General features: G+C 43.2%; 3 protein-coding genes and 2 pseudogenes across 6 annotated transcripts; 4 read left to right on the top strand and 1 right to left on the bottom strand.

Moving 5' to 3' along the window:
• Positions 1-7,283: 7,283 nt before the first annotated feature.
• On the top strand, positions 7,284-15,979 carry LOC306754081 (sodium- and chloride-dependent GABA transporter 3-like; the record flags this gene model as incomplete). The annotated part of the gene is made up of 14 exons (XM_079237990.1): positions 7,284-7,440; positions 7,526-7,660; positions 7,809-7,946; positions 8,594-8,684; positions 9,227-9,359; positions 9,485-9,619; positions 10,715-10,818; positions 10,968-11,092; positions 11,664-11,776; positions 13,819-13,956; positions 14,050-14,152; positions 14,374-14,474; positions 15,020-15,190; positions 15,842-15,979. 14 exons carry the CDS (start codon positions 7,284-7,286, stop codon positions 15,944-15,946), a joined length of 1,749 nt encoding a protein of 582 aa, XP_079094116.1. The 3' UTR covers positions 15,947-15,979.
• Positions 15,980-16,908: 929 nt separating this feature from the next.
• LOC306754070 (sodium- and chloride-dependent betaine transporter-like) lies at positions 16,909-20,060 on the top strand (annotated as a pseudogene). The gene is made up of 6 exons: positions 16,909-17,044; positions 17,130-17,264; positions 17,370-17,507; positions 18,755-18,862; positions 18,945-19,045; positions 20,031-20,060. The product of its transcript is annotated as a sodium- and chloride-dependent betaine transporter-like (transcript).
• A 6,916-nt stretch (positions 20,061-26,976) lies between these two features.
• LOC306754058 (sodium- and chloride-dependent GABA transporter 3-like) lies at positions 26,977-33,378 on the top strand (the record flags this gene model as incomplete). Its single annotated transcript, XM_079237966.1, has 14 exons — positions 26,977-27,133; positions 27,219-27,353; positions 27,502-27,639; positions 28,317-28,407; positions 28,950-29,082; positions 29,200-29,334; positions 29,507-29,610; positions 29,760-29,884; positions 30,453-30,565; positions 30,653-30,790; positions 30,884-30,986; positions 31,210-31,310; positions 31,854-32,024; positions 32,696-33,378. The coding sequence occupies 14 exons, from the start codon at positions 26,977-26,979 to the stop codon at positions 32,798-32,800; spliced, it is 1,749 nt and encodes a 582-aa protein (XP_079094092.1). The 3' UTR covers positions 32,801-33,378.
• Positions 33,379-33,738: 360 nt separating this feature from the next.
• On the top strand, positions 33,739-43,376 carry LOC306754047 (sodium- and chloride-dependent GABA transporter 3-like; annotated as a pseudogene). The gene is made up of 14 exons: positions 33,739-33,874; positions 33,960-34,106; positions 34,220-34,357; positions 36,034-36,124; positions 36,641-36,773; positions 36,901-37,035; positions 38,146-38,249; positions 38,399-38,523; positions 39,093-39,205; positions 41,249-41,386; positions 41,480-41,582; positions 41,804-41,904; positions 42,450-42,620; positions 43,272-43,376. The product of its transcript is annotated as a sodium- and chloride-dependent GABA transporter 3-like (transcript).
• Positions 43,377-44,769: 1,393 nt separating this feature from the next.
• On the bottom strand, positions 44,770-50,287 carry pold3 (polymerase (DNA-directed), delta 3, accessory subunit). 2 transcript variants are annotated; one of them, XM_079224899.1, is made up of 12 exons: positions 50,194-50,287; positions 49,695-49,750; positions 48,621-48,720; positions 48,475-48,514; positions 48,127-48,259; positions 47,239-47,485; positions 47,053-47,125; positions 46,713-46,854; positions 46,384-46,487; positions 46,051-46,136; positions 45,841-45,922; positions 44,770-45,195 (listed from the first exon to the last, which is right to left on the bottom strand). In XM_079224899.1, exons 1-12 carry the CDS (start codon positions 50,248-50,250, stop codon positions 44,987-44,989), a joined length of 1,329 nt encoding a protein of 442 aa, XP_079081025.1. In that variant the 5' UTR covers positions 50,251-50,287; the 3' UTR covers positions 44,770-44,986. The 2 variants fall into 2 exon arrangements, with proteins under 2 accessions (XP_079081025.1, XP_079081026.1); XM_079224900.1 differs by having other exon boundaries at positions 45,841-45,919.
• Between the last annotated feature and the right edge of the window lie 21,281 nt (positions 50,288-71,568).

Raw genomic sequence — 71,568 nt, 5'->3', positions numbered from 1 at the left:
AGTGGTCATTGGTAGGTTCATGCTTAGAAGGTTTTCAAGGACTTGGGTATTTACGCTACATTTCGGTCGACCCACAGTACCATTCCATTCAACTACAGCTACACTGTCAAGTAATGAAGCAACAGTGATGTTTGAAATGTGAGACTTGATCACTTCACTTAGATTTTGTAAACCATCTACTACACACTGAGGAATATCCATATAGGCTGCCCCTGCTCGAAGAAACTGCAATTCCTGAGAGAAAACCATGTGCAGGTCATCAAAATCAATTGGCTCCCTTGTAATTACTGCAGAAAGCCGTTCCCTGGTCCTGCATGAAAGTGGCCTTCTAATGGATTCCTGTAAGAGGGAATTTAGTAAGATAGAAATGTATTAGAACAGTGGTACAGCCCCTAGATATGCTGCTATAGGCCTAAACTGCTGGGGGACATCTTAGGATACACTGAGCGCCTCTTCTTTATCTCCTTCTGGATAAATTATTGTCTCTTCAATGCACATTACTAACTCTACTTTTTTTTTTCCAGGAGCCTCTGTGCTTCCTCACCTTGCCTGCTGCCATGGCCCTGCTGATGCCCCTCCTCTCTACCTCCTTCTGCTTAATGGATTGTAATTATCTGCACCGTGGACCATGCCTACTACTCATTATATGAATAATTTCTGTCATATTCATTGAATGTGCTGTAACTCCGTTACGTTATTCATTCTGGTCACATGACATATATTTATAATAAGCACCAGATGGTAAAATAGTGACACAAAACACATTCAACTTACATTTAAACGTGTCTGTGTATTATGGAGAGTTCTGTGTGATTGTTAAATCATTAGATTGTTAAGTTTGTTGGCCATAACTGGCTTTTCTTGTTATACAATATAACTATATGGTCTTTGTATTTATAATAATATAATGTGGTCATAATTCCCTTTTCTACAGAATGGAACCTTTTCCACAAAGAGCTTCTGTTCAGGTATGTTGACCTCTCCTCAAAATGTAGTTTATCTGTATACATACACATCTAAAAAAAAACGTGATACCACTGTTCTAATACATTTCTATCTTACTAAATTCCCTCTTACAGGAATCCATTAGAAGGCCACTTTCATGCAGGACCAGGGAACGGCTTTCTGCAGTAATTACAAGGGAGCCAATTGATTTTGATGACCTGCACATGGTTTTCTCTCAGGAATTGCAGTTTCTTCGAGCAGGGGCAGCCTATATGGATATTCCTCAGTGTGTAGTAGATGGTTTACAAAATCTAAGTGAAGTGATCAAGTCTCACATTTCAAACATCACTGTTGCTTCATTACTTGACAGTGTAGCTGTAGTTGAATGGAATGGTACTGTGGGTCCAGAAGGAGAGAAAGAAGAGGTGCTCAGTGTATCCTAAGATGTCCCCCAGCAGTCTAGGCCTATAGCAGCATATCTAGGGGCTGGACCAGGGCAAACCTGAGCCAGCCCTAACTATAAGCCTGAAACAGCCCTAACTATAAGCGCTATCAAAGAGGAAAGTCTTAAGTCAACTCTTAAATGAGGTGACCATGCTTGCCCCCCAGACTGAAAGTGGGAGCTGATTCCACAGAAGAGGAGCCCGATAACTGAAAGCTCTAGCCCCCAACCTACTTTTTAAGACTAGGAACCACAAGTAACCCTGCATTCAGTGAGCGTAATGCTCTAGTGGGGTAATATGGCACTATAAGGTCCTTAAGATATGATGGTGCATCACCAGTTAAGGCTTTGTAGGTAAGGAGAAGGATTTTAAATATGATTCTCGATCTTACAGGAAGCCAGTGGAGAACAGCTAGTACAGGAGTAATGTGATCTCTCTTCCGCATCCTCGTTAGTACACGAGCTGCAGCATTCTGGATCAACTGGAGAGACCCAAGGGACTTACCAGAGAAGCCTGATAATAAGGAGTTACAATAGTCCAGTCTTGAAGTAACAAATGCGTGGATCAACAGTGAAAGTTCATGGAGTGTTTTCTGATAATATTGCCTAAAGGAAGCATATATAAGGTGAATAAAATTAGTCCAAGCACAGAACTTTGTGGAACTCCATGACGAACGGTGGTGGTCATCGAGGCCTCATCGTTGACAAATACAAACTGAGATCGATCTGATAAATACAATTTAAATCAGCTTAGTGCTGTACCTTTAACACCAATCGACTGGTCAAGTCTCTGTAATAAGATGTCATGGTCAATGGTGTCAAACGCTGCAAAAGTCTAACAAGACAAGTACAGAGACAAGTCCCCTATCTGATGCTACTAGAAGGTCATTAGTATTTGTCACTAGTGCTGTCTCTGTGCTATGATGCTTTCTAAATCCTGACTGAAACTCCTCAAATAAGCTATTGTTGTGTAAAAAGTCACAAAACTGATTTGCGACTACCTTCTCCACTATCTTAGAGAGGAAGGGAAGGTTAGAGATAAGTCTGTAGTTAGCCAACACCTCTAGATCGAGAGTGGGCTTCTTAAGAAGAGGTTTAATTACAGCTACTTTAAAAGACTGTGGTACATGACCCACTAGTAAAGACCCATTGATAATATCTAGTAGAGGCGCTAATTAAAAGGTAAAACTTCAGCTGTGTCCTGAAAATGAGAAAATTATTATCTCCTCATTTACTTACTACATTTACTTGTCACGTTATGCTTTCGATACTGTCCCATATTACTATGCAAATAAACATTGATGTCAAAATATAAGAAAAGTTGTTCTGACTCATTTGTGTAATTTTTTTATTTGAAGGGGAGCAACTTACACATCATGTAGTTCCAATGATCACGCCAAGGATGCACAATACTATACAAACAATTAAGTCCTCTTGTGTCTTCCTCATATCTGAAGAATTAGAAATACATCTGAGAGGGTGATGCATCAAACAACCACAGAGCATACTCAAGTCTTCAGCTCATCATGAAATGTTGGAGCAAGTCTGATTTTGGTACCTACGTCTGCTGTTTAGTTTAACAGCTGATCGCGGCGCTGATAGTCGCCTATGCGTTCTGTTGTTTTTGTGAAGAACAATTAAATTATGAAATAGATATAACTTAATTATTAAAAAAAATTAAATTAATATTTAAACTTTGTGATTCTGTTTGGGCCAGCAGAGAAGGCTTAGCAAGCCCTGACGGCCCGCCACTGCGTGCGCCTCGTCTGCCCTAAGGAGAAGGAGAAATGGGAATGCGCAGCCTTTGGCGAGATGAGAAGTCACCTTAACGTGGTGGAGGAGTTTGAGTGGCTCAGTGATCCTAGGAGCTATGTTGTCCGGGGCGTCAGCCCCTGGTAGGGTCTCCCAAGGCAAACAGGTCTCGGGGGAGAGCCCAGACTAAGAGCGATTCAAAAAACCCTGATGAATAGCAGCCCACGGTCTAAAGCTACCTCGCCCGGAAAAGGGAAACCGGGGCACCCTCCCGGAGCCAGACCCAGGAGGGTAGCTCGTCGGCGAGCGTCTGGTGGCCGGGCTTTCGCCCATGGGGCCCGGTCGGGCTCAGCCCGAAGAAACAACATGGAGCAGCAGTCACCCCGTGGACCCACCACCCACGGGGAGAATTATCGGGGTCGGGTGCTATGCAGACCGGGCGGCGGGCCAGGCAGGAGACCTGGGCGAGCCGATCGCCGGCAGCATAGACTAGCTCTAGGGACGTGGAACGTCACCTCGCTAGCGGGGAAAGAGCCGGAGCTGGTGCAGGAGGTGGAGCGGTACCAGCTAGATTTAGTTGGGCTCACCTCCACGCACAGCATGGGCTCTGGAACCAAGCTCCTGGAGAAGGGTTGGACTTTGTCCTTTTCTGGAGTTGCCCAGGGTGAGAGGCGCCGGGCGGGAGTGGGGATACTCACGAGCCCCCGGCTGAGCGCCGCTATGTTGGAGTTTTCCCCGGAGAACGAGAGGGTCGCCTCCCTGCGCCTACGGGTTGCAGGGAGTAAAGCTCTGACTGTTGCTTGTGCTTATGCACCGAACAGCAGTTCGGAGTATCCGGCCTTCTTGGAGTCGGTGGGAGGGGTCCTGGAAAGGGCGCCGCCTGCCGACTCCATAGTTCTCCTGGGAGACTTCAACGCTCACGTGGGCAATGACAGAGAAACCTGGCGGGGCGTGATTGGGAGGAACGGCTTGCCCGATCTGAACCCGAATGGTGTTTTGTTGTTGGACTTCTGTGCTAGCCACAGTTTGTCCATAACGAACACCATGTTCGAGCATAAGGTGGCTCATAAGTGTACCTGGTACCAGAACACCTTAGGCCGGAGATCAATGATCGACTTTGTAGTCGTATCATCTGATCTGCGGCCGTATGTCTTGGACACTCGGGTGAAGAGAGGAGCAGAGCTGTCAACTGATCACCACCTGGTGGTGTGTTGGATCAGATGGCGGGGGAGTCGGCTAGAAAGACCTGGCAAGCCCAAACGTGTAGTGAGGGGGAACTGGGAACGTCTGGCGGAGGATCCTGTCCGGGAGGTCTTCAACTCCCACCTCCGGAAGAACTTCTCACAAATCCCGAGGGAGGCTGGGGACATGGAACCCGAGTGGACCATGTTCAAAGCCTCTATTGTGGACGCGGCTGCTCGGAGCTGTGGCCAGAAGGTCATCGGTGCCTGTCGTGGCGGCAACCCGAGAACCCGGTGGTGGACACGGGGGGTGAGGGAAGCCGTCAAACTGAAGAAGGAGGCCTTTCGGGCCTGGCTGGCCCAGGGGTCTCCTGAAGCAGCTGACGGGTACCGGCAGGCCAGAAGGGCTGCAGCTGCGATGGTCGCGGATGCTAAAACTCGGGCATGGGAGGAGTTCGGGGAGGCCATGGAGAAGGACTTTCGGTTGGCCTCAAGGAAGTTCTGGCAAACCATCCGACGGCTCAGGAAGGGAAAGCAGGGCCTACCCCAGGCTGTTCTCAGCAGGGGAGGGGGAACTGCTGACCCGGACTGGGGACATCGTCGGGCGGTGGAAAGAGCACTTTGAGGAACTCCTAAACCCGGCTAACATGTCCCCCGGAGAGGGGGCAGCGCCGGAAGTCTTTGGGGTGGTTTCTCCCATATCCCTGGCAGAGGTCGCTAAGGTAGTCAAAAAGCTCCTTGGTGGCAAGGCGCCAGGGGTGGATGAGATCCGCCCTGAGATGCTGAAAGCGGTGGACATTGTTGGGCTGTCTTGGTTGACACGCCTTTTCAGTGTCGCATGGGGGTCGGGAACAGTGCCCATGGACTGGCAGACCGGGGTGGTGGTTCCCATCTTCAAGAAGGGGGACCGGAGAGTGTGCTCAAACTATCGTGGCATCACACTGCTCCGCCTCCCGGGAAAAGCTTATGCCAGGGTGCTGGAAAGGAGGCTCCGACCGCTTGTCGAACCTCAGATTCAAGACTAGCAGTGCGGATTCCGTCCCGGTCGTAGAACAGTGGACCAGCTCTTTACCCTTGCAAGACTACTGGAGGGGTCCTGGGAGTTTGCCCAACCAGTCTACATGTGCTTTGTGGACTTGGAGAAGGCTTTCGACCGGGTCCCTCGGGGGTTTTTGTGGGGGGTGCTGCGGGAGTATGGGGTGCCGGACCCGTTGGCACGGGCTATCCGGTCGTTGTACGCCTGCAGTAGGAGCTGTGTTCGTATCCTCGGTAATAAGTCAGACACGTTCCCGGTGGGGAACGTTCCCACGTTCCCGCCTCCGCCAGGGCTGCCCTTTATCACCGGTCCTGTTCGTGACCTTCATGGACAGGATATCTAGGCGCAGCCAGGGGGCGGAGAGGATCCGGTTCGGGAGTCTCGGGATCGCCTCTCTGCTGTTCGCGGATGATGTGGTCCTGTTTGCCTCCTCGGACTGTGACCTCCAGCATTCACTGGGGCGTTTTGCAGCCGAGTGTGAAGCGGCAGGGATGAGAGTTAGCGCCTCCAAATCTGAGGCCATGGTGCTCTGCCGGAAACCGGTGAATTGCTCCCTCCAGGTGGGGACAAACTGCCTACCCCAAGCGAAGGAGTTCAAGTATCTCGGGGTCTTGTTCACGAGTGAGGGTAAGGTGGAGCGGGAGATCGACAGGCGGATCGGTGCGGCTGCAGCAATAAAACAGGCGCTGTACCGGTCCGTCCTGGTGAAGAGGGAGCTGAGCCGGAAGGCGAAACTCTCCATTTACTGGTCGGTCTATGTTCCAACCCTCACCTATGGTCACGAACTCTGGGTCGTGACCGAAAGAACGAGATCTCGAATACAAGCGGCCGAAATGAGCTTCCTCCGCAGGGTGGCCGGGCTCACCCTTAGAGATAGGGTAAGGAGCTCGGACATCAGGAGGGAGCTTGGAGTCGAGTCGCTGCTCCTTCGTGTCGAAAGGAGTCAGCTGAGGTGGTTCGGCCATCTAGTCAGGATGCCTCCTGGACGCCTCCCATTAGAGGTTTTCCAGGCACGTCCAACTGGTAGGAGACCCCGGGGAAGACCGAGGACACGCTGGAGGGATTATATCTCCCGGCTGGCCTTGGAACGCCTCGGGATCCCCCAGAATGAGCTGGAAAGTGTTGCGGGTGAGAGAGAAGCCTGAGTCGGCCTGCTGAACCTGCTGCCACCGCGACCCGACCCCGGATAAGCGGCTGATAATGGATGGATGGAGGGAGAAGTCTTTTTTAGGACGCTGATTGGATAAATTGTATGTCACTCATTGTTATCTTTAATCAGTGATTGGCGAAACTGCATATTAGACCCGTCTTTCTTGGGCAAAATCGATCTAGCCCCACCACGTGCACGGCGCAGTAGAGACGTGCACTGGAGCAGCTGCGAGGTGCACTAGCGGAGAGGACAAGCAGGAAAAGCATATATTTTGCGCAGATATCCGATTATTTTACAAATATTACTTTTTTTTTTAGTGGCTCAAGTGGCGGGTGGCCAATAGAGGCCCCCCACCACTGAATGAGGGCATGGTTTAGTCAAATTAGGAGACATAATAAAAGGAGCAAAGATCAGTTTGGAGTACTTATAACTAAAACACACATTATTTTTACTTAATCATCGCCATCAATTCTGGTCATGACAAAGGTAGCATTTGTCCCATGGGACAATTCTCAAGTGATCTTTGTTGACACGACACACAGAATGACTGGTTTTGTGTTTGTTCATTCTTGTCACCAGGATGCAGGCAAATTAAGAAGAGACACCTGACTAAGGAAGCAAAGAGCCGCTTCCTTTCGCATGTTAAAATTCCATTTTCAAGGTTTGTGGGCATGGTTTAGTCAAATTAGGAAAAGACACAAAATGCAAGAAGCAAAGATCAGTTTGGAGTACTTATTTGAACTGAAACACACAACGGATGAAGATCCTGATCTTGAGATGAACAGACAAAGAAGAAAAACGGAGAACCAGAAGAGGGTTGCAGAGAGAGGACAGTGGGCCAGTAAAACAGAATATTTGCTGGTTGTTGCAGGAAGTATGGTCGGCCTGGGCAACGTGTGGAGGTTTCCTTACCTCTGCTACAAAAATGGTGGAGGTGAGTCCTACAGATTCTGAATTTAGAGCTGATTACTCTGAATTTCTATGGACGTACATGCATATAACTCCATTTATATACCTAGGGGCCTTTCTGGTGCCATATTGTCTGTTTGCTGTGTTGTGTGGGATACCTCTGTTCCTACTGGAGACCTCAGTCGGTCAGTACACCCAGGAAGGATTCGTCACCTGTTGGAGGATGTTGTGTCCTCTGGCACAAGGTGAGTTTGTTTGTAATGAGATAAAAGATGGAGCTGAATGATACTCGAACTGTAACTGCAGAAAATACATATTTTTGTCCCAGACTCAACTAACTCGGAGTAACCGTCAGAAAAGAGATATATATATTTTATTTTTTTTGTATTTTAGGAATTGGATATGGACAATTGGTGATAAAACTTTACGGCTTCAGCTTAATCATATTAGAAGCTTGGGCTCTCTTCTACCTGGTGTTCTCGTTTAGAGCCCAACTGCCCTGGGCCACCTGTGAGAACACCTGGAATACAGGTGAGACTTCATTTCTAAAGCTTGAAAGCTGTCAAGACAATACAATAGAGGGTTGTAACTTCTTGGAGCACATGTTTCCCTGTTCTTACTATCTTTGCAAGTTTAAGAGGGAGATATTATTTTGAGATGAATAACAATATAGAAAGTCACTTATTTGTATAAGACAGTGGCGGGCCGTGGATTTTCTACCTGCGCGTTCAGTGGATCAGCTGTCAAACTTGACTAGGTGCATACCGCCACCTACTGCACCGTAGTGTAATTTCAGGGTGCTGGTGCTGTCTCTGTGAATAATCACACGTACAGAACCCCCTAGCCGGCCGCACCATGTAGTTTAACCGGCTTTTCTACCATAGAGAGAAACAGAGGTGAAATCTGATTGGACAAGAGTGTTAAGCAGAGCGCTTAAGCAGCTGTCAAGCTGCGCCCGCGAGCAGACAGAAGCAGACAGACCAGGCAGGAGGAACAGACAAGACAGGAGAAAATAATTATAATGCATGTAGTGTATTTGTGAAAAACAATTAAATTATAAAATAGCTATAACTTTGTGATTCTCTTTAGGCCAGCAGAGAAGGCTTAGCAGGCCCTGACGACCCGCCACTGGTATAAGAGTACCTTACCATTATGATTTGTTTTTCTCTCTAAACCAGCGAACTGTGTGGGTCCTGACATTTTTGATTCTTCCTCATCAAATCTGACCAAGCTGAAAAACACCACCTCTGCTGCAGCTGAGTTCTGGGAGTGAGTCTAAATTCCCTTTATTTGTATTTTGTTCCATGACTTTAATGCATTTTGCATAATAATGATTCAGTCTAAACATTCAATATTATAACAAACTTGGATATACAGTATCATATAAAAAGGGGCTGACCATCAATTTTAAACTTGAAGTACTACTGACAAAAGGTTGCATATTGTCTCATAATATGTTGTCAGTTCGTCATGACACGTAAGAGTTTTGTGATCTGACGCCTCTATCTGCAGGTCTTTGTCTTCAAATCATTACAAATCACTGCTGATAAATAATTAATCATTTAAATTCATTATTATCAATTATTACATTATTATCAATTATTTATTCAACTGGATTTTAAAAATCTTCCCTTATTATGTCCGTCGAGTTCAATGATGCCTTTGCTAAAATCAGCACTTGCCCATCATGAGATGATAAAAACATATATTGCTGATACTGCCGGACATAACTTACTTTCTACCTGGTAGCTACTTGCTCATGTACTGTAATGTTATTTTAAATGTATCTCTTAAATGTCCCCTCTCCTCAGACGGCGGGTGCTCAGCTTGTCTGGAGGCATTGAGGAGCTGGGCAGTGTGAAATGGGAGCTGGCTTTGTGTCTTCTGGCCTGCTGGGTGTTCTGCTACTTCTGTATCTGGAAAGGTGTCAAATCTTCTGGAAAGGTCAGAGGAAATATTTTAATTAAAACGTTGTACCATCATCATGCATTTTATGCAAGTGTTCTACAATGTACTTTCATTACTTTTAGGCATTACAAATAATTTGTGTAATTTGTATTTTTTTTAAGGCAGTGTACTTCACAGCCACGTTCCCCTATGTGATGCTTCTGATACTGCTCATCAGGGGTTTAACTCTACCTGGTGCTTGGGATGGGATCTACTACTACCTGTATCCAAACTTGAACCGCCTGGCTAACCTTGAGGTATCTTGTCCTTGTTTGCATGTATGGTGTATGGACAGTCATCCTAGAGGCAGGAGAAAGAGTTCAGCAACTGGTTAGTAAGTGTCCCAATAACAGCCAATTTTTGTATTTTTCATTTATTTCTCCAAATGTTATTAGCATATGTGGCAACCCGGGGAGGCAAGATTCAACAATAAAATGGGAGACTCAGACAGTAGTACTTTAACAGAAAGTGTCTTTTAATAAATAGGGGCATGGGGTTAAACTCAACAAAAGATTCCTCCCGGTCGGGGTCTTTGGTCTTCGGCCTCACAAGACGCTTCCTTTGTCCTGTGTGGGCAGATCAGAGGAGAGAGGTGAGTACAGGGGTTTAACTCACGTCCGTTGCGGCTCCTCTCCAGAGTGCCAGGGGATCCTCCTGTCCAGTCTGTTTCTCTTCCTCCTGCTGCTTCCCAGCCCTGAGAATATATGCTCCCTCTTATTACCTGATGGGCTGCAGGTGTGTCCAATGCCATGTGCTGATTGGCTGCAGCATATGCACTGGGAAGTACACTCCCTCGATCACCTCCCCCAACCTGAGCTTGGGGATCCGCCCCCTGCACGCTGTCTGCTCCTCCTTTCCCCCTGGTCTGCCACACATAACAGAGAGTGACAAGCACAACTGTTGAGTAGAAGTCAAAGGTGAGGTCCAGATAGAACAAAGCAAAGATACATGCACTATATAACGGCTGTCGGATCATAGTTACTCAATCTAAAACAGCATTTCTTCAGCTTGCATAGGTGTAGCCCGCCCCCCAACATACTCATAGAATCCACAGTTACAATATGTAACTAACGTTATATCGTATAGGTTTTGCCCGAAGAGAGCTGTTGCTATCAATTTAAGGGTGAAGGTGATTTAGGGAAATATGAGTTACGGGTTATTTGAAGCACAGCATAAACCCTAGGAAAATACGGGACACTAGGAAACAAGTCTAGAACACTTGAAACAGAGTCAAAGACTTGCAAGGGGAACGCACCGAATAAATGTGAACACAAGGAAGGGAAGGAACATGAGGGACCATTGTAAGTAATAACGCCCACATGGATATAATATACTTCTTTCTGATATAACAGGTCTGGATCGAGGCAGGATCTCAAATATGCTTCTCCTACAGTCTGACTGCAGGAACTCTGAATGTGCTGGGCAGCTATAATAAGTACAACAACAACTGTTATAAGTAAGTATAAGTCACAATCACATATTTTAGAATACTTTCCTTTGAAAGTGTGTGGGATCTTTTTCTTTTTTCACATTACCATTTTAAATGTGCAACATTGCACTGCCACTCTCGTCTCTTTGACCAGACTGTCTTTCTGTGGCCTCTAGGGACTGCTTTTGGCTCTGTCTACTCAACAGTGGGACCAGTTTTGTTGCTGGATTTGTCGTCTTCTCTGTACTTGGCTTCATGGCTCAGAAACAGGGTGTTACTGTCGACACCGTGGTCGAGTCAGGTAAAGACTTGATATGACATGAAGATGAAGTTTCATAGGTAACACTTTATAATAACGACACGCTATTTAGCATTAGTAAAGCATGAGTAAACACTTAATTCATCATTTATAAAGCATTGTTCCAACATTAGTAACTCATTTGTATGCAATTCATAAACACATGTTATAAATGTTTTATTCTTGATTAATAAGCTTGACTATTATGTGTTTCATGATTGTGTTTTCATACTTTATAAATGTTGGATTTCCCTTTGGTAAATTAAGTAATATATTACAAACCAATTATTAAGGACTAATAGATGATGTACTAATGCTTAACATGTGCTTTATGAATGTGTTTTGATAATGCATTTCAGGAATTATTCAGGTAAAACATTTATAACTGTGTTTATGAATTGCATACTAATGACTTACTAATGAGTATTCATGTTGGAACAATGCTTTTTCAATGATGAATTAAGTGTTTCCTCATGCTTTATGAATGCTAAATAGCATGTAGTTATTATAAAGTGTTACCGTTTCGTATAAAGTCCAGATACAAATAGAAGTTGTTTTTTTGTTTAATTCACAGGTCCAGGTTTGGCCTTCATAGCTTACCCTCAGGCAACAGCTATGATGCCTTTTCCACAGTTCTGGACTGTCTGTTTCTTCCTGATGCTCATTCTGCTGTCTGTTGACACACAAGTGAGATGCTTTTGTTGTATTACCTATTGATTAATTAAGTTTCACCCTCCCGGAGCCAGACCCAGGAGGGGAGCTTGTCGGCGAGCGTCTGGTGGCCGGGCTTTCGCCCATGGGGCCCGGTCGGGCTCAGCTCGAAGAAACAACATGGAGCAGCAGTCACCCCGTGGACCCACCACCCGCGGGGAGAATTATCGGGGTCGAGTGCTCTGCAGACCGGGCGGCGGGCCAGGCAGGAGACCTGGGCGAGCCGATCGCCGGCAGCATAGACTAGCTCTAGGGACGTGGAACGTCACCTCGCTAGCGGGGAAAGAGCTGGAGCTGGTGCAGGAGGTGGAGCGGTACCAGCTAGATTTAGTTGGGCTCGCCTCCACGCACAGCATGGGCTCTGGAACCAAGCTCCTGGAGAGGGGTTGGACTTTGTCCTTTTCTGGAGTTGCCCAGGGTGAGAGGCGCCGGGCGGGAGTGGGGATACTCACGAGCCCCCGGCTGAGCGCCGCTATGTTGGAGTTTTCCCCGGAGAACGAGAGGGTCGCCTCCCTGCGCCTACGGGTTGCAGGGAGTAAGGCTCTGACTGTTGTTTGTGCTTATGCACCGAACAGCAGTTCGGAGTATCCGGCCTTCTTGGAGTCGGTGGGAGGGGTTCTGGAAAGGGCGCCGCCTGCCGACTCCATAGTTCTCCTGGGGGACTTGAACGCTCACGTGGGCAATGACAGAGAAACCTGGCGGGGCGTGATTGGGAGGAACGGCTTGCCCGATCTGAACCCGAATGGTGTTTTGTTGTTGGACTTCTGTGCTAACCACAGTTTGTCCATAACGAACACCATGTTCGAGCATAAGGTGGCTCATATGTGTACCTGGTACCAGAACACCTTAGGCCGGAGATCAATGATCGACTTTGTAGTCGTATCATCTGATCTGCGGCCGTATGTCTTGGACGCTCGGGTGAAGAGAGGAGCAGAGCTGTCAACGGGCCATCCGGTCTCTGTACGCCTGCAGTAGGAGCTGTGTTCGTATCCTCGGTAATAAGTCTGACACGTTCCCGGTGGGTGTTGGCCTCCGCCAGGGCTGCCCTTTATCACCGGTCCTGTTCGTGACCTTCATGGACAGGATATCTAGGCGCAGCCAGGGGGCGGAGAGGATCCGGTTCGGGAGTCTCGGGATCGCCTCTGCTGTTCGCGGATGATGTGGTCCTGTTTGCCTCCTCGGACCGTGACCTCCAGCATTCACTGGGGCGTTTTGCAGCTGAGTGTGAAGCGGCAGGGATGAGAGTTAGCGCCTCCAAATCTGAGGCCATGGTGCTCTGCCGGAAACCGGTGGATTGCTCCCTCCAGGTGGGGACAAACTGCCTACCCCAAGCGAAGGAGTTCAAGTATCTCGGGGTCTTGTTCACGAGTGAAGGTAAGGTGGAGCGGGAGATCGACAGGCGGATCGGTGCGGCTGCAGCAATAAAACAGGCGCTGTACCGGTCCGTCCTGGTGAAGAGGGAGCTGAGCCGGAAGGCGAAGCTCTCCATTTACTGGTCGGTCTACGTTCCAACCCTCACCTATGGTCACAAACTCTGGGTCGTGACCGAAAGAACGAGATCTCGAATACAAGCGGCCGAAATGAGCTTCCTCTGCCGGGTGGCCGGGCTCACCCTTAGAGATAGGGTAAGGAGCTCGGACATCAGGAGGGAGCTTGGAGTCGAGTCGCTGCTCCTTCGTGTCGAAAGGAGTCAGCTGAGGTGGTTCGGGCATCTAGTCAGGATGCCTCCTGGACGCCTCCCATTAGAGGTTTTCCAGGCACGTCCAACTGGTAGGAGACCCCGGGGAAGACCGAGGACACGCTGGAGGGATTATATCTCCCGGCTGGCCTTGGAACGCCTCGGGATCCCCCAGAATGAGCTGGAAAGTGTTGCGGATGAGAGGGAAGCCTGGGTTGGCCTGCTGAACCTGCTGCCACCGCGACCCGACCCCGGATTAGCGGCTGATAATGGATGGATGGATGGATGGAAGTTATTGCAGGAACAAAACATACTTATTTTCTCAATGTTTTATCCCCAGTTTGTTACAGTGGAGTGTTTCATCACCACAATAAGCGACTTGTTTCCAAAGCTGTTTCGTCAACCAGGAAGACATGAGATACTCGTCCTTTTCGTCTGCTCATCCTTCTTCCTCATACATCTGCTGTTGGTCACCGAGGTGGGAAAAATATTTTCATGAGGGTACTTTGAAACATCTATTGTCACAAAATATTTTTTAAACTATTGCTCATATTGTCTCCTCATGCTGCAGGGAGGAATTTACATATTCCAGCTGATTGATTATTATGGCATGACCAGGGCTTGTCACTATTTCATGGCTTCATCTGAGTGTCTGGCTCTTGCCTGGATTTTTGGTACACAAAAATATATATTGTATCCCTTTTTTTATAATAGATGAACTATATGAAAAAATGCTGCTTATGTATGTGTTTTCTATGATTTCATTAGATTGCTATGGTCGAACTGGTTGCATTACCTGAACGCAACCAAATGTTTTTTAGCGATTCTTAAAATGAAATGTTTTTCAAACGTTGTATGACTTTTGAACTGGTATAACGTACAGTTTGTGTACCAGGTGCTGATCATTTAATTAACATCATTGAAGACATGACAGGACAGAGACCATCTGTTTTCTTCAAACTGTGCTGGAAATACATCATTCCTCTGATTTCACTGGTGAGTCAGAAAGGTGTGAACGTAAAACTTTTGTATTGCTTTGAGTAACTGCTTGGTAATTGCTTGAAGACAAGGAGTCTACAGCCATGATAGCTGGTCTGTTAGAACTGTGCAGGAGACGAGCGAGTGTGATTCGTGTGTTTCGTGTGTCAGTTGGCACTAAAAGACAAATTTCAGATAAGGATAACGATAACAATGTCATTAGTTTTGCAGGTATTTGGACAAATCTAAAAAATTGACATGATGCGATTCATTTAATACTCATGAAGATATGCCATCGGCACAAGAGGAAAAGTCAGGAGATCACAAAGAAGGGGTTTCATCCTCTGGGGACCATAAATGTCTGTACAAAACGTCATGGTAATCCATCCAATACTCTTATATTTCAGTATGAACCGAAGTGGAAAGACCGGTTGACTTTGCAATGCTGTGTGGCTAAAGGTCTGAGCTCACACTGACATGCACACCATTCTGTAGGATCTAAAACCTCTCATGCATTGGCACTGCTTCTTTTCTCTTTTTTTTTATCCCAAAAAAAAACACAGATTTCCTTAATCCTGTACCTGGTTGATTACAAACACATCCAGGTTAATGACTGGTACGTTTACCCTGACTGGGCGTATGCACTGGGATTGGCCATGACGCTGTCCTCTGTGCTCATGGTGCCACTGTGGGCAGCTGGACAGATGTGTTTGACACCAGGAACCTTCAGACAGGTCAGAGTTCAAAGAAGATATTTCTCCAACTCTGGATGCCTCAAAAAGAGCTTCATGTTTTTTTATCCGATTAATGATTTAGTGTAACCTCCTGCCACCCATTAACGGGTGCTCTGCAAGATCACTCAACACAACCATTCTACTTTTAAGCCCATGCAGTCGTACTTAGCGCTGTGTGTAGTTATTACCGTAAAAGTCGGGTTACAAGCCACTCCTACCTCTTGTCAGTGTCCCGCTGTAGCAAGCTAGGAGCAGTGCTAGCTAGCGCTGCTCCTAGCTCCTGCTGCTAGCTCCCCGCTGCTGCTGCTACTGCCCGCGTCCCCTCTGCCCAAGTCGGGTGTCGAGCCGGGGCTGGTCCCGCTACCTTCGGTGGCCGTCGGGGAGCTAGCGGAGCGTTAGCGGAAGGTAGCGGGGGAACTAGCATGAGCGCCAGCTGGCTACAGCGGGGAGCAAACGGGGACACTGACCAAAGGTAGCAGCGGCATGTAACCCGACTTTTACGGTCGTCATGGCATCTCATCCAGGTCTTTTGGTGTGGTCTGCGAGGGATGGCTGCATACACTTTTAGCTCTGGGGGACAAAATGTCTGATTGTCATGATTATTAAAAGTAGTGAGTAAAAATACTGCTTTTGTTTGTTCCTGTGTTCCAGCGTTTGTCTGTCCTTAGTCGTCCTGCTGAAGATCCAGACTGGCAGAGAGACGTAGGAGACGAGGGAACGACCGTTGAACTCAAGACATCTGCAGCGACAACTTAGTTTCACCTGCATCTCAAATTAACTAAACACTGCAGTCTATTATTCGGTTAATATATCATTACAGTTAAAAAAAAAAAAGAAAAACGTGGGTTCAAGGCATTTTATTGGTGTTTGTCAGAAATAGTGTCATTATAACCTCTTAGCATCCCTAAACTGTCAGATACCTCAGTTAAAGTCGAGTATCATTGAGTACCTTCTCTTGTTTCGATTCTTATATTTCATGTTTCTTAAGTCGTTGATCACTTATTTCCTCTCCTGAAAATGTGAAAATTATCTCTTAATTTATTTGTAGTCACGTTATACTTTCAATACCTTCCCATATCACTCTGCAAATAGACATCCACATATAAATTTGGAAATAGTTGTTCCGACTCATTTGTGTGTACATTTATAATAATAGTTAGGCACAGTGTGAGATATGTAAAAAATCCAAAAGTGCATCTAACCCAAGAATGGTCAGGTAGACACTGTTCTACCAATGTCTTAGTGATGACTAATCCTACTACCTTTGTACTGTTTATAAGCAGCACACAATTTTTGTCTTCAGTCCATCAGATTGCCTTGTGTATGATGATCAAATCCTCTCTGCGGACAGAATAAACACTCCAAAGATGCATTTTATGGCCTCTGAGTTCCTTATTTCAGCATTGTAGGACTCACTCAGTACTTTGACGTTTTTTTGTGCGATTCAAATTAGCTAATTTAAACACATATCTTATGTTTAGCAATCAAAGTCTGACAGATTCATTTTTGGCTTGCCCAATTATATATTGATAGACTAAAGAGGAGGAGTAACACTCACACTTATAGGTCACCTGTTAACAGAAAACAGGGGAATTTGGTGAAGTTAGGTAAGGACACAGTAAAAGGAGAAAAGATCAGTTTGCAGTACTTGTGAATTACAACTGAAACACACAACGGATGAAGATCCTGATCTCGAGATGAATGGACAAAGAAGAAAAATGGAAAACCAGAAGAGGGTTGCAGACAGAGGACAGTGGGCCAATAAAACAGAATATATGCTGGTTGTTGCAGGAAGTGTGGTCGGCCTGGGCAACGTGTGGAGGTTTCCTTACCTCTGCTACAAAAATGGTGGAGGTGAGTCCTACAAATTCTGAATTTAGAGCTGATTACATTGAATTTCTATGGGCGTACATGCATATAACTCCATGTATATACCTAGGGGCCTTTCTGGTGCCATATTGTCTGTTTGCTGTGTTGTGTGGGATACCTCTGTTCCTACTGGAGACCTCAGTCGGTCAGTACACCCAGGAAGGATTCGTCACCTGTTGGAGGATGTTGTGTCCTCTGGCACAAGGTGAGTTTGTTTGTAATGAGATAAAAGATGGAGCTGAATGATACTCAAACTGTAAACTGTAGATTTTATATATATATATATATATATTTTCTTTTTGTATTTTAGGAATTGGATATGGACAATTGGTGATAAAACTTTACGACTTCAGCTTAATTATAGTACAAGCCTGGGCTCTCTTCTACCTGGTGTTCTCGTTTAGAGCCCAACTGCCCTGGGCCACCTGTGAGAACACCTGGAATACAGGTGAGACTTAATTTCTAAAGCTTGAAAGCTGTCAAGACAATACAATAGACGACAATAACGTCTTCTTGGTCTAGCCTCCCCGGCCCTGCTACTGGAGCAGAGCAAGGCCACTGCAAACAGTTCCACGCTCGATGTTCCCTTCTAATCTCTCATCGGGCTGATGATGTTAAATGATTATTCCTACTTTTACGCATAAAACAATCTAAAAACACTACATAATATTACGCATTATTATAAAACATTTCCCCTCCACAACACACACACACACAAATATATATATATATATATATATATATATATATATATATATATATATATATATATATATATATATATATATATATATATATACATATATATATATATATTTCATATATATTTCACTGTTTCACTATATATATATATATATATATATATATATATACATATATATATATATATGTATATATACATATATATATATATATATATATATATATATATATATATATATATATATATATATATATAACACCACCGCCGAGCAACGTACAGTTACGCAGCGCCTCTCGGTCGGACGCCTCCAACCTCGCACAGCAGATGGAAACCGATGGAAAAACACAAAAAGCAGGAAACTTACCAGATGCTGTTCATTAAAGACAAAGTCCATCTGCTCTCCTTAAAAAAAAGTTCAGCGGCGCGGTTGTACAGTTTATCAGTGCGCTTCAGTTCCAGCAACAGGTGGCCATGTACTCCCACTGAATGTGTAGTGACACACTGACCAATCACAGCGCACGTTAATGGTCACACGGGCCCATGAGGGAAAACAGATGCTAGAAGGCCTTCTCATATAGTTTAATCAGCTCTCGAGTCCATAGAGAAACAGAAGTGAAATGTGTTTGGATGAGCGCTGTTAACCAGATCATTAAACAGCGGCCGCGCCATGCAGCAGGCTGAAGGCTGAGGAGCAGAGCAACATAAACTGTGCAATGAGAAAATAAGCTAATAGGGAAAAATAATTGTAATACGCGTAGTGCATTTGTGAAAAACAAATTAAACTATAAAATAGCTATAACTTTTAATTACATATATAAAAAATGCGTTATTAAAAAATAAAATTAAAATGTAAACTTTGTGATTCTGTTTAGGCCAGCAGAGAAGGCTTAACAGGCCCCTGTGTCTTCCAAAAGATTAACATGAGCTTACTAGCTACTGTAGCTCGCAGTCGTGACACAGTACTTGCTACAGGAGGGACTGATTTTGGCTCTGTCTACTCAACAGTGGGACCAGTTTTGTTGCTGGATATGTCGTCTTCTCTGTACTTGGCTTCATGGCTCAGAAACAGGGTGTTAATGTCGACACCGTGGTCGAGTGAGGTAAAGACTTGATATGATAGTGAAGTTTGATATTAATCAAGAGACAAATAACATTGTCTTTCTTGTGATGTCTTGGTCACAGGTCCAGGTTTGGCCTTCATAGCTTACCCTCAGGCAACAGCTATGATGCCTTTTCCACAGTTCTGGACCGTCTGTTTCTTCTTGATGCTCATTCGGCTGTCTGTTGACTCACATGAAAGATGCTTTTGTTGTATTTCCTATTGATTAAGTAACCAAGTAATTGCAGGAACAAAAATGACTTATTTGCTCAAAGTTTTATCCCCAGTTTGTTTTAGTGGAGTGTTTCATTACCACAATAAGCGACTTGTTTCCAAAGCTGTTTCGTCAACCAGGAAGACATGAGATGCTCGTCCTTTTCGTCTGCTGATGACCTTCTTCTTCATACATCTGCTGTTGGTCACCGAGGTGAATCAAATATTTCCATGAGGGGGCTTTGAAACATCTATTGTCAAAACTTTTTCATTTTTTTAACTATTCCTCATATTGTTTCATCCTACTGCAGGGAGGGATTTACATATTCCAGCGGATTGATTATTATGGCAGTAACAGGGCTTGTCACTTTTTCATGGCTTTTTCCAAATGGCTGGCTCTGGCCTGGATTTTTGGTATGTAAAGTTACTTCATATCCCTTTTTTAATGATATGATCTGACTCTTTTTATATAGCGATGCTTCAGTTATGAGGTTATGTATTAAAAAAAATGTTTTAACTGTCCTTACTTTGAAGTCAACATGAATGAAAATGCTGTTAACTGAAGTGGTTTGTGTGATAAGATAACTTTGGTCAGACTGGTTGTAATACCTCTTCTTTATCCTTCCTCCTTATCACAGTCTAAACAATGCTAAAACAACAAATATTTTATCACTTTGAAACTGATCTGTGACTTTGTATCAGGTGCTGGTGGTTTATTTAACATCATTGAGGACATGACAGGACAGAGACCATCGGTTTTCTGTGCTGGAAATACATCATTCCTACACTGGTGAGTCAAACATTTTGGTGATTTTACAAAAGATTTTACAAAAGTTAAAGGACATTGCCAACATAATTTGAGTCAACCCTCCTTGCCTAACTCATTGCCATACTTTTTTTGGAGCTAAACACTGTTTTATCCCCTTAAAAAAACATAACTCTTTGCACCTTCACAGATTTCCTTCATCCTGTACCTGGTTGATTAAAAACACTTCAGGATTAATGACTGGTACGTTTACCCTGACTGGGCGTATGCACTGGGATGGACCATGACATTCTCCTCCGTTCTCATGGTGCCACTGTGGGCAGCTGGACAGCTGTGTTTGACAGCAGGAACCTTCAGACAGGTCAGTACCCATCTCTTACAGTTAAAACAGGATGCTGTTTGCATTGATTTATGATATAATGAGGTTTCGTGCATATTGCTTGTTCTTATCATTAATTGTGTAATATATGTACTGCGTGGTTGTGATGTGCTCTACTATGAAGGTAGATTTGTGTATTTATTCTGCAAACAAAAAAACATGTTTTGAGAGCAAATTTCTGCTCTGAGAGCAAAAAACTGCGCTCAATCCCAAAATTTACAACTTGAGTTTGGACGTAGTGGGCGGGGCATACGCTGCTGAATGAGCGAGGAGTTTCTATTGGTTGGTTTGACTTGCTCTTGGCACGCTGCTCTAACAGGAGGTTACGTGAGGAGGACATGGAGGTAGGTTGAAATCATATTGCACCTGATGCATGACTATGTTAGCTCAGGTTAGCTCCGCATGTATGAAACAATTTAAAATAAACCCTATGAGTTTGGTTTTCTCCGACCGGGGTAGGTACAGTTGATGAGGTTACAACCATGTTATTGTCTTGTATTAAACAGGATGAAGATAAGCTCAAGTTGAATAAGCCATTAAATCCTTAAAACTCGCTAGCTAAAGACACCTCTGCTTCAGAGTCATATGATAAGTCCGGCGGAACAGGGATCCACGTGTGTTGGTCGGATGGTCTATCCCATGATGACAGTACAGGAAATGTAATCTCTGACATCCTTGTCAATGTACCCAAAGTTTAATTATGTTAACATAGACATAGCTATTGATAGCCTAGCCAACGTCGCCAGTCTGACTAACCATTTATGCTATATTAACCACAATCGCGTTAGCATCGGTTGCTATCATCTTGTAAGTGTTCTGCTTGCAAGATCTGAGATGGACCAAACACATACATTAATTACAATTATAGCCATTGCCTCGGTTTTTCACATACTGTAGACAATCTAATGTTAATATTTTTTAATTCACGTTAGAGTGATAAAGTAACATGGACAGCTTCAGTCTACTCCATGTGACACGATATCCCATAGCCAGTAGAGACCCTTTCACAAGCCGATACCCCACATCAGGCATTCTGGCTTTAATAGATCTTATCTTTTGATCAAGTACAATGTCTGATATATCAGAGTAGGTGTTTCTGACTGAGAGGTTATACTCCCTCATCCACCTGTACAGTGTGGATCTTGAAATGCCATGGGCAGTAGCCAGAGTGGTCATTGGTAGGTTCATGCTTCGAAGGTTTTCAAGGACTTGGGTATTAATGCTAAATTTCGGTCGACCCACAGTACCATTCCATTCAACTACAGCTACACTGTCAAGTAATGAAGCAACAGTGATGTTTGAAATGTGAGACTTGATCACTTCACTTAGATTAGGCATGGTCCACGGTGCAGATAATTACAATCCATTAAGCAGAAGGAGGTAGAGAGGAGGGGCATCAGCAGGGCCATGGCAGCAGGCAAGGTGAGGAAGCACAGAGGCTCCTGGAAAAAAAGGAGAGTTAGTAATGTGCATTGAAGAGACAATAATTACCCAGAAGGAGAGAAAGAAGAGGTGCTCAGTGTATCCTAAGATGTCCCCCAGCAGTCTAGGCCTATAGCAGCATATCTAGGGGCTGGACCAGGGCAAACCTGAGCCAGCCCTAACTATAAGCCTGAAACAGCCCTAACTATAAGCGCTATCAAAGAGGAAAGTCTTAAGTCAACTCTTAAATGAGGTGACCATGCTTGCCCCCCAGACTGAAAGTGGGAGCTGATTCCACAGAAGAGGAGCCCGATAACTGAAAGCTCTAGCCCCCAACCTACTTTTTAAGACTAGGAACCACAAGTAACCCTGCATTCAGTGAGCGTAATGCTCTAGTGGGGTAATATGGCACTATAAGGTCCTTAAGATATGATGGTGCATCACCAGTTAAGGCTTTGTAGGTAAGGAGAAGGATTTTAAATATGATTCTCGATCTTACAGGAAGCCAGTGGAGAACAGCTAGTACAGGAGTAATGTGATCTCTCTTCCGCATCCTCGTTAGTACACGAGCTGCAGCATTCTGGATCAACTGGAGAGACCCAAGGGATTTACCAGAGAAGCCTGATAATAAGGAGTTACAATAGTCCAGTCTTGAAGTAACAAATGCGTGGATCAACAGTGAAAGTTTATGGAGTGTTTTCTGATAATATTGCCTAAAGGAAGCATATATAAGGTGAATAAAATTAGTCCAAGCACAGAACTTTGTGGAACTCCATGACGAACGGTGGTGGTCATCGAGGCCTCATCATTTACAAATACAAACTGAGATCGATCTGATAAATACAATTTAAATCAGCTTAGTGCTGTACCTTTAACACCAATCGACTGGTCAAGTCTCTGTAATAAGATGTCATGGTCAATGGTGTCAAACGCTGCAAAAGTCTAACAAGACAAGTACAGAGACAAGTCCCCTATCTGATGCTACTAGAAGGTCATTAGTATTTGTCACTAGTGCTGTCTCTGTGCTATGATGCTTTCTAAATCCTGACTGAAACTCCTCAAATAAGCTATTGTTGTGTAAAAAGTCACAAAACTGATTTGCGACTACCTTCTCCACTATCTTAGAGAGGAAGGGAAGGTTAGAGATAAGTCTGTAGTTAGCCAACACCTCTGGATCGAGAGTGGGCTTCTTAAGAAGAGGTTTAATTACAGCTACTTTAAAAGACTGTGGTACATGACCCACTAGTAAAGACCCATTGATAATATCTAGTAGAGGCGCTAATTAAAAGGTAAAACTTCAGCTGTGTCCTGAAAATGAGAAAATTATTATCTCCTCATTTACTTACTACATTTACTTGTCACGTTATGCTTTCGATACTGTCCCATATTACTATGCAAATAAACATTGATGTCAAAATATAAGAAAAGTTGTTCTGACTCATTTGTGTAATTTTTTTATTTGAAGGGGAGCAACTTACACATCATGTAGTTCCAATGATCACGCCAAGGATGCACAATACTATACAAACAATTAAGTCCTCTTGTGTCTTCCTCATATCTGAAGAATTAGAAATACATCTGAGAGGGTGATGCATCAAACAACCACAGAGCATACTCAAGTCTTCAGCTCATCATGAAATGTTGGAGCAAGTCTGATTTTGGTACCTACGTCTGCTGTTTAGTTTAACAGCTGATCGCGGCGCTGATAGTCGCCTATGCGTTCTGTTGTTTTTGTGAAGAACAATTAAATTATGAAATAGATATAACTTAATTATTAAAAAAAATTAAATTAATATTTAAACTTTGTGATTCTGTTTGGGCCAGCAGAGAAGGCTTAGCAGGCCCTGACGGCCCGCCACTGCGTGCGCCTCGTCTGCCCTAAGGAGAAGGAGAAATGGGAATGCGCAGCCTTTGGCGAGATGAGAAGTCACCTTAACGTGGTGGAGGAGTTTGAGTGGCTCAGTGATCCTGGGAGCTATGTTGTCCGGGGCGTCAGCCCCTGGTAGGGTCTCCCAAGGCAAACAGGTCTCGGGGGAGAGCCCAGACTAAGAGCGATTCAAAAAACCCTGATGAATAGCAGCCCACGGTCTAAAGCTACCTCGCCCGGAAAAGGGAAACCGGGGCACCCTCCCGGAGCCAGACCCAGGAGGGTAGCTCGTCGGCGAGCGTCTGGTGGCCGGGCTTTCGCCCATGGGGCCCGGTCGGGCTCAGCCCGAAGAAACAACATGGAGCAGCAGTCACCCCGTGGACCCACCACCCACGGGGAGAATTATCGGGGTCGGGTGCTATGCAGACCGGGCGGCGGGCCAGGCAGGAGACCTGGGCGAGCCGATCGCCGGCAGCATAGACTAGCTCTAGGGACGTGGAACGTCACCTCGCTAGCGGGGAAAGAGCTGGAGCTGGTGCAGGAGGTGGAGCGGTACCAGCTAGATATAGTTGGGCTCGCCTCCACGCACAGCATGGGCTCTGGAACCAAGCTCCTGGAGAGGGGTTGGACTTTGTCCTTTTCTGGAGTTGCCCAGGGTGAGAGGCGCCGGGCGGGAGTGGGGATACTCACGAGCCCCCGGCTGAGCGCCGCTATGTTGGAGTTTTCCCCGGAGAACGAGAGGGTCGCCTCCCTGCGCCTATGGGTTGCAGGGAGTAAAGCTCTGACTGTTGTTTGTGCTTATGCACCGAACAGCAGTTCGGAGTATCCGGCCTTCTTGGAGTCGGTGGGAGGGGTCCTGGAAAGGGCGCCGCCTGCCGACTCCATAGTTCTCCTGGGAGACTTCAACGCTCACGTGGGCAATGACAGAGAAACCTGGCGGGGCGTGATTGGGAGGAACGGCTTGCCCGATCTGAACCCGAATGGTGTTTTGTTGTTGGACTTCTGTGCTAGCCACAGTTTGTCCATAACGAACACCATGTTCGAGCATAAGGTGGCTCATAAGTGTACCTGGTACCAGAACACCTTAGGCCGGAGAGGAACTGCTGACCCGGACTGGGGACATCGTCGGGTGGTGGAAAGAGCACTTTGAGGAACTCCTAAACCCGGCCAACATGTTCCCCGGAGAGGGGGCAGTGCCGGAAGTCTTTGGGGTGGTTTCTCCCATATCCCTGGCAGAGGTCGCTAAGGTAGTCAAAAAGCTCCTTGGTGGCAAGGCGCCAGGGGTGGATGAGATCCGCCCTGAGATGCTGAAAGCGGTGGACATTGTTGGGCTGTCTTGGTTGACACGCCTTTTCAGTGTCGCATGGGGGTCGGGAACAGTGCCCATGGACTGGCAGACCGGGGTGGTGGTTCCCATCTTCAAGAAGGGGGACCGGAGAGTGTGCTCAAACTATCGTGGCATCACACTGCTCCGCCTCCCGGGAAAAGCTTATGCCAGGGTGCTGGAAAGGAGGCTCCGACCGCTTGTCGAACCTCAGATTCAAGACGAGCAGTGCGGATTCCATCCCGGTCGTAGAACAGTGGACCAGCTCTTTACCCTTGCAAGACTACTGGAGGGGTCCTGGGAGTTTGCCCAACCAGTCTACATGTGCTTTGTGGACTTGGAGAAGGCTTTCGACCGGGTCCCTCGGGGGTTTTTGTGGGGGGTGCTGCGGGAGTATGGGGTGCCGGACCCGTTGGCACGGGCTATCCGGTCGTTGTACGCCTGCAGTAGGAGCTGTGTTCGTATCCTCGGTAATAAGTCAGACACGTTCCCGGTGGGGAACGTTCCCACGTCCCCGCCTCCGCCAGGGCTGCCCTTTATCACTGGTCCTGTTCGTGACCTTCATGGACAGGATATCTAGGCGCAGCCAGGGGGCGGAGAGGATCCGGTTCAGGAGTCTCGGGATCGCCTCTCTGCTGTTCGCGGATGATGTGGTCCTGTTTGCCTCCTCGGACTGTGACCTCCAGCATTCACTGGGGCGTTTTGCAGCCGAGTGTGAAGCGGCAGGGATGAGAGTTAGCGCCTCCAAATCTGAGGCCATGGTGCTCTGCCGGAAACCGGTGGATTGCTCCCTCCAGGTGGGGACAAACTGCCTACCCCAAGCGAAGGAGTTCAAGTATCTCGGGGTCTTGTTCACGAGTGAGGGTAAGGTGGAGCGGGAGATCGACAGACGGATCGGTGCGGCTGCAGCAATAAAACAGGCGCTGTACCGGTCCGTCCTGGTGAAGAGGGAGCTGAGCCGGAAGGCGAAACTCTCCATTTACTGGTCGGTCTATGTTCCAACCCTCACCTATGGTCACGAACTCTGGGTCGTGACCGAAAGAACGAGATCTCGAATACAAGCGGCCGAAATGAGCTTCCTCCGCAGGGTGGCCGGGCTCACCCTTAGAGATAGGGTAAGGAGCTCGGACATCAGGAGGGAGCTTGGAGTCGAGTCGCTGCTCCTTCGTGTCGAAAGGAGTCAGCTGAGGTGGTTCGGCCATCTAGTCAGGATGCCTCCTGGACGCCTCCCATTAGAGGTTTTCCAGGCACGTCCAACTAGTAGGAGACCCCGGGGAAGACCGAGGACACGCTGGAGGGATTATATCTCCCGGCTGGCCTTGGAACGCCTCGGGATCCCCCAGAATGAGCTGGAAAGTGTTGCGGGTGAGAGAGAAGCCTGAGTCGGCCTGCTGAACCTGCTGCCACCGCGACCCGACCCCGGAAAAGCGGCTGATAATGGATGGATGGAGGGAGAAGTCTTTTTTAGGACGCTGATTGGATAAATTGTATGTCACTCATTGTTATCTTTAATCAGTGATTGGCGAAACTGCATATTAGACCCGTCTTTCTTGGGCAAAATCGATCTAGCCCCACCACGTGCACGGCGCAGCTGCGAGGTGCACTAGCGGAGAGGACAAGCAGGAAAAGCATATATTTTGCGCAGATATCCGATTATTTTACAAATATTACTTTTTTTTTTTAGTGGCTCAAGTGGCGGGTGGCCAATAGAGGCCCCCCACCACTGAATGAGGGCATGGTTTAGTCAAATTAGGAGACATAATAAAAGGAGCAAAGATCAGTTTGGAGTACTTATAACTAAAACACACATTATTTTTACTTAATCATCGCCATCAATTCTGGTCATGACAAAGGTAGCATTTGTCCCATGGGACAATTCTCAAGTGATCTTTGTTGACACGACACACAGAATGACTGGTTTTGTGTTTGTTCATTCTTGTCACCAGGATGCAGGCAAATTAAGAAGAGACACCTGACTAAGGAAGCAAAGAGCCGCTTCCTTTCGCATGTTAAAATTACATTTTCAAGGTTTGTGGGCATGGTTTAGTCAAATTAGGAAAAGACACAAAATGCAAGAAGCAAAGATCAGTTTGGAGTACTTATTTGAACTGAAACACACAACGGATGAAGATCCTGATCTTGAGATGAACAGACAAAGAAGAAAAACGGAGAACCAGAAGAGGGTTGCAGAGAGAGGACAGTGGGCCAGTAAAACAGAATATTTGCTGGTTGTTGCAGGAAGTATGGTCGGCCTGGGCAACGTGTGGAGGTTTCCTTACCTCTGCTACAAAAATGGTGGAGGTGAGTCCTACAGATTCTGAATTTAGAGCTGATTACTCTGAATTTCTATGGACGTACATGCATATAACTCCATTTATATACCTAGGGGCCTTTCTGGTGCCATATTGTCTGTTTGCTGTGTTGTGTGGGATACCTCTGTTCCTACTGGAGACCTCAGTCGGTCAGTACACCCAGGAAGGATTCGTCACCTGTTGGAGGATGTTGTGTCCTCTGGCACAAGGTGAGTTTGTTTGTAATGAGATAAAAGATGGAGCTGAATGATACTCGAACTGTAACTGCAGAAAATACATATTTTTGTCCCAGACTCAACTAACTCGGAGTAACCGTCAGAAAAGAGATATATACATTTTATTTTTTTTGTATTTTAGGAATTGGATATGGACAATTGGTGATAAAACTTTACGGCTTCAGCTTAATCATATTAGAAGCTTGGGCTCTCTTCTACCTGGTGTTCTCGTTTAGAGCCCAACTGCCCTGGGCCACCTGTGAGAACACCTGGAATACAGGTGAGACTTCATTTCTAAAGCTTGAAAGCTGTCAAGACAATACAATAGAGGGTTGTAACTTCTTGGAGCACATGTTTCCCTGTTCTTACTATCTTTGCAAGTTTAAGAGGGAGATATTATTTTGAGATGAATAACAATATAGAAAGTCACTTATTTGTATAAGACAGTGGCGGGCCGTGGATTTTCTACCTGCGCGTTCAGTGGATCAGCTGTCAAACTTGACTAGGTGCATACCGCCACCTACTGCACCGTAGTGTAATTTCAGGGTGCTGGTGCTGTCTCTGTGAATAATCACACGTACAGAACCCCCTAGCCGGCCGCACCATGTAGTTTAACCGGCTTTTCTACCATAGAGAGAAACAGAGGTGAAATCTGATTGGACAAGAGTGTTAAGCAGAGCGCTTAAGCAGCTGTCAAGCTGCGCCCGCGAGCAGACAGAAGCAGACAGACCAGGCAGGAGGAACAGACAAGACAGGAGCTGGTCAATGAGAAAATAAGCTAATAGGGAAAAATAATTATAATGCATGTAGTGTATTTGTGAAAAACAATTAAATTATAAAATAGCTATAACTTTGTGATTCTCTTTAGGCCAGCAGAGAAGGCTTAGCAGGCCCTGACGACCCGCCACTGGTATAAGAGTACCTTACCATTATGATTTGTTTTTCTCTCTAAACCAGCGAACTGTGTGGGTCCTGAAATTTTTGATTCTTCCTCATCAAATCTGACCAAGCTGAAAAACACCACCTCTGCTGCAGCTGAGTTCTGGGAGTGAGTCTAAATTCCCTTTATTTGTATTTTGTTCCATGACTTTAATGCATTTTGCATAATAATGATTCAGTCTAAACATTCAATACTATAACAAACTTGGATATACAGTATCATATAAAAAGGGGCTGACCATCAATTTTAAACTTGAAGTACTACTGACAAAAGGTTGCATAATGTCTCATAATATGTTGTCAGTTCGTCAAAACACGTAAGAGTTTTGTGATCTGACGCCTCTATCTGCAGGTCTTTGTCTTCAAATCATTACAAATCACTGCTGATAAATAATTAATCATTTAAATTCATTATTATCAATTATTACATTATTATCAATTATTTATTCAACTGGATTTTAAAAATCTTCCCTTATTATGTCCGTCGAGTTCAATGATGCCTTTGCTAAAATCAGCACTTGCCCATCATGAGATGATGAAAACATATATTGCTGATACTGCCGGACATGACTTACCTTTTACCTGGTTGCTACTTGCTCATGTACTGTAATGTTATTTTAAATGTATCTCTTAAATGTCCCCTCTCCTCAGACGGCGGGTGCTCAGCTTGTCTGGAGGCATTGAGGAGCTGGGCAGTGTGAAATGGGAGCTGGCTTTGTGTCTTCTGGCCTGCTGGGTGTTCTGCTACTTCTGTATCTGGAAAGGTGTCAAATCTTCTGGAAAGGTCAGAGGAAATATTTTAATTAAAACGTTGTACCATCATCATGCAAGTGTTCTACAATGTACTTTCATTACTTATAGGCATTACAAATAATTTGTGTAATTTGTATTTTTTTTAAAGGCAGTGTACTTCACTGCCACGTTCCCCTATGTGATGCTTCTGATACTGCTCGTCAGGGGTTTAACTCTACCTGGTGCTTGGGATGGGATCTACTACTACCTGTATCCAAACTTGAACCGCCTGGCTAACCTTGAGGTATCTTGTCCTTGTTTGCATGTATGGTGTATGGACAGTCATCCTAGAGGCAGGAGAAAGAGTTCAGCAACTGGTTAGTTAGTGTCCCAATAACAGCCAATTTTTGTATTTTTTATTTATTTCTCCAAATGTTATTAGCATATGTGGCAATATATTCTTTCTGATATAACAGGTCTGGATCGAGGCAGGATCTCAAATATGCTTCTCCTACAGTCTGACTGCAGGAACTCTGAATGTGCTGGGCAGCTATAATAAGTACAACAACAACTGTTATAAGTAAGTATAAGTCACAATCACATATTTTAGAATACTTTCCTTTGAAAGTGTGTGGGATCTTTTTCTTTTTTCACATTACCATTTTAAATGTGCAACATTGCACTGCCACTCTCGTCTCTTTGACCAGACTGTCTTTCTGTGACCTCTAGGGACTGCTTTTGGCTCTGTCTACTCAACAGTGGGACCAGTTTTGTTGCTGGATTTGTCGTCTTCTCTGTACTTGGCTTCATGGCTCAGAAACAGGGTGTTACTGTCGACACCGTGGTCGAGTCAGGTAAAGACTTGATATGACATGATGATGAAGTTTCATAGGTAACACTTTATAATAACGACACGCTATTTAGCATTAGTAAAGCATGAGTAAACACTTAATTCATCATTTATAAAGCATTGTTCCAACATTAGTAACTCATTTGTATGCAATTCATAAACACATGTTATAAATGTTTTATTCTTGATTAATAAGCTTGACTATTATGTGTTTCATGATTGTGTTTTCATACTTTATAAATGTTGGATTTCCCTTTGGTAAATTAAGTAATATATTACAAACCAATTATTAAGGACTAATAGATGATGTACTAATGCTTAACATGTGCTTTATAAATGTGTTTTGATAATGCATTTCAGGAATTATTCAGGTAAAACATTTATAACTGTGTTTATGAATTGCATACTAATGCGTTACTAATGAGCATGTTGGAACAATGCTTTTTCAATGATGAATTAAGTGTTTCCTCATGCTTTACTAATGCTAAATAGCATGTAGTTATTATAAAGTGTTACCGTTTCGTATAAAGTCCAGATACAAATAAAAGTATTTTCTTTTGTTTAATTCACAGGTCCAGGTTTGGCCTTCATAGCTTACCCTCAGGCAACAGCTATGATGCCTTTTCCACAGTTCTGGACTGTCTGTTTCTTCCTGATGCTCCTTCTGCTGTCTGTTGATACACAAGTGAGATGCTTTTGTTGTAATACCTATTGATTAATTAAGTTATTGCAGGAACAAAACATACCTATTTTCTCAATGTTTTATCCCCAGTTTGTTACAGTGGAGTGTTTCATCACCACAATAAGCGACTTGTTTCCAAAGCTGTTTCGTCAACCAGGAAGACATGAGATGCTCGTCCTTTTCGTCTGCTCATCCTTCTTCCTCATACATCTGCTGTTGGTCACCGAGGTGGGAAAAATATTTTCACGAGGGTACTTTGAAACATCTATTGTCACAAAATATTTTTTAAACTATTGCTCATATTGTCTCCTCATGCTGCAGGGAGGAATTTACATATTCCAGCTGATTGATTATTATGGCATGACCAGGGCTTGTCACTATTTCATGGCTTCATCTGAGTGTCTGGCTCTTGCCTGGATTTTTGGTACACAAAAATATATATTGCATCCCTTTTTTCAAAATAGATGAACTATATGAAAAAAATGCTGCTCATGTATGTGTTTTCTATGATTTCATTAGATTGCTATGGTCGAACTGGTTGCATTACCTGAACGCAACCAAATGTTTTTTTAGCGATTCTTCAAACGAAATGTTTTTCAAACGTTGTATGACTTTTGAACTGGTATAACGTACAGTTTGTGTACCAGGTGCTGATCGTTTAATTAACATCATTGAAGACATGATAGGACAGAGACCATCTGTTTTCTTCAAACTGTGCTGGAAATACATCATTCCTCTGATTTCACTGGTGAGTCAGAAAGGTGTTAACGTAAAACTTTTGTATTGCTTTGAGTAACTGCTTGGTAATTGCTTGAAGACAAGGAGTCTACAGCCATGATAGCTGGTCTGTTAGAACTGTGCAGGAGACGAGCGAGTGTGATTCGTGTGTTTCGTGTGTCAGTTGGCACTAAAAGACAAATTTCATATAAGGATAACAATAATGATGTCATTAGTTTTGCAGGTATTTGGACAAATCTAAAAAATTGACATGATGCAATCCATTTAATACTCATGAAGATATGCCATCGACACAAGAGGGAAAGTCAGGAGATCACAAAGAAGGGGTTTCATCCTCTGGGGACCATAAATGTCTGTACAAAACATCATGGTAGTCCATCCAATACTCGTATATTTCAGTCTGAACCAAAGTGGAAAGACCGGTTGACTTTGCAATGCTGTGTGGCTAAAGGTCTGAGCTCACACTGACATGCACACCATTCTATAGGATCTAAAACCTCTCATACATTGGCACTGCTTCTTTTCTCTTTTTTTTATCCCAAAAAAAACACAGATTTCCTTAATCCTGTACCTGGTTGATTACAAACACATCCAGGTTAATGACTGGTACATTTACCCTGACTGGGCGTATGCACTGGGATTGGCCATGACGCTGTCCTCTGTGCTCATGGTGCCACTGTGGGCAGCTGGACAGATGTGTTTGACACCAGGAACCTTCAGACAGGTCAGAGTTCAAAGAAGATATTTCTCCAACTCTGGATGCCTCAAAAAGAGCTTCATGTTTTTTTTATCCGATTAATGATTTAGTGTAACCTCCTGCCACCCATTAACGGGTGCTCTGCAAGATCACTCAACACAACCATTCTACTTTTAAGCCCATGCAGTCATACTTAGCGCTGTGTGTAGTTATTACCGTAAAAGTCGGGTTACAAGCCACTCCTACCTCCTGTCAGTGTCCCGCTGTAGCAAGCTAGGAGCAGTGCTAGCTAGCGCTGCTCCTCGCTCCTGCTGCTAGCTCCCCGCTGCTGCTACTGCCCACGTCCCCTCTGCCCAAGTCGGGTGTCGAGCCGGGGCTGGTCCCGCTACCTTCGGTGGCTGTCGGGGAGCTAGCGGAAGGTAGCGGGGGAGCTCGCGGGGCGCTATCAAAAGGTAGCGGGGGAGCTAGCATGAGCGCCAGCTGGCTACAGCGGGGAGCAAACGGGGACACTGACCGAAGGTAGTAGCGGCGTGTAACCCGACTTTTATGGTAGTCATGGTATCTCATCCAGGTCTTTTGGTGTGGTCTGCGAAGGATGGCTGCATACACTTTTAGCTCTGGGGGACAAAATGTCTGATTGTCATGATTATTAAAAGTAGTGAGTAAAAATACTGCTTTTGTTTGTTCCTGTGTTCCAGCGTTTGTCTGTCCTTAGTCGTCCTGCTGAAGATCCAGACTGTCAGAGAGACGTAGGAGACGAGGGAACGACCGTTGAACTCAAGACATCTGCAGCGACAACTTAGTTTCACCTGCATCTCAAATTAACTAAACACTGCAGTCTATTATTCGGTTTATATATCATTACAGTTAAAAAAAAGAAAAACTTGGGTTTAGGGCATTTTATTGGTGTTTGTCAGAAATAGTGTCATTATAACCTCTTAGCATCCCTAAACTGTCAGATACCTCAGTTAAAGTCGAGTATCATTGAGTACCTTCTCTTGTTTCGATTCTTATACTTCATGTTTCTTAAGTCATTGATCACTTATTTCCTCTCCTGAAAATTATTTTTATTTATTTGTAGTCACGTTATACTTTCAATACCTTCCCATATCACTCTGCAAATAGACATCCACATATAAATTTGGAAATAGTTGTTCGGACTCATTTGTGTATACATTTGTAATAATAGTTAGGCACAGTGTGAGATATGTAAAAAATCCAAAAGTGCATCTAACCCCAGAATGGTCAGGTAGACACTGTTCTACCAATGTCTTAGTGATGACTAATCCTACAACCTTTGTACTGTTTATAAGCAGCACACAATTTGTCTTCAGTCCGTCAGATTGCCTTGTGTATGATGATCAAATCCTCTCTGCGGACAGAATAAACACTCCAAAGATGCATTTTATGGCCTCTGAGTTCCTTATTTCAGCATTGTAGGACTCACTCAGTATTATGACCTTTTTGTGTGTGATTCAAATTAGCTAATTTAAACACATATCTTATGTTTAGCAATCAAAGTCTGACAGATTAATTTTTGGCTTGCCCAATTATATATTGATAGACGAAAGAGGAGGAGTAACACTCACACTTATAGGTCACCTGTTAACAGAAAACAGGGGAATTTGGTGAAGTTAGGTAAGGACACAGTAAAAGATCAGTTTGCAGTACTTGTGAATTACAACTGAAACACACAACGGATGAAGATCCTGATCTCGAGATGAAGGGACAAAGAAGAAAAATGGAAAACCAGAAGAGGGTTGCAGACAGAGGACAGTGGGCCAATAAAACAGAATATATGCTGGTTGTTGCAGGAAATGTGGTCGGCCTGGGCAACGTGTGGAGGTTTCCTTACCTCTGCTACAAAAATGGTGGAGGTGAGTCCTACAAATTCTGAATTTAGAGCTGATTACATTGAATTTCTATGGGCGTACATGCATATAACTCCATTTATATACTTAGGCGCCTTTCTGGTGCCATATTGTCTGTTTGCTGTGGTGTGTGGGATACCTCTGTTCCTACTGGAGACCTCAGTCGGTCAGTACACCCAGGAAGGATTCGTCACCTGTTGGAGGATGTTGTGTCCACTGGCACAAGGCGAGTTTGTTTGTAATGAGATAAAAGATGTAGCTGAATGATACTCAAACTGTAAACTGTAGATTTTATATATACATATATATATATATATATATATATATATATATTTTCTTTTTGTATTTTAGGAATTGGATATGGACAATTGGTGATAAAACTTTACGACTTCAGCTTAATTATAATACAAGCCTGGGCTCTCTTCTACCTGGTGTTCTCGTTTAGAGCCCAACTGCCCTGGGCCACCTGTGAGAACACCTGGAATACAGGTGAGACTTCATTTCTAAAGCTTGAAAGCTGTCAAGACAACACAATAGAGAGTTGTAACTTCTTGGAGCACATGTTTCCCTGTTTTTACTATCGCTGCAAGTTTAAGAGGAAGATATTATTTTGAGATGAACAACAATATAGAAAGTCACTTATTTGTATAAGACAGTGGCGGGCTGTGGATTTTCTACCTGCGCGTTCAGTGGATCAGCTGTCAAACTTGACTAGGTGCATACTGCCACCTACTGCACCGGAGTGTAGATTCAGGGTGCTGGTGCTGTCTCTGAATAATCACACGTACAGAACCCCCTAGCTGGCTGCACCATGTAGTTTAACCGGCTTTTCTACCATAGAGAGAAACAGAGGTGAAATCTGATTGGACAAGAGTGTTAAGCAGAGCGCGTAAGCAGCTGTCAAGCTGCGCCCGCGAGCAGACAGAAGCAGACAGACAAGGCAGGAGGAACAGACAAGACAGGAGCTGGTCAATGAGAAAATAAGCTAATAGGGAAAAATAATTATAATGCATGTAGTGTATTTGTGAAAAACAATTAAATTATAAAATAGCTATAACTTTGTGATTCTCTTTAGGCCAGCAGAGAAGGCTTAGCAGGCCCTGACAACCCACCACTGGTCTAAGAGTACCTTACCATCAGTGTTCCCAATAAGTTGCGTGCGTGCGCGGCCGCGCAGGCCAGTCAAAGTGGCCGCGCAATAGATTTTTCAGACCGCGCACACGATTTTTTCTCAGGGGTTAAAAATCTTTTTTGCGCCAGTGTTTCTGAGATTGGAGTGAGCCATCTCCACAATAATAAGGTCTTTGATGTGACGAGTCTTCTTGGCCAATCAGCGTCCCGTTTCTCGACATGCGCTCTCTGCCTCCGTTAGCACCCCACCCCCGCTGTCCTCCTCCGGGCGCCAGGAGTGAAGCTCGCCTAGAGCGCCACATGAGCTCGGGCCGGCGCTGTTTAGGCTCCTCTTGGCGGGCCCTGCTCCAGCAGCTATAGGCTACCATGGCGAAAAGAAAGGCAGAGCAGGCGCCCCAGAAAAAGGTCTGCCTAACGTTCAAACATGAGTGGCTAGATGAAGTAGTCCAAACTGACACAGGTGGGATGACACTTTCAGACATATTTAAATATGAAGTTATTAAATTGTTTATATAGGCCATCTTTTGGAAAAATGACACCATGTCAATTTAATAGGCCGATACTTATTGTTATGCACTGCATTAGCATTTTTCTTTCAATGAAGTTCCACTAAAATGTTGTACCTGCTGAGAATAAACACCTTTGATAATTTTATTTTTTTTATATATATCATTATCAGTCATAACCAGTGAACCAGTCATAACCTCCCCTTATTGAAGTTCAACAAAGATCCTTTAAGTTCAACTAAACTGACTGGTAAAACACCATCATTAAAATGTTCCCAAAGTCCAGCCATTATAAAGGATATTGAATAAATATCAACCTTGTATACATATTGATGCATTTGCTGTCATCTCTTTGAATCCCCTATGGCTAACGCAGGCTTTGTGGTCATTTTCGGCAGGTCGCGTGATCGCGAATTGCTCAGTGCTGAAATGTGCGCTCAGAAAAAAAAAAAAAAAGTGCTCTGTGCTGAAAAAAAATTAGAGGGAACATTGCTTACCATTATGATTTGTTTTTCCTCTCTAAACCAGCGAACTGTGTGGGTCCTGAAATTTTTGATTCTTCCTCATCAAATCTGACCAAGCTGAAAAACACCACCTCTGCTGCAGCTGAGTTCTGGGAGTGAGTCTGAATTCCCTTTATTTGTATTATGTTCCATGACTTTAATGCATCTAGCATAATAATGATTCAGTCTAAATATTCAATATTATAACAAACTTGGATATACAGTATCATATAAAAAGGGGCTGACCATCAATTTTAAACTTGAAGTACTACTGACAAAAGGTTGCATAATGTCTCATAATATGTTGTCAGTTCGTCAAAACACGTAAGAGTTTTGTGATCTGACGCCTCTATCTGCAGGTCTTTGTCTTCAAATCATTACAAATCACTGCTGATAAATAATGAATCATTTAAATTCATTATAATCAATTCAACTGGATTTAAAAAAAATCTTCCCTTATGTCCGTCGAGTTCAATGATGCCTTTGCTAAAATCAGCACTTGCCCATCATGAGATGATGAAAACATATATTGCTGATACTGCCGGACATAACTTACTTTCTACCTGGTAGCTACATGCTCATGTACTGTAATGTTATTTTAAATGTATCTCTTGAATGTCCTACCTCTTCAGACGGCGAGTGCTCAGCATGTCTGGAGGCATTGAGGAGCTGGGCAGTGTGAAATGGGAGCTGGCTTTGTGTCTTCTGGCCTGCTGGGTGTTCTGCTACTTCTGTATCTGGAAAGGTGTCAAATCTTCTGGAAAGGTCAGAGGAAATATTTTAATTAAAATGTTGTACCATCATAATGCATTTGATGCAAGTGTTCTACAATGTACTTTCATTAGTCATCTCCATTACTTGCATGACAAATAATTTGTATTTTTTTAAAAAGGTAGTGTACTTCACTGCCACGTTCCCCTATGTGATGCTTCTGATACTGCTCGTCAGGGGTTTAACTCTACCTGGTGCTTGGGATGGGATCTACTACTACCTGTATCCAAACTTGAACCGCCTGGCTAACCTTGAGGTATCTTGTCCTTGTTTGCATGTATGGTGTATGGACAGTCATCCTAGAGGCAGGAGAAAGAGTTCAGCAACTGGTTAGTTAGTGTCCCAATAACAGCCAATTTTTGTATTTTTTATTTATTTCTCCAAATGTTATTAGCATATGTGGCAACCCGGGGAGGCAAGATTCAACAATAAAACGGGAGACTCAGACAGTAGTACTTTAACAGAAAGTGTCTTTTAATAAATAGTTTTGGGGAAAAGGGGGATGGGGTTAAACTCAACAAAAGATTCCTCCCTCACAAGACGCTTCCTTTGTCCTGTGTGGGCAGATCAGAGGAGAGAGGTGAGTACAGGGGTTTAACTCACGTCCATTGTGGCTCCTCTCCAGAGTGCCAGAGTGCAAGAGTGCCAGGGGATCCTAGGGGATCCTCCTGTCCAGTCTGTTTCTCTTCCTCCTGCTGCTTCCCAGCTCTGAGAATATATGCTCCCTCTTATTACCTGATGGGCTGCAGGTGTGTCCAATGCCATGTGCTGATTGGCTGCAGCATATGCACTGGGAAGTACACTCCCTCGATCACCTCCCCCAACCTGAGCTTGGGGATCCGCCCCCTGCACGCTGTCTGCTCCTCCTTTCCCCCTGGTCTGCCACACATAACAGAGAGTGACAAGCACAACTGTTGAGTAGAAGTCAAAGGTGAGGTCCAGATAGAACAAAGCAAAGATACATGCACTATATAACGGCTGTCGGATCATAGTTACTCAATCTAAAACAGCATTTCTTCAGCTTGCATAGGTGTAGCCCGCCCCCCAACATACTCATAGAATCCACAGTTACAATATGTAACTAACGTTATATCGTATAGGTTTTGCCCGCAGAGAGCTGTTGCTATCGATTTAAGGGTGAAGGTGATTTAGGGAAATATGAGTTACGGGTTATTTGAAGCACAGCATAAACCCTAGGAAAATACGGGACACTAGGAAACAAGTCTAGAACACTTGAAACAGGGTCAAAGACTGGCATAGGGAACGCACCAAATAAATGTGAACACAAGGAAGGGAAGGAACATGAGGGACCATTGTAAGTAATAACGCCCACATGGATATAATATACTTCTTTCTGATATAACAGGTCTGGATCGAGGCAGGATCTCAAATATGCTTCTCCTACAGTCTGACTGCAGGAACTCTGAATGTGCTGGGCAGCTATAATAAGTACAACAACAACTGTTATAAGTAAGTATAAGTCACAATCACATATTTTAGAATACTTTCCTTTGAAAGTGTGTGGGATCTTTTTCTTTTTTCACATTACCATTTTAAATGTGCAACATTGCACTGCCACTCTCGTCTCTTTGACCAGACTGTCTTTCTGTGACCTCTAGGGACTGCTTTTGGCTCTGTCTACTCAACAGTGGGACCAGTTTTGTTGCTGGATTTGTCGTCTTCTCTGTACTTGGCTTCATGGCTCAGAAACAGGGTGTTACTGTCGACACCGTGGTCGAGTCAGGTAAAGACTTGATATGACATGATGATGAAGTTTCATAGGTAACACTTTATAATAACAACACGCTATTTAGCATTAGTAAAGCATGAGTAAACACTTAATTCATCATTTATAAAGCATTGTTCCAACATTAGTAACTCATTTGTATGCAATTCATAAATACGTTATAAATGTTTTATTCTTGATTAATAAGCTTGACTATTATGTGTTTCATGATTGTGTTTTCATACTTTATAAATGTTGGATTTCCCTTTGGTAAATTAAGTAATATATTACAAACCAATTATTAAGGACTAATAGATGATGTACTAATGCTTAACATGTGCTTTATTAATGTGTTTTGATACTGCATTTCAGGAATTATTCAGGTAAAACATTTATAACTGTGTTTATGAATTGCATACTAATGACTTACTAATGAGTATTCATGTTGGAACAATGCTTTTTCAATGATGAATTAAGTGTTTCCTCATGCTTTATGAATGCTAAATAGCATGTAGTTATTATAAAGTGTTACCGTTTCGTATAAAGTCCAGATACAAATAGAAGTTGTTTTTTTGTTTAATTCACAGGTCCAGGTTTGGCCTTCATAGCTTACCCTCAGGCAACAGCTATGATGCCTTTTCCACAGTTCTGGACTGTCTGTTTCTTCCTGATGCTCATTCTGCTGTCTGTTGACACACAAGTGAGATGCTTTTGTTGTATTACCTATTGATTAATTAAGTTTCACCCTCCCGGAGCCAGACCCAGGAGGGGAGCTCGTCGGCGAGCGTCTGGTGGCCGGGCTTTCGCCCATGGGGCCCGGTCGGGCTCAGCTCGAAGAAACAACATGGAGCAGCAGTCACCCCGTGGACCCACCACCCGCGGGGAGAATTATCGGGGTCGAGTGCTCTGCAGACCGGGCGGCGGGCCAGGCAGGAGACCTGGGCGAGCCGATCGCCGGCAGCATAGACTAGCTCTAGGGACGTGGATCGTCACCTCGCTAGCGGGGAAAGAGCTGGAGCTGGTGCAGGAGGTGGAGCGGTACCAGCTAGATTTAGTTGGGCTCGCCTCCACGCACAGCATGGGCTCTGGAACCAAGCTCCTGGAGAGGGGTTGGACTTTGTCCTTTTCTGGAGTTGCCCAGGGTGAGAGGCGCCGGGCGGGAGTGGGGATACTCACGAGCCCCCGGCTGAGCGCCGCTATGTTGGAGTTTTCCCCGGAGAACGAGAGGGTCGCCTCCCTGCGCCTACGGGTTGCAGGGAGTAAGGCTCTGACTGTTGTTTGTGCTTATGCACCGAACAGCAGTTCGGAGTATCCGGCCTTCTTGGAGTCGGTGGGAGGGGTCCTGGAAAGGGCGCCGCCTGCCGACTCCATAGTTCTCCTGGGAGACTTCAACGCTCACGTGGGCAATGACAGAGAAACCTGGCGGGGCGTGATTGGGAGGAACGGCTTGCCCGATCTGAACCCGAATGGTATTTTGTTGTTGGACTTCTGTGCTAACCATAGTTTGTCCATAACGAACACCATGTTCGAGCATAAGGTGGCTCATAAGTGTACCTGGTACCAGAACACCTTAGGCCGGAGATCAATGATCGACTTTGTAGTCGTATCATCTGATCTGCGGCCGTATGTCTTGGACGCTCGGGTGAAGAGAGGAGCAGAGCTGTCAACGGGCCATCCGGTCTCTGTACGCCTGCAGTAGGAGCTGTGTTCGTATCCTCGGTAATAAGTCAGACACGTTCCCGGTGGGTGTTGGCCTCCGCAGGGCTGCCCTTTATCACCGGTCCTGTTCGTGACCTTCATGGACAGGATATCTAGGCGCAGCCAAGGGGCGGAGAGGATCCGTTTCGGGAGTCTCGGGATCGCCTCTCTGCTGTTCGCGGATGATGTGGTCCTGTTTGCCTCCTCGGACCGTGACCTCCAGCATTCACTGCGGCGTTTTGCAGCTGAGTGTGAAGCGGCAGGGATGAGAGTTAGCGCCTCCAAATCTGAGGCCATGGTGCTCTGCCGGAAACCGGTGGATTGCTCCCTCCAGGTGGGGACAAACTGCCTACCCCAAGCGAAGGAGTTCAAGTATCTCGGGGTCTTGTTCACGAGTGAGGGTAAGGTGGAGCGGGAGATCGACAGGCGGATCGGTGCGGCTGCAGCAATAAAACAGGCGCTGTACCGGTCCGTCCTGGTGAAGAGGGAGCTGAGCCGGAAGGCGAAGCTCTCCATTTACTGGTCGGTCTACGTTCCAACCCTCACCTATGGTCACGAACTCTGGGTCGTGACCGAAAGAACGAGATCTCGAATACAAGCGGCCGAAATGAGCTTCCTCTGCCGGGTGGCCGGGCTCACCCTTAGAGATAGGGTAAGGAGCTCGGACATCAGGAGGGAGCTTGGAGTCGAGTCGCTGCTCCTTCGTGTCGAAAGGAGTCAGCTGAGGTGGTTCGGGCATCTAGTCAGGATGCCTCCTGGACGCCTCCCATTAGAGGTTTTCCAGGCACGTCCAACTGGTAGGAGACCCCGGGGAAGACCGAGGACACGCTGGAGGGATTATATCTCCCGGCTGGCCTTGGAACGCCTCGGGATCCCCCAGAATGAGCTGGAAAGTGTTGCGGGTGAGAGGGAAGCCTGGGTCGGCCTGCTGAACCTGCTGCCACCGCGACCCGACCCCGGATTAGCGGCTGATAATGGATGGATGGATGGATGGAAGTTATTGCAGGAACAAAACATACTTATTTTCTCAATGTTTTATCCCCAGTTCGTTACAGTGGAGTGTTTCATCACCACAATAAGCGACTTGTTTCCAAAGCTGTTTCGTCAACCAGGAAGACATGAGATGCTCGTCCTTTTCGTCTGCTCATCCTTCTTCCTCATACATCTGCTGTTGGTCACCGAGGTGGGAAAAATATTTTCATGAGGGTACTTTGAAACATCTATTGTCACAAAATATTTTTTAAACTATTGCTCATATTGTCTCCTCATGCTGCAGGGAGGAATTTACATATTCCAGCTGATTGATTATTATGGCATGACCAGGGCTTGTCACTATTTCATGGCTTCATCTGAGTGTCTGGCTCTTGCCTGGATTTTTGGTACACAAAAATATATATTGTATCCCTTTTTTTATAATAGATGAACTATATGAAAAAATGCTGCTTATGTATGTGTTTTCTATGATTTCATTAGATTGCTATGGTCGAACTGGTTGCATTACCTGAACGCAACCAAATGCTTTTTAGCGATTCTTAAAATGAAATGTTTTTCAAACGTTGTATGACTTTTGAACTGGTATAACGTACAGTTTGTGTACCAGGTGCTGATCATTTAATTAACATCATTGAAGACATGACAGGACAGAGACCATCTGTTTTCTTCAAACTGTGCTGGAAATACATCATTCCTCTGATTTCACTGGTGAGTCAGAAAGGTGTTAACGTAAAACTTTTGTATTGCTTTGAGTAACTGCTTGGTAATTGCTTGAAGACAAGGAGTCTACAGCCATGATAGCTGGTCTGTTAGAACTGTGCAGGAGACGAGCGAGTGTGATTCGTGTGTTTCGTGTGTCAGTTGGCACTAAAAGACAAATTTCAGATAACGATAACGATAACAATGTCATTAGTTTTGCAGGTATTTGGACAAATCTAAAAAATTGACATGATGCGATTCATTTAATACTCATGAAGATATGCCATCGGCACAAGAGGAAAAGTCAGGAGATCACAAAGAAGGGGTTTCATCCTCTGGGGACCATAAATGTCTGTACAAAACGTCATGGTAATCCATCCAATACTCTTATATTTCAGTATGAACCGAAGTGGAAAGACCGGTTGACTTTGCAATGCTGTGTGGCTAAAGGTCTGAGCTCACACTGACATGCACACCATTCTGTAGGATCTAAAACCTCTCATGCATTGGCACTGCTTCTTTTCTCTTTTTTTTTATCCCAAAAAAAAACACAGATTTCCTTAATCCTGTACCTGGTTGATTACAAACACATCCAGGTTAATGACTGGTACGTTTACCCTGACTGGGCGTATGCACTGGGATTGGCCATGACGCTGTCCTCTGTGCTCAAGGTGCCACTGTGGGCAGCTGGACAGATGTGTTTGACACCAGGAACCTTCAGACAGGTCAGAGTTCAAAGAAGATATTTCTCCAACTCTGGATGCCTCAAAAAGAGCTTCATGTTTTTTTATCCGATTAATGATTTAGTGTAACCTCCTGCCACCCATTAACGGGTGCTCTGCAAGATCACTCAACACAACCATTCTACTTTTAAGCCCATGCAGTCGTACTTAGCGTTGTGTGTAGTTATTACCGTAAAAGTCGGGTTACAAGCCACTCCTACCTCCTGTCAGTGTCCCGCTGTAGCAAGCTAGGAGCAGTGCTAGCTAGCGCTGCTCCTCGCTCCTGCTGCTAGCTCCCCGCTGCTGCTGCTACTGCCCGCGTCCCCTCTGCCCAAGTCGGGTGTCGAGCCGGGGCTGGTCCCGCTACCTTCGGTGGCCGTCGGGGAGCTAGCGGAGCGCTAGCGGAAGGTAGCGGGGGAACTAGCATGAGCGCCAGCTGGCTACAGCGGGGAGCAAACGGGGACACTGACCAAAGGTAGCAGCGGCATGTAACCCGACTTTTACGGTCGTCATGGCATCTCATCCAGGTCTTTTGGTGTGGTCTGCGAGGGATGGCTGCATACACTTTTAGCTCTGAGGGACAAAATGTCTGATTGTCATGATTATTAAAAGTAGTGAGTAAAAATACTGCTTTTGTTTGTTCCTGTGTTCCAGCGTTTGTCTGTCCTTAGTCGTCCTGCTGAAGATCCAGACTGGCAGAGAGACGTAGGAGACGAGGGAACGACCGTTGAACTCAAGACATCTGCAGCGACAACTTAGTTTCACCTGCATCTCAAATTAACTAAACACTGCAGTCTATTATTCGGTTAATATATCATTACAGTTAAAAAAAAAAGAAAAACTTGGGTTTAGGGCATTTTATTGGTGTTTGTCAGAAATAGTGTCATTATAACCTCTTAGTATCCCTAAACTGTCAGATACCTCAGTTAAAGTCGAGTATCATTGAGTACCTTCTCTTGTTTCGATTCTTATATTTCATGTTTCTTAAGTCATTGATCACTTATTTCCTCTCCTGAAAATGTGAAAATTATGATCTCTTCATTTATTTGTAGTCACATTATACTTTCAATACCTTCCCATATCACTCTGCAAATAGACATCCACATATAAATTTGGAAATAGTTGTCAGGTGGTCAGGTAGACACTGTTCTACCAATGTCTTAGTGATGACTAATCCTACAACCTTTGTACTGTTTATAAGCAGCACACAATTTGTCTTCAGTCCGTCAGATTGCCTTGTGTATGATGATCAAATCCTCTCTGCGGACAGAATAAACACTCCAAAGATGCATTTTATGGCCTCTGAGTTCCTTATTTCAGCATTGTAGGACTCACTCAGTATTATGACCTTTTTTTGTGTGATTCAAATTAGCTAATTTAAACACATATCTTATGTTTAGCAATCAAAGTCTGACAAAGATTCATTTTTGGCTTGTCCCAAATTATATATTGATAGACGAAAGAGGAGGAGTAACACTCACACTTATAGGTCACCTGTTAACAGAAAAAAGTGGAATTTGGTGAAGTTAGGTAAGGACACAGTAAAAAGAGAAAAGATCATTATTCTTTTTTTTCTACAATTTTAACAATTATCCCGCGGGCCGGACTAGACCCCCCGACTTATTATTTTTGTCTAGTTCAATGATGCCTTTGCTAAAATCAGCACTTGCCCATCATCTCATGATGAAAACATATATTGCTGATACTGCCGGACATGACTTACCTTTTACCTGGTTGCTACTTGCTCATGTACTGTAATGTTATTTTAAATATATCTCTTAAATGTGCCCTCTCCTCAGACGGCGAGTGCTCAGCATGTCTGGAGGCATTGAGGAGCTGGGCAGTGTGAAATGGGAGCTGGCTTTGTGTCTTCTGGCCTGCTGGGTGTTCTGCTACTTCTGTATCTAGAAAAAAAAAAGTCTAGAACACTTGAAACCGGGTCAAAGACTGGCAAGAGGAACGCACCCAATAAATGTGAACACAAGGAAGGGAAGAACAAAAAAAAGAGGATGGGGTGGGGCAGGAAATCACAAAAGAGGGAATTACTCAACGACAGGAAGTTTAACATTTTGGTTTGCTCAATCTGAAATCCTGTTGACCTCCTATGTATTGTATATTTTGAGAGAAAAACAAACACAAAAACACGTTTCAGTATTCAATGTTTATTGATGAGTAGGACATCTGGTAATGGAGAAAAGTAAAATGGTTGTCATGTCCATGTGGGTGAAGTCCTTTTGAGGCTTTGCCGTCCTCAACCGTCCATGTGATGAGTTTCAGTTTTGGGTTTTTCACCAAAAGATCATTGCAGAAACTCTGCAGCTTTTTGTTCCTCTGCGGCAATAACAAAAGTGGTCCGACGTCGTCCTCTGTCATTTCTTTTGAAAAAATCCCATAATCGACGCTTGTTTAGTTCCTTTATTTGCGTTGGCAGACGTTTTCTTCTGGCTCCTCTTCTCGCCCTGTTTGGTGCTGGACGGTAGTAGTTTTGCAGCGACGGGATCTTTAGGAGCTTGTTTGGCGGCCTGAACGTCGTTCTCGGTTTCAGAGTATGATTCACTCTCGTAGCCTTTCTCGGTCACTGTGGGGGAAAGAAGACGAAGCAGAGGATTATGGGATATGACTATAGTATGTGGTAGTGTATTAAACTCCATTATATTTGAGTATTTTGTCAATTCTCATTTATATAAAAGTAGAAACTAGATAAGAGGGAAACAAGGATTCCTATGGAACAAAAAAAGTTATTTTTATTCAATAAATTGACTAGTTTGATAAATCAAGAAATAGTTTCCAATTTATATGCAAAAAAATGCCAAAGTTCAAATTTCTCAAATGTAAATATTTGCTGTTTTAAGTCCGCCATAATAATAAACTAAATATCTTTGAGCTTCGGTCCTTTTCCACAACTTTCCTCATGTTTTATAGCGGATTACTAAAGAAAACATTTGTGAGATTAAATGATAATTGGCTGAGAATAAATTGTTGCAGCACTAAATTTAATAAACATCTTTCTTTTACAATGTCAACAAAAAAGGCGTAGTAGGATTTTTCAAAAGGACATATCGGTCAGAATAAGTTTCATTATTATGAAACATTGTTATACTGGTGCGACTTATAAAAGATAATTCTGCAAAAAGTAGTTTTTTGGAAAATTTATTTAGTTTAGCATTTAGTTTATATTTATCAAATGTAAAGCAGTCTGATGATTGAAAACTCATTTTCATACCGATGCATCCTTCATCATCTAAAAACGTCCGAGACTTCAGGACTCGTCTCCTCTTTCTCGTCTTCATTTCAGAGTTCCCCTGCTGAAGACAAAAGAAAAAAAAAAAAAATCGAATCAAATTCAGTGTTAAATACATAAAGAACATTTCATTAATGTCTAATAGCATTAAACACATTAATGAATATCTGACCACTAGGTTTAATCCCTTACATGTGAATGAGATGCAGACTCCACCTTCTTCTTCGGACTCGGTGACGGTTCTCTGGTTTCCATCCGCTGTGGAGAATCTGGAATGACTGAAGACGTCAACGAGTATTAGTCTTACTCTTTAAAAAGGGCTTTTAAAATGTACCCTTTTTCATAATTCCTTCTTCGTTTACAAGGTCTTGGGATATTCTGGCTTTACAATAAAAAGGATATTCTAATAATAGTAGATGACTGTATGAAAGACAGTACAACTACATTAAATGTAACCCAAAAAAAGATGTATCTATACATTTCTTCCCTATGATCGAAATAATTGCCATTTTCAAAACTGCTCACCATCTTCATCGCTGCTGTCTGGTTCAGGCTTCTTAATCCTTCGTCTCTTTTTCTTGTCCATTTTCTCCTCTTCGCTGTCAGAATCTACGAGTCGCTTGGTTTTGCTTCAACGAGAGGAAGACTTTTGTTTAAAATATATTCAGAGCCCACTTAACTTTTGGTGAAGCAAGTCCATCACCACCTTTACATGACACATCACATTCAAGAAGAAACGCAGAATCTGGTCCTCGTCTGCGCTTCCAGCCAAACACTTTTGAGTGCAAATCATTCATTTAGTTTGAATAAAGGGCCTTTTATTGTCCCCTTAAGTGTGGCACGCACACACACACCTCCTGGAGTCTTTCTTGGTGTCTTTAGGCGGCTCCACCGCAGCAGCTGGTTTTTCTTCAGGCGGTGAAGTCTGACGCTGCCGCTCTGCTGAGGATGACGACTGAGCTGATTCCTCCTGCTTCACAGTTTTTACTGCTTTCTCTAAAGAAAAGTGATTAAACGGAGTCAGCGCATTTTAAAAATGAGTTACTAACTAATTTATATTACTCGTTTTAATTTTGACTGTCTCTTGTGTAGACTTTTCTGCTGTAATCCTGCAAATGTCCCAACTGCAGGACTAATAAAGGAATATCCACACACACACACACACACACACACACACACGACAATATTACTCACTTGCTGCTTGACTCCCGAAGAAGTTCATCACAGGGTTGACTTTCACGTCAGGTTTGCTTTTGGGGACATCGACCTAAAAAACAAACACACACAATAATCAAAAGGAAGCTACAGAGTTTACTCTGCTACTTTAGTTTATTACTTTGTAAACATCTGTTAATTCCACAAAAGCCTGCAGAGCCGTACCACAGGCGTCTCCTCCTTCTGCTCCGACTTTACGTCTTTGCCACCGTCCTGGCTCTTCGGAGCAGACTTATTCGCAAACATTCCCATGATGCCTCTCTGCGGCTTGGTGGACGGTTTAGAAGCCAGATTGGCCTCTCCGTTCACGGCGGGTTTTTTGTGTTCAGGCTCCGGTGTCGGATCTCGCTGGACATCTCTCGTCTCCAGAGAACACGCGGGCACTGCACCGGCACAGCGGATCGCACTGTATCTGCAAACAGAGCCAACAGATCAACGCACTCCTGAAGATTAACAGTCCTACGATCTAACAGGTTCTACTCTCTCTTTTTTGTTTCGTTTTACTCTGCTGGGCCACTGCATTCACGTGTACAAGTACCGTGAACTAGAAAAAAAAAAAAAAAAGAAGAAGTAGAAACTGGCTGGAAGAAGCGGACGTTCCAGGGCGTAAACATTTTTACAGTTTTTTTGAGAACTGTTGTTATTGGGACCGTCTTTTCAAATCATTGCTCTACGTCGTCAGTGGTTCTCAAATGGGGGTACGTGAGATTTTTTAAGAAAATATTTATAATTACCATCCATTAATTTTTATTTTATAAATATTCAATGAAAGTAAAAGTGTAAGTTCCTGAACTCTATATTCTAATTTAAATCAGACACTGATGGCACAGCGATGTGTATTATATATTTTGTTCAACCAAAAGTTGATGGTAGTTGAAAGTAGCTGGTTAGGGGGTACTTGGCTGAAAAGATATTTCACATGGGGTGCATCACTGAAAAAAGGTTGAGAACCACTGCTCTACGTCATCATACCTGTCATTTTAAATCAGATAGCGGTCTTTACACACCTGTGTCTTTACACAACCGTTATTAATGTTCCCTTGACCAACATACTTGCTGCAGTCCTTTATGTTGTCTTTCACGGCATCGTAGTCCACGCTGTAGAGAGGGCCGCTGTCTTTCAGTAACGCCTTCTGGACACTGTACACATGGACACTGACTAGCAGGCTCATCTTTGATTTGGTATCTGCAAGACACAAAACACCTGAGGTCAGAAAACTGCACTTCTGCTGCAACAGATAAAACAAAAGTTTACTTAAATAGAAAGAAAGAATTCCCACTGAAGCAATTTGCATTAGTTAGTTTGCAGCCTGGAGGCTAAAAGCAACAGCTATAACCAGTCCCAAAAATGTGCACAAGTACAGCGCTATCGCTGGTGATTTGAGAAACATGGTTACACACCTTCCAGCTGATCCTCTTTGACAACCGACACCTTGTGACTCTGAAAGCAAGCACAACATCAGCAACATAAAACAAAAAACAAAAAAATCAAGCCTTTGTATGGAGAAATGTGTGAATCAGTCTTGTTAATTTGTTGTATTTCTCACCGTTTGGCCGTTGTCCACAAACTTCCCTGACACGAGATAGGTGGCGTGGAGCTGAGCTGAACTTTCCTTCCTCTTGTGATCCAAATAATGGAAGAGCATTCTGAGAGGAGACACACAGGTTGATTGTTAATGGTAAGCAACATTACACTGTATTCTAAAGTAGTCTATATTCAGGGTTCATACACATTTTGACCAATGGATTTCCATGACTTGAAACCAAATTTCCATGACCAAACATTTTGTGATAATCTCGGTGTAAACATGAAAAAGTGAGAAAATGTAGTATTTAAACTAACAATGAGAATTCCAAAGCATACAGTAAACCTTAAATGACACAAATGAATGAGACAATAGTTTGATTAAAAGAATACACATTTATATAGATGCCTGTATGTATGCCTGCTTATATTTTGAGTGTCTTTCTTTTAAAAGCATATTAATTATTTCAAACTCAGCATAAATGAACGACATGAACACATGAATATAACACATTTACATGACTTTTCCAAAACTTTTGGGATTTTATTTTTTTCAAGGACTTTTCCAGGCCTGGAAATAACCATTTTAAAATTCCATAACCTTTCCAGGTTTTCCATGACCGTAAGAACCCTGTATATTGATGGAGATGTAGGCATTGTGGGTTCTGGCCATAATGCATCTCTAGAGTCTAACTGTCACGTGTCTGATGTAATCACTCAACACCTGATCCATTCTAGCCTTCTTTACTTATTATTTTCTCTCTTGATTTTGATTATAAAACTATATTTTTTCAAAGATATTGTTCAGCAATTCAATTAATTGTAGGACCCTTTTAATCGATACAGTAAAAACTCCCTTTCCTAAAGCTTGCCTGAAACCCTGAAGACGGTTTCACCAATGTGTTAAACAATGTGTGAAAGGGTTTTGCAAGAAGAAGAACAGTCCTCCATGTGGGCGATCTAAGGACACCACTGTCAATCAAACATGGAGCCCTAGACGGACTTAGCTAATGAATGAATATATGAATGTATACGAGATAAATAAACTGGATGTTAATCAATCATTTCCAGCCTGAAGAGGAGGAGCAGCACTCACTGTTTGGCTGTGTTGACATGGACTCCCAGAGTGAGACTCAGCCATTTATACGTCACCTGTTCGACAGAAAACATGATTAGTGACGTTAGACCTTTGCTTTCCTTTAACTCGACACGTGTAAGCTGCATCTCTTCATGTAGTTTTAAAAATGATATATAATGTTCCTCCAGAAACACAACCGTTGGCGTTAACGCTACAGTTAGCACGAAGGAAAACTAGGTTTAACATAACGTTGAATCAACTATAAAACATATTTTTGTAAAGGTAATTCATACGCCGAATTAACCACACACCCAAACCACATCGTAGACGGTTGTCAGCCATACCATGACACATTAATACATTAGCTAAAAAGGAAGAAAGCCCGTAAACAGGTGGTTTATTGAAGGGAGTTCGGCGGTTAATCCCACCGGGTTTATTAACGCGGTGCTAACGTCTGTATCTCGCTAAGCATGACGTCACGAGGAGAGAACATATCACAAGCCGAGAGTGCACTCACTATCTTATCTTGATCGTTGACATATTCGTCGATGTTATCCAAATAAAGCTCGTCCATTTTGTTGAATACGGACGTCTTGTTGCGCCGGTTTAACTGCGCGGGAAGGCAGTTTATTTACTTCCTGTTAAAAGTCACGTGTGCCTTTTTCTGCCTTCCGGTAGGATGAGAAGGCTGCAGGTCGCCCTCTATCGGCCAAACACGGGCCTACAGCTGCAGACTGATAATGGACATATTCATTCTTATTGCCAAAGCAATTGCACTAATTACTTCTGTTTGAGTAATGTTTGATAAAACAAACTGCATCGTCCACCTGTTAATTTCAATTTCAGACCATTTTTTAAATTAACTATATATGTTTCACCCATTTGTATAAGAAACATAGAGGCTAGAATAACACCAGCCTTAAAAATCATCCCCCTTTGCTAATTTTCAAAGTATAATATTAAGTAATTTATTTGACTAAATTAGTTTAGGCAGATTTCACCTTTGCAAATTAAGATTGGATAAAAGATGATACCATATTGCTGCGGGTAAAACAAAATGCTTATACATAACAACTTTTTAGCTCACCAAAACACGGACATAAGTGAACAATGTTAAAGAATGTAGACCCATCAATGTGAAGGCAAGAAAAAAAAATGTATGTGAAATCATTTTTGCTTCAGTAAATGTTCTCTTTCACTCCCTTCACTTGAATACATCTCTGGGGACTTTTCATCACATTGCCTGCATGAAATTGTTCAGTTAATGAGCTGTAATGTATGTTGTGTAAACAAAAGAAAAGCCAGCAAAGCAAGAAACTGTATATTCTGTGGATAAAAAAGTGTTATTTAGTTATTTAGCTGACTGCTCTTTTCTTGATTTTCTGAAAACACCTATTAGAACACTGCACGTTTTCTCCCAGGTGTAAGCGCCTCTGGTGTTTTTTTTTACTGCGAAAGCTCAGCTCTTTCACCCACGTACACCCTTTAGTTGTCTTCTCAGCATGCGATTTTGTTTTAACCCACCTCTCCACATGTCACATTTGCCCCAAATATCTGCTGTTTGTCATTCACAAGATGGCAGCTGATGGTTTGGCGAGCTTACAGCGTCTGCTGTACTCAGTCAACTGGCCTGCTCATTCAAAGACGTGTACATTTGTACATCTTTCATGTAGCTTTACAACTATACGATATCTTTCAGATGCTTTCAGCCAGTTGATTTGACAAATATTTTAAGTTCAAAAGAGTTTCAGTGTGATCATCAATCACAGTCTCCACAGTCTTTACAGTTTATTAGAAAAAATAATTCCTGATGATGCTGGATGAAACAAATTGAGAAATGATTTATGTGTAACAACCACTGCTTTAAATTTGTTTTAAATAGAGGAACCAACTACGAAGGAAATATGAATAAGTGGTGTCGCAGCAGCAGAAGGCCGTTATGAAAGAGAGAAAAAAAAGAGAGGCTCCAGCTCTGCAGGCTGCCGGGAAACAATAAGAGTTATTAGTCCATTCAAAAGTCTTGAATTTTAATGAGCTTCTTCGACAGAAACATTCACAAAGGACAATATTGATGAATGAAACCTTCGGCGATCTCATCATCAATTGTAAGTTCTCCAAACAAATCACTGGTCAACGTGAGGGCGACTTCCTCCCAGCTCCACCGCTTGTCATCATTTGTCAGGTGAAGCTCATTATGACGGGAAATGAGACTCGTCGGAAACTTCTCGTACATCACTTATTGGGATGAATATTTTTCAGCCGAGTTTAAAGATATGAATAAGATGATGAGCGTAGGCATAACTATTGATGGTGTGCGTGATTTTCTGTGACAGACCAGAATGTCTGGCGCCTAAAAGACAAACAAATGATGCTGTGAAGGTCAGAATCGGGTTCATTACGGGCATTGTGAAGTGGAAAATAATAATGATTACAGGTCCCCGGGGCCACCCATTAACTCTACCTGTTATCGTAACAACAATAGCAGCAGCGTTTCAGTAGGCCATTTCATGCAGGAGGCCACGATTTGATTCTTGGGAAATGCAGTAACCTTTTCAACCTCAATCATATCAGGCGAGAATAATAACAACTGCCCTTTCAATTGCAACATATTATTGATCGCTCAGGGGTGAAGTCCACTCCTTCCATGTGGGCGGTCTGCATGTCGTTCCTGGCCGAAGCAATAATACGACCCGTGTCAAATCAAAGCAGAAGGAAAAAGGTCTGTCTCGCTAGAACTCCCTGTGCAGGTTCGAGATGAAAACCTTGGAATATAAAAGGGTTCTTGGTAGATCCCCCTGGGTGGGTTCTTGATGAAATCTTTAGAATATAAAGGGTTCCTCAGTTGAACCCGGGTGGGGTATAGATGAAACCCTTAGAATATAAAATGGTTCTTGATACATCCCGCTCGGTGGGTTCTTTATGAAATCCTTGGAATATCAAAGTTTTTTTGCGTTGAACCCCCTGGGTCGATTATAGATAAGATCCTTGGAATATCAAAGGGTCCTCGATTGAACCCTCTGGGTGGGTCCTTGATGAAATCCTTGGGATATAAAAGGGTTCTCAATCGGACCCTCTGGGTGGGTCCTTGTTAACACCGTAAGAAGGTAGACAGCTTCTGGATAGAACCTTCAGAGGGTTCTGGGTGGTACCATTACACCAAAGCAGGGTTCTCTGTATAACTCATGTTTATTGGAACCGTTCACAAAATGGCTTTTTAAAAGGTTCTACCAGGAACCAAAAAGAGTTTTCCTATGAGGACAAGCCAAAGAACCCTTTACGATTAGTTAGCGTCTTCATTTCTAAGAGTGTAGAGTGTTAATTAGATCTGCAAGCAAACAAAACGTAACGCACAAACAATAGAAAGTAAAAGTCTCAAATGAAACCTGTTAACAAAAGTGTGTTGCTGCAGACACAAGAACTGCTGTCAGTCCTCAATGTTATTAATATTTGAGCAGGTGAGACTCTGTTGCTACTTATGTCCAAAGTTCACACTCACACACTGCTTATGTGATGATTAATTCAGGTGTGTCCTTGCTGTTTCTTTTTCTCTCAGATGATCTTATATAATATTTAGCGAGAAGCAGCTTCTGATTCTTCACTTCACTGAGAAGCTGCTGAGAAGCTGATCGGCCGGCCAACTTCTAATAGAAATGTCAAACAGAAGGGCAGCGACGTGCAGCAGAGAAGGGAAAAATATTCCCCACATGGTGACGGGAATCATTGTCTTACCAAGAGGAGAAAAACTAAAATCCTCAGATGGATCAGAGAAGAAGGAACCACACAGATGTGATCTTCTTTATTCTCTCTTCTTCTCTTTCCTCGAACAGGAGTCAGAGGTGACTTTGTAACCTCTGTTTTCTCAGCTCAGTGTAGGTCATGTACATGATCGGCGTAAAGATTTTTAGATACATAGCACAGAAGAAATATGGCTGGTAAAAGTTTGAAATACATTCAGGATTGAATTTAAAAGTTATTTTCTGTAACAAAAGCTTATGTGTTGTCATGGAATTCGATTAGGAGATCTGATTTACTGTAAGAAGATCTGGTGAACTGCTATCAAACCCCAACTCTACTGATGTCACACCACAGTGTAATCTGAGCACCTCAACGGCCCTCTGGTAAACTGCAGCGTCTCTCCGGTTTGACTAATGGGGGGGAAAGTAAACCCTTACTGTAACTCAACCCTGCACTTAGAAGAGATGATACTTTCCCTTTTCACTCCAGAGAGACTCTGTGCTTCTGTGGAGTCAAAGAGACTGCATTTGGTACCTTTATTGCTCATTTTGCACCCTGGGTGTCTGCCATGTTTAGCATTTCTTTGCACAGTTAACAAATCAAGTGTTTTTTGTGTCGATGATGATGAGTCCATATGTTCCCGACACGTTTGTGGTCACAGCAGGAAACAGATCAAGTTTTCACATCACAGATTTGAAAGTGTGTGACGATCATTATCGTCACACTTTGGAAACACTCTTGAATCGCCCGATGTCTGGACTTTGATACTGTCAGATACTGTTGTATTGGATCAGCACGCATTCCCCGAGCAAAATGCCAAAGCTTTGCTGGATTTACTGCCTCACAAAATAAAAGTGAGGCACACATTAACAGAAGGAGAATACAAGAGAAGAGCAGCAGTATTGAAAACAGAAGAGACAGAAATAAGCTCATAAAAACAGGATGAGATCAAAATCTTGAGATCGCGTTCAAATGAACGTAGTGTGGGTGCAAATCAGCAGGAAAGTTGCTCACAGATTTAAATAATTCATAGATTAAATAATTAAAAAAATCGTAATAATGAAAATAATCTGACATGAGTGCATCAAGTCTGATCTGAAAAGCAGTTTACAACTATTTTGTGTCACGACTTTGTTTAATTCTCCTTTATTTCATGTTTGATGTTGTTGTATGGAAATTAGCATACTATGGCTTCAGATATTGAAGCCCTTCCCGCCCTCCTCCCCCCCGACCCCCCACACACACACCACACATACACACACAGCTCACTGGGGTAAATGTGTTAGACTGTGTGTGTGTGTTTGAACTCACAGCATGATTATCTGGCCTGTGTGTTTTAACCCACCAATCTAAGATCAAGAGCTCAAAGCAATCAAACACACAAAAAAGATGCAAAAAAGATGCAAAATCACAACCAGCATAATCAAACCCACACATTTTGCTCACAAAGGCAGCAGTATTTCTCTTAGATATTAATCTGAGGAGATCTTTGATGACTGGTTTGGATTAAACTCTGCAAATGGATTATTTGATGGTGTAAGAAAGGCGAATGCAAAGCATTTGGTAAGAGAGAAAAAACATTTAGTTTATTCTGCTGTGGAAATGTATTTTATATGTGGAAGAAACTGGCAATACTTTGACTTCCCCACCTGCTGTTCTCCGGAATCTGATAACACATTTGACTGCACCGTTGCATCACATCGACAGGAGAGACATCTGCCCTTAGAGAAATGCATTAGACATCCCTCCTGCAGAGGTGTTTGTTCTCCTGCAGGTTTTAGGACTATCTCAACAGAAAATTTGTGATTGGTTTTCTGATTTCAAATTTCCAAAAAAGGCGAAATCTCTGCGGGGAAGTTATCAGCTTAAATCCACAGCTGCTGACTTCAACTGCCCCACAGCAGTCACACCTCCCATCAGAGCTTATGTGAAACGACGTGTGGAGATCAGACAGACCAGCACGGAAACACGGCAAACAAGCCGCATGCGAGCGCAGCCTCGGGTTCAGGAGCTCAGATTCGTCTACATCTCAGGAACTCTGCTTCAGGCCAAGATGTTTTCCCCACAAACACCAGCTGAGGCCAATGTCGGCAATAGACGGCGTTGGATCACAATTCTAATGGTCTTCGCTGCAGGTGGAGCTGTGTACTGTAACTGTGGGAGCGTTGCAATTGATCACAAAACCGCTTTGAATGTATTCTCTCAGCATGCTACCGCGGCGGGACAGACGACGGGAAAGGCAACAGTAATCTTGTGAGGAAGCGGCTTTAATAACATCCCACTTTGGAAGCAAACAAATCACTTAAAAGCAGCGGTTGGCCCAAATGACAAAAACATGTTTTCTGTATTATGCAGATTGTTTTGTTTTGATATATGAATGTAATTTTGCTGCAAACATCTCATTTTTGGACTATTTATTCTGTAGAAAGTAGTTCAAATGAAAATGTGTGTGCTGGGTGTTGTTGATGTTGTTGATGGCGAGGAAGCAGAACAATTAGAAGCGGACGCCTCAACATCTGGGCAGATGAAACAAAAACTGTCTGCGCGCAGAAAACTAGGTGAGAGCGACCTTAAATAAACTCTTCACTCTGGAGCTTAACTCTCCTGAATTCAGTAAAAAGTTAAGTCTCGGTGGATAAATCAATCCTGTACCTCAAAGGGCACACTTCTGTAAGAGGGAACATAAAACAAATACAAAGTAATTAGAGTTGTTCCTAAAGTCATGGCACTGATGGTGCTTATTTCAAGAAAAAGAACAAAAGGTCAAAGCCAATATGAGAAAGTAGAGATACATCAAAACTGTTCTGTCTTTGTCTGTTTGTATTTCTGGCGGTAGACACGAGTCCTTCATCTATAAAGACCAAACAAGTGGTTTACTACAACAGCAGCTGGATTACTCAAAGTAATCCTCTGTATGTTAGATTAGTTATAGTTAAAACAATCAATTAGATTGCAATGTTGACAGGGTTTGACAAAAAAATCGTAATCTGAGAGGATTTGCATTAGATTAATAAAAAACGCGTTACTAGATACAACATCTCCACAAACTACCATTCAATTAAATTTAAGCATTTTGCGTTTAGGTCGGCTTTCAAACGTTCTTTTTTTCGGACCGAAAAGGTCCAATGAGTCAAATATCTTGAGCCACTTTTCATTTGGGAAGTCCCCATTTTGCTTATGATTTGGACAGAAAACTCCAGCTACATTTTTCATTACATTTAAAAAAACTAAAACAAGTTAAGATGTTCTTACCCTTCGCATTCAAACCCATGTCCATTTCATAACATCAACTATTTGCTTGGAAAGTGATGGAGCTAATTATGTTTCCATTGGGCTCCAACCTCCATCCATTATGTAATGGCTTTACCTGATCAATAATACATTTAAAAAAAAAGAAATATTTTAAATAATCCCAGTATAGCGGGAGTGTTACTGTATCTGTGGAGGGATTCGTGCCACACTGACCTTTCCCAGTCAATCCAGTGACCTTGCCACCATCAGCCCCGTTTTCCCACCATCAGACTTCTTCTGTTCCACAATCTGAAGTTTCTTTCACTCAATAGTCAGAATCACTTTAAGTGCTGCTGACACTGAGTTATATTGGTTTGAACACACTAAAGTATAAGGTTTTTATTTCCGTCTGAACATTTCTTTGTAAATAGATGCCTGTAGATGACTATAAATGGGACTTATGGACTGGAAAACACAATGGGACCATAGCCTGAAGCCTTTTCTAGTCTAAGGAAAAAGTTGATAACAATATCACAGAAAATGAATATTTTACACATGTTTTTCTAATGAAATGTCTAGGCGTTTTTTCATTTTGAGACTGAAAATATTCCCGATATATATTATATATACCTATTAAAAAGGCTTATAGTCTTGCAAACTTACAGAGGTACTATTCATATATTCTACCAGTATTGCTGACACAGAGAAAATTAAGTATAAATGCATTTTTATGCTAATTTACACTTCAGACTGAAGCTCTACAGCAGCTGTCTCTTCTCATCAAATTGAAGGCTGTTGGGATTATTTGCCCCCCCCTTCCTGCTACTAGTTATTTAGGGAATTTCATTGGCTGTACGAAACGCCTGTCATCTGAGCTGTACGACGCTACATTGAGCCACGAAAGAAAATTGAGGCTGAGCCTGAATTTCAACGTAGCTTCTGGTTGGGTAATGTAGCTTGTCAGTCAGGACATGAAGCTCCTATTGGTTCAAGTGGGGTCTCCTTGGAACCGTTAGATTTCGGCGGACATGTTGATACCGAGTTTGTGCTCCCATGCAAACATGACTTTCTGCTAAAAACAAAACTGCTTTCGTTCATAACTTCCAGCTGGTGGATACGCCAGTTGGTGGATATTTATGGATGTAATCACGTGTTTTGGACTAAATCTTTTATGGGATTTATTTTTATTGGACCTTTACGACGTAACAACGCCGTTTTTGTTGGAATATTATGGATTTATGGATCAATATGATCAATATAATGATCTTGAAACGGAGTGGACAGCTGGAATCACAAGAATCGTAGGTTTCCAGAAACATATGGCACTCGTACCGAACTCATACCGAACTATAAATAGGGACAACGGTATGTACAGTGTATCGTTGAAAAGGACGCCCGCGTGACAGCAGAACGTTAAGAGGTTAAATTAAAATCACACGGTATCTGCTGCTGCCCTCGGTCCTCCACTGAGACGACCTCACGGCGTCGGCCCAGGCCCGGGGTCTCTCTCGGCAGGCGACGATCACTGGCGGCCTCCCTGAAGAGCCGGTTGCTTCAGCATCTGCTCCACTTCACCCTCAGCCCTTTGTGGCTCTTGTTGATAAGGCCGGGCTAATATCTGCCTGGGGAATGATAAACAGGCTGAGCCGCTGTCCACTCCGTCAGGACAATAGGAACTGGAATCTAGCCCCCAGGCTGTTGTTATTCAACAATAGAGGGTAGTGTATGTACAACCGATGCCGATTCACAGTAATTGATTGAAGTTGTATTAGTGATATCAGAACTTGGGTCAAATGATACCTGGCCAGAACGAGAAAAAAATATATATTTGTATGGTTTTGCTTTCAGCCAATCACAGCAAGCGTTCGTCAATTTAATGTGGCGCGTGATTGGCCCGCTGCTGCAGCAACCGCAACCCGTACAGCCACGATTGTCACACACACACCTTCCATTCACGTGAAGGGAATCGAATGAAGAACTCTATTGAGTACTTTTAGTCAGCTATTGGTGTGTTTCTTATTCAAATCCACATTACTGTTCTGCAGTAATTATGGACTAGTTTAATTACCTCATCAGTTGGTGTTGGTGATTTTAAATTAAATAAGAAAAATAACATTTGAAAACCCTTAATCATACTTGATAACATTTTCATATTTGTGGGAAATTACAGATTCCCACAGCGATTCGTTTGGTGCTAAAGAGGCTCATTTCTTACAGATATTCTCCTCACGTCATTACTTCTCGTTCCTCCAACCATGAAGGTTCGTTCTCAAGCTTCACCGAGTCGCACAAAGTCATTACTAACGTCACTTCTTCATGAATGCTAATAGTTTTTCATTGAAGTCGATTTCAAAATTGAATAAAGCTGCGGCTGAGTGTAAAAAAAGTCCTGAGAGTGACGAGAGAGACTTATAATGGTGGACAGTGCACACGCACTCACGCACACACAAACACACACGCACACACACACACAGAAACAGACACACACACATACACACACAGACATGCACAGACACAGACACACACATTCCCTCTGCTCTGACTCTGGCTACTGGATCTGCATGGTAATCATACTCTCCTTAATCACTAAAAACACACTCACACACTCACACACACTTCCAGGCCGGCAGGCTCCTCCTCAGACTCCGGCTACCGGCCCTGCATGATGATGCCGCTCCCACAGTGAGCTGCATGTCAACACTCTGCATGTCCACACGCAGCCCACTCAAGCAGAAGCCTCATCAAGTGAAAAGCAGATCTGAGACTCAGACTCTGCCCGCACACGAAGCTCAGCATCAATCTGCCGTGTTCTCGGCTTCGTCTGCGTGGAGCTCTTGTGATTGCTGGACTACAGACAACATAAGGCATCTGTGTTTATTTGATTTGCACACATTATAGCATTATGTAATGCCAGTAAAGATACATTGTGGTGGTTTATGTGTTGTCGCCAATAAGGTGCCCCAACATCTCTGGTTGTGCATCTAACAGGCAGTGAAGCAGGTCAACTTCACAAAGACATTTCCATGCTACAGGCTATTAATGGAATTACATTTTTGCACAACGTTTAAAAAAATGTTTTTGTTAAAAAAATGTTTTATTCTGTTGCTCTAAAATTTAATAATCTTCCTTTTCAGGTTTCTCCGTAACTTGTAGCCTGATTTATATTATGAAGAGAGCTTGGAACAAGTGTTCTGAGCCAATCTGAGCAAATGTTTTTGTTGTGTTGTTTGTTCTATGTCAGATTATCTCCGTTTATTGTGCTTAGTTGTATTTTAAAGGGCTGCGCGGGAGAACCAGAACTGCACGGGACCTGCTGCTGTAACATGAGAGGTTTTCTATCTGAAGGGAATCCGGTGCTCGGAAGCACTACCGCTTTTGTCCACAGGGGCCGCCAAAATCCAGACAAAATGACAGTTCCCGGTAGTAGCTTGAAGTTTAAACTATCTAACCTTGATACATTATCTATAAAATCTAATATTTTGAATGTACGACATGAACTAATAGCATAATAACTCTGCAGTAAAGCCTAGCTGGGTTGACAGCTCTTTAGTGCTTCAGCTTACTTCCCAAAAGGAATGTGATATTACAGACATTTAACTTGAAATTGGCCATTTGAATATTCATTTTGTGAATGGATTAACACAGACTAAATTGACCCTGACTAAAGTGACCCAGAGTCTTTGAAATGCATAGTCTCAATTTGCTGCTTAATAAATGGTAATTTAATGCTCAGCATAGCTCCACTTTCCCGTCTTTGCTAAGTGAGCATACTTCACCGTGAAATCCACTGACCTCTGATTCATCGGCTGAATCTCCAGCTGTGAGTGTGTGTGTGTGTGTTTGTGTGTGTGTGTGTGTGTGTCATTGAGCCACGCAGTCGTAAGTGTTCTTGGTGGCTTCGCCTCCAGTTCAAAGTAAGTGGAAGCTCTCCATTAACCTCTTCACCTTCCTTGCTCTCAATGTGTTTCTCTAATTTCCTTTAAAGTGAGATAAAAAAGAAAATCGACTGTGTTATTTATTCCTCTTCAACCACTTTCCCCAGGTTCTCGCTCAGCAATATATCGTGCCTGCATTGAGATGCATGGACAGCTCTTATGACTCCTCAGTAACGCTTGAGGTGGAGTGCCTTGCTGCAGGGCACTTGAGGAGGAAAGAGGAGGTTGTCATTAGCTGAATGTTTGCCAAACATCAGTTTACCTAAAACAAACCTGTCCAACCCTGTATCCTATGAAATGACATCATCATACATATAAACTGAGTTAAGTTTTGAGAGAAAAATATTTTCTCCTGGAATATGGTTGCAGTTTGTGTTTTTAAACACGTGGTTATACTGTAAATTAAAACTGAACAGAACCAAAAACACTACACTTTTCTGACGTATGGGCAGTGAGTGCATGTCGTGGTCTCTCATAACCAGCTTTCTCCTGAGAAGGAGACCCCATGTGTTGGATTCCCTATCTGCTCTTAAGTTTCCGCCCACTGCCACGCCCCCCTCCTTCATCCCAGCTGTTGTGCGTTGCCTTGATCACCGGCAGGTGATTTAGGGACCACAGCATTACCTGGCTCATTTGTTGGGTTGTTCCAGTACCAGTCTGGTTTTCTGCTTCGAGAGAGTGGATCTCAAGAGCGGTTGAGTTGGCCTCCCGACTCTGGAGAGGAATCAGTCTGGCGTGCTTCGAGAGCATTGATCACAAGAGCGGTTGAGTTGCCGGAGCAGGAGAGGAGGATCTCCTGAGTTCACTGGACATTACCGGTTGTATTAGCTTGTTTCTATTCAGTGTGCTTTGTCGTAATAAAGTCTGCCCTTGGAACTTGAACTGCTGCGTCTGTGCATTTGGGCCTCTGCTCGAAAATGTCATACCCAAACTAAAAAGGGTGTATCTCTGCAACCACTAGGGCAGGGGTCAGCAACCTTTCCTATCCAAAGAGCCATTTTGCCCTTTTTTCCATACACAAAAATGTGTCTGGAGCCGCAAAAGCTATTTGATATCACAGCTTCTGAAGTTTTATATATAGTCATAATATATATATATATATATATATATACAAAAAGCTATAGTTTGTTGTATTTATGAAATTATAGAACAAGAATAAAGACAATTGTTGACATTGTATTGCTATTTTACCTGTTTATAACTATCAAATTCTTATGAAGAGGAGAACAAAAATAGTCATGTGTCGGCTACATTAAGATCAATTAAACCTTGAATACTGTCTATAAATGTGGCTCATATGGTAGTGTTTGCTCTGTAATCACAAGGTAGCGGGTTTGATCCCTGTCTTCATGTGAGTTTTACATTTTAAACACACATCTTTTGCTATGCGGACTCCTCAGTGTCTCATGAGCTGCCCCAGAACCAGCAGCAGTAGTGGAGTCTGGAGACTTGATCAGCTTCCTGAAAGTATATTTACTTTGCTCAGTTTACTGCAGCAGTTGAGGAATCGCTCTTCTGCAGCTTGGCACCTTTCAGCAGATGCTTGTTCTGGAAGAGTCTTTCAACATTAAATGTTTAGTTTTTTGCTAATTTCTCGCCACATCAAGCAGACAGGTCAGCAGCCTTGTTGGCAGTGAAAGCTAATTAATACTGTAGTGACCCTGGGTCAGGAAAGCTATGAGACGTAGATGGCTTATATGGTTTTTATTCAGGGAACATAGAACAGGCTACTGTTGGCCGTAGCCTACGCCAAAACAACAGCAAAACCCCGTGAAAGCCTCTCAACCAGCTTCACGTCTGCTCCGGGTCATAGACTCTGCTCCGAACGGGTCGTCACACAACATCCTCGCTCTCCAATCACAGACACGCTTCACAGCTACCAGCTCATGAGACGTTCACTTACATCCTGAACATAACATTTATAACATAACATTTCCCTCAGTCCGTTACAATACGTCCACGCAGAATAAAACGCTTCACTTTCCTCCGTGATTTTTATTTATTTATCCGTTGATAGTTTAGCGAGGGCGGGGCTCTGAATCACGCACATTTTAGTTTAGAAATATTTAAACATTTATTTAGATTTGTGACCTAATATCACCTAAAGCTCCAAGATAAGAGGAATTCCCTTAAAGTTTTTCAACTGGGCAAAAAAATAAAGAAAAAAAAAAAACGTGTTTTTTTTTTTTTTTGGTCAAAGCCTCAGGGAGCCGCAACAGACGAGCTAAAGAGCCGCGGGTTGCCGACCCCTGCACTAGGGCTATTTGAATAATTTGGGTGTTATAATAAAAGGTACACGTGTGAGATTTCGTTCAGATGTGTAAATATCAGTCTATATGTTACTGGTTAAGAGTAAATAAAGATGACACAGAAACAAATGAAAAGGTTTCAGGTAGAAAAAAAGCACTATTAGGATGATTATTTCTTTGAAATGATGCAGCTGTAAGGTCCAACTCTAACCCAAATCATAGCACAATATGTCAACATTCTCTAACCCACATCATAGCACAATATGTGAACATTCTCTCTGCAAAGGTTGACTTTGATAAAGTGAAGCAGAACAAAGTTAGAGGGTTTAGTACAGAGAACATTCAGGCGAGGTCTCCAACATTTGCATTTGCGCACATTTGTGACATTTGAATTTTTTCATGTACCAAACCATATATTTCACTTATATGACTTATGGGGTTCAATACTTCCAAATACAGCAGTTTTGGGCATTTTTATTATTAAACAAGCTGTGATGTACAGTTTTATACAATCGCTCAGTCTGCCCCTATAGGGGGGGATTGGTTTTAAGAACTAATTATTTTGTTGTGACGTTGACTGCACAACGTCACAAAAGAGCTGCTCTGGAGGCAAAATATTCTCACATGATTAATGGATGATCTTCATAAAATGTGCTTTTAACATTTTTCATGTATTTCTTAGTTTTGGTTGTTTTAGTTTTTCCTTGGCTTCTTTCTGTTCAGCTAGAGACACAACGTCAGATTGAATTGATGTTTGCCAACGCTCTGCCTTAATCCACTCTCACTCCATCTGTCTCTCGCTCTCCCGACATACACACACACACACACACACACACATCCTCTCATTATGTGTTGTCACTTTCTGTCTCGTCACAAGAATTCAGACTTAAAAATGACATGACACAAATGAATAAATCGGATAAATTACATTTTCATCGCAAATGAATTCTGGTTGCTGTAACGGATTAAAGTTTCATCACAAAACACCCATCCAAGAGTTTTGCATACATCACAAAAAGGATCCAGCATGTGTGTTTGGGACTGTGTTTCTCTGCAGAGGTTTGGTTACACAATCAGTTAAAGGGAGAATATAATATCTTAAAGTGATGAGACGTTCGTATTAGCTCATTAGTCTTGCACACCTTTTGGTTAATGGGCACAAATGCAGTTTACAGCTTGTTTTTCATGCACAAAAAAGACATAGATGCGCTCCGTGATGACGCGAAGAAGCTTTTGCAAAACTTCAATCAGAATGTTCCCACTGTATCGAACAGCGTGTCGGCCTGAAGTCAAAGGGTAGAACATGATTTGGGAGCCACTTAAAGGCTCGACGATCAGCTGCATTCTGCATCTCCACATAGGGATGAATATCTTTTCTTTTAAAAAGGAAAATACATTTTCAGTTCCATTTTGAAGTCACAGCAGATGCTCTTGTACACAGAAGCGATGAATGGGAGCATCTGCAGCATAACCTGTGTGATGCTGAGCTCGTGAATGTCTACCGGCTTTAACACAGCTGTGACTCAGGTCGCTGCTCGGAGGCACAGTATCAGATCAGTGCTAACATCTCTCCAACATGCCTGAGGGTGCAGCTGTTTCCATCAAGGCCAAATAATGGAGCAGATTAGCATAGCGAGTGCATAGGCAAGTGTGAAAGGAACAGCTAAGGGATTTGTCACCACACATCTGCTAAAAACGCTGTCTCGGGTAAATGTATTCAGTGCATAAGATAACATGAGGAGAATGAGGAGAAATTGTATTTTTAATCTTTGATAAAGACACTGGAAGCAGCTCGAGCTCCATCTGAAATCATTAAATAAATCCCTTCGATGGAGGCAGCATCTGCTGACGCGGCACGCTTGGTTAGACGCGTGAGAGCGTGGAACAAAAGCAGGAGGAACGGCGTGTTGGTGACTCCACACGCTCCGTTAGGTCGGACCGCCGTGTCGGCTTCCAGCTTCACGTCTCGCCTGATTACTCCCAACAAGTTCCACTTCTCCAGCCGCTCGCTGTCGACACGTTTCTAGAGGATAACATCACACGCTTTGATGTCTGGAGGCATTTGCATAATGGCTGCCCTCTCTGGGCCTACGAGTCTCTTGAGGAGAACATACACTTTGTATATTTATCCTCCATCCAGGATCTTGGTGCTGTGGGAGAGAGGAGACGGTCCTGTTTGTTAGAGTGCAACCACTACTGAACCCAGCCTGAAAGCTGTTGGCAGGAAGTGGAGGTGTTTGTGTTTGGGGAGCTGCTTTGGGAGGAGAAGATGTTTCCTCCATGTTTCCATCACTAATCGCTGTTACACTGAAACCTGCCAGAGCAACACAACAGTCCTGGAAATCACAGCAACGTGAATTAAAGGGGGAACCCTTTTTCTGTGTGAAATGCAAGTTAACAGGTTTAGCAGAGGAGCTGAGGATGATGCCGGGATGCTGCAGGATGGAAGAGAGAAGAATGGAAAGAGAAGCAGAGCCGCTGAGAGAGAGACAGACAGTCGTTCTGAGTTATGGAAATGTCCATAAGCCGTTTCCAGTAATGGTTTCCATTGTAGATTTGGAGTAATTGTGCTGCTGCTTGCTGCTGATAAACCTCTGGAAGAGTCCGGTCTCCGCTGGATTCTATCAGGAGGCCGTCAGACAGAAAGTTTTGGCTCAACCAGGTAGCCAGGAGTTTCCTGTTTGCCTTTTTTTTTGGAAGCAGCAGTTTCTCCTCTTTGTCTTTCTGCACCAACAAGACTTTGCGGCACGAGGAGAGAAGACAGAAGCAGCAGACGGAGACCGTCACCAACACCTCTGTGTCATCACGTGGACATGCAGCTCTTATCTGCAGCGGCTCACAGACTCTGAGTTCAGACGCTCCCAGTGGGAATAAAACCAGCGGCTGTGGAGGAGACGCTCCACTCGTCGAGGTTCACAAGACTTCTGGGTCTGTCTCTCGGACACTTTCCTGACAGTCTGCTCTCCGGTATCTCAAAGGTTTTAACACTGAAGGTCTTGATGAAAGAGTAATGATTGAAATAGTTCAGAAGTCTTTCTAAAGTCAGAATTAAGTGACACGTATCTATCTGAGTTGCTGATTCCTTGCTGTCTCGGTGGAAGTGGAAGCAACAAGTTCTGAGGTATTTCCTTTGGGATTTGCTGGACACCAAAACAGAATTCAAAGAAATATTGTTTAATGTATAAATTGACCTTGTGAACACAAACACAACTCCACATGAATGCTAATGTGTCGGCTGGATGTGTCAACAGGAAACTGCTTACTTTCACCTTTGCATTATCAACCTCAGAAGGTGATTTCATGTATTTTACAACACATTGAATGCATTTATGAGTAAAAAGTCCTTCTCTATTTTGATTAATGTAATCTCTGTCTTGGCCAATCAAGAACCAGCATTCCTCTGTGTCTTGACATGAACTGTAATGTTCACAGTGCGAAAAAGTCCTTAAAAACACAGGTTGTTATTCATTATTTCCTTGAGCGTCCTCAGCCGTCTTCAATTTGGTAGGAGAAAGACAAAATACAAAGCTTTTCACAGTTCTTTAATTTTAAAGGCAAGTCAGCCTGTAGTCAGTATATATCACGCCATCAAGTAAGTAGTCAAAATACATAATAAGAACAATATGCCGAATCTTAAGCGCAACGTAAATGTCAACACTATATCTTCTACTGTGTTTATTGGTTCCTGCAGTATTCATCTGTTGAATAACTCAGCATCAAACATCCAAATAACATTCAATTTATCAAAAGGAGGTGAAAGATAAATAGAAAAGAATGAAGTTATTAAGCATCTTATAGTTGCAGTTCTTTACAAATAATGTTGATAAGAATAAAAGAATATAAGAAATGTTTCATGTGTAATTTCCCCAAAAATTCTTCACATCTAATGAGTTAGAGATAGTCAAGGAGCAGAGGGGGATTCTTCGTAACTGGTTCAACAAAGTCGAACAAATGTCCTATTATCCAGCTTAAATTAGCGAGATGAGGCTAACTCGATTTCTCCACGGCAGATCCGAAACGGTCTTGTTAATTCTAGCCAGACGTCGGTCATCTGGATAAATGCGCGTGCCTGTTCCTCTTCAGAAGGGATAATAATGGAGCACTGACACCACGATGTTCTAACAGTACAATGGCAAATAAACTCAGAGGAACCTCTTTTTATTTCTCCGCTGAGAAGCAGGAGATGGATCATGAACGCATATGAGGAAGTCAATACCTTAATCATGGCAAAAATCAAATGCTGCATTCATAGCAAACGATTTGCAACGTTTTTGCAACGTTGTTGGTGTGAACGCAGCTTAACACCGCCCCCGCTGCGAGACATAAGCGTTGCAAATATATCAGACAAGTTAAATGTGTCAGTGTTGGGAAAATGTATCGGCTAATTTTAAGTGCTTCATCACCCAAATCAATCAGATTATATTTATGTAAATGTGCCTGCTGGTAGTAGTATACAAATACATATTTACTTATGAGGATATATGAACTGTATGAGCGTATGTATCATGTACTATATATGTGTATATACATATATGTGTAGATTACCATAGAACTAGGAGTTTGACTATGATTCTCTGTGTTCTTCTTATCACGAGTCCACCTTAATCATTCTCTTCAATAATGATATGTATGGTGTACTAATAACACTGTCATATAAATATGAGAGCTTTCAACACATCCATACGTTTCTTAAGCGTTAAATAAACTTAAGAACAGCACGCCATGCAGCGGCTGATCAATGCTTGGCTGGGCCTGTGATGTTCAATGTACGGCTCGAGAAGGTCTTGTAAATAAATGATTCCTTGTTGTCAGAATCGATAGCGCTCGTACAGGAAGTAGAACGAATCTTGGCGATCTGGAAGAACTCTCTCCCTATAAAACTAATGTAACAATATAACAATATATATCTAATATCGCTCATTCATCAATGAGGAAGTGAGCTGCCTTTTTTGTCCGGTGGGAGTGGCCAGCTTATCCAGTGAATTTCAGTTAGCCTGCGTGGGAGCAGGTTTACATTTTTGGCTGTGTTGCTATGGTGATTTTTCTAAACTTGCTTTGAGGAACCGAAAAGCCTGACCTACGTCATCTTATCCTGAAAATTAGCCCGCTAACTCAGTAAGCCAGCTACGAAGAATAGGGATCAGGTTTTAGTATCTCCTCCTCGGACAAATAATTCATCCAAAGGATTTTATATATTTGCTTTAAGCATAATAAACTTAGTTCCCACATTGCAAACTAATGATAGCTAAAATGTTAATTAAGCAGTGATAATAATCATTCCCGCCACTAAAGCGAGGCGTTGGCACAGACTCTTCAGCTCGTCATGCTCGTTAAATCCTACCTGCTTTAATCATCCGCTTTAATGGAGTCGAAGGGAAATCCTCCTCACTGAATACGTTGATGTTTAGTTCTCTCGGGATTAGTTCAAAGGACAGAGCTGTTTGATGAACGTCTGTCAGTGACCTGAAGTAGAGGAAGAAGGATGAAAGCTGAGTCCTCACACAAAGAAATACAGTTTTTAGGAATATGATCTAAGTGGATTTCCCCCATTGTGTTTAAGGTTTTATCAGGCAATGCAGTTCAGTGAAATAAAATGTAAAAAGAACCAAATAATGGCACACATAAAAGCAGGGATAGTTAATTAACTAGGTATGTGGTCATCAAAAAAGAAGAAAAATCACACAGCCTATGTTTAGATAATTAATGAGTGAAAAAGTTGTTTTACATTTAGAAACGGAAAACAATTCAATTATAACATATTTAAACCTGGAGCAAAAGATAAATGAGGCACAGGTTTCTTACCCACAGGCTGTTTAATGTTCTCTACTTAATGTATAAAATGCATTAGAAATGCGGCTCACCCATTTAAAATACAAATTATAAGGGTAGAAACAAAATAAAAAAGATAAGACCCCAACAACCAAACGGTTGCCTCGGGCACCAAAGCAGCATATGTGAAGGATGTTTATCTTCTCTTTTCATCTGTTTCTAACCGCTTCTTTTATTGTTGTTGTTGTTACATAGACAAATAGGGTCATACAATGTGAATCTGGTGTTCCCTCAATAACTCTTTCAACCATTTATATTCTAATCCCAACAAAGACACGCAGACTGTGTCCTGCAGCTATAAATCATATTTGAAACACTAGAAAGCTGAAGCTGAGCTATATAATGGAGTTCACACACATTGTGTGGCTGCTCAGCGTGTAAAGTCCATTAATCAATCCAGAGCACCGACTGAAGGCTCCCAGTGAACTGAAGTATGAAGAAAAAGAGCAACCGCTAACCCACGACCTGGTCCAGGCTGACTGGCAGCTGAGTGAAAGCTGCCATGGCTCTGGTGCAGAGGCTACATTAATAAGCGCACATTAACGATGTAATTGGGGATAATTAATGGCAACTCAGAAACACTTTCGTTTCGTTAAAGTAAATCAGTTTTACTGTCTGTATCTCTCTCGGCGGCCACCGAGATGTTGAGCGCTGTTCAGTGGAAACAATTTCTTTTCATGTCATCTAGTTTTGTTGAATAGTTTTGTAAAGCATTGTATGTGCACTTTGTAAAACTACTTTAGATTTTCAGATATTATGGTCAAAGTTTTAGAACAGACATGTGACAGCTGTGATTTTCACAATCTAGGAGGGGAGAAGGAAATCGTGTTCGAGGAGCTGTTGGTCAGACAGACTCGTTGAAAGCAGATCAAATAATGCAACGCGGTCACTCTCAAGGTCGCTCTGTTGACCTACAAATATCCGCTCTGCTTCTCCTTCGTGTGCATTTCCTGTTTCGATTTGAGTTCACCTTTTTTGGTGGATGTGCTCGGTTGGCCAATAGAAATTGGTGCTCTTGGCAAGATTTCTAGCTGCTGCCCATTGCAGCCAATTCCACCACCGATCATTGTCTTCATACTTTTGTGACTTTGTGATTTAGCAATGTAGATCACCCCGAAAATAACACTGCATATTTCAAAATGATTTTGTCGGCTATTTCCCAAACATCTGAATATTTTTTCCCACTTCCTCTAGTGTGAATAATGTGGCAGTAACTGACCTTAACTTTTGCTATTTATTAGCTAATAGGGTGACGCTGCGGGCAACCCAAAGAATATGACCTTTATCAATAAGCTAAGCAGTAATGTTGTGGGTTTCTTTTGTTATATATCAAAATAATACTATGAAATTAGACGTAGTAAATGGTAATATAATTGGAGGCACCCTTATGGATGGTTGTTGCCTCAAGCACTTAACTATACTGCCGAGGGCCTCGCCGATGTGACAGTATACCTTTAAAGATAAACTCTGCAATAATGAGGGTGCATTTGTCAGCTGTAAAAGATAGGTGGATAACCACACTTTGGAGGAAGTAACACAGCTCTAGAGGCCACATCATCTGTCTGCACCAGCCAAAAAGTGGAAAATCCTGCACAATGTGTGAGAGGGGGAACGAGTTCCAAAGGCATGACGCGTGTCAAACAGAAATAAGATTAAATGGCTGCCACAGGCTTAAATATGAAAACGCATTTAATTTAACTTGTTAACACTGTTAATTAAGTGTTCATGACTTACTATCACTCCTGGAGTATTGTGAGTCAAAAAGGTTGAAAGCAATAAGTAGACATGACACCGCTTCTTCATACTTCAGCACCACGGACAGCGACACAGCTTTACAACAACTGTGTAGATGCTGCCGACACACCTGCCTCTAATTACTTGTTAACCAGATAATGAAGTCATTTGGGGGACAGATAATGGAGCAGCCGTGTTACTCAGATACTGCATAAGAAACCTGCAGCTTTACTCTTTAAGACAAAGGCTCCAAACAAAGCCATTCAAACTGTGGATGTCTGGCTCTCTGAGGACTCTTGATCTGCTGCAGCTGAACGCTGATAAAAAAAACTAAAATCCTCACGAGCGTGAGACGGCTTTGTTTCAAATTCTCCCAAACACAACACGTCCAAGGTCATTTCTTCTCTGCAACAACAACAGGAGGTGTGTCTGTCCGACGGGAATCGGATTTATTCGGACTTGACCGGAACTTGTCGGAGTTGAAGGACGTTCTTTGCTGAATTCCAGTTTCAGATGAGATGAGCAGTGAGCTCTGATGAAAGAGAAGCTGTAAATCCTAATTTTATAGTCTCCAGAGAGACGCTTTGCTGTCATATAGGCTTTGTGTCACTGTAACTTCCGATAATTATAAGAAAATCCTGAGCATAAGATCACTTTAATCAATATTCAATGCATTTTGAGAACTTGTGTTGTAGTCCAAAGCCGTTAATCCTTTATGAGCTACGATAAATGGAACAGAGTTTGTAGCTCTGGAGAACAGACGGAGGACGGTAACATATCCCAGACCGGCTGTCTGCCTAGAGGCGGCCAGCGGCATGTTGCTGCTCACCACGGGGCAAAGTCATTAACTCATAATTAGTTCATGCATAAAACTGTGTCTACTGTTTTCTCAAAACCACTTACAAAAAAGAGCTTACTGTGCCAGATGAAAAAACACCAAGTGCAGTTTCAAAGGTGAATAAAGCCGCACATTCAGTCCTTTATTCAAGGCAAAGTTTGGAGAAAAAGGCTCTCGGAGAGCGAAACATAGGTTGAGGTGTTGGAGAGAGCTTCAGCAGCCGATGAAGCAATCATCTGAGCAAAACCTGAACCAGGTAGTGAAGTCCGCTCAAACTAGAATATCAGGGATCCCCAGATTTTTCATCCAACACCATCATCTGGTCAAATTTTGCATTTGTC

This window comes from Taurulus bubalis (assembly GCF_910589615.1).
Source record: "Taurulus bubalis genome assembly, chromosome: 1".
In the NCBI taxonomy this organism is placed as follows: Eukaryota; Metazoa; Chordata; class Actinopteri; order Perciformes; family Cottidae; genus Taurulus; species Taurulus bubalis.
This window is presented reverse-complemented; position numbering and strand designations above follow the sequence as displayed.

Coding starts and splice junctions, on each gene's coding strand:
- pold3 (XM_079224899.1), bottom strand. CDS start 50,250: ATGGACGAGCTTTATTTGGATAACATCGACGAATATGTCAACGATCAA. Junction 49,751..50,193: donor TCAACGATCAAGATAAGATA/GTGAGTGCACTC, acceptor TCTGTCGAACAG/GTGACGTATAAATGGCTGAG. Junction 48,721..49,694: donor CATGTCAACACAGCCAAACA/GTGAGTGCTGCT, acceptor GTCTCCTCTCAG/AATGCTCTTCCATTATTTGG.